This window comes from Rhinoraja longicauda, chromosome 15, assembly GCF_053455715.1.
Source record: "Rhinoraja longicauda isolate Sanriku21f chromosome 15, sRhiLon1.1, whole genome shotgun sequence".
NCBI classification, from domain to species: Eukaryota; Metazoa; Chordata; class Chondrichthyes; order Rajiformes; family Arhynchobatidae; genus Rhinoraja; species Rhinoraja longicauda.
The window spans coordinates 22658584-22730672 of NC_135967.1; positions in this window are offsets into that span (position 1 = coordinate 22658584).

Here is a 72089-nt window from a genome sequence, read left to right on the forward strand (position 1 = left end):
AATTAATGGAGCTACTACAGACAGGCTGTCCCATGTTAAACTCTTCAATTAATAGCATGCAGAAAGCAGCAGCTCTGTGCAATTCAACTCAGTCTGCTGCAACCACAAGGGAAAGTAAGTCAGACACCAATACATTGGTCCACACTCAGCGCTCCATGGAGCAAAGATAGTTACTGAAAATTGGCGGCTGTCAGCGAGGATACTGGGGATTTTGGCATAGCTAAATAGGCTCCCAACAGGAACAGGCAAAAGTGCTGTAGCTGCAGGAATACTTTGATTCTTGGATGTAAAATATATGATTCTTCCATCGTCATCTAGAACCTAGTGAACAGAGAACAGGCACGATACGGTTGTGCTGGCACTTGCTCAGATTTTCAGCTTTGAGGCATTGCTTTGTTTGTCGATGAAAAGGTGTTGGAATGCACGATTAATAAGCATGGGTGTCAAACTGCTGGAAAACAAAATTGATGGTTAACTTTTTAGATGTATCGGTAGACCATACCGTCACAAACTAAAACATTGTTTTTGTGTTTAAAACCTGAAAAGGAATTGGATTTGGCTGAAGTAACAGGTATAATTTTGTGATTATAGTTAAACCATGGTGTTGAATGGAAATAATTTTTAGTGGGACCAGTTAACCGATAAAGTAGCTTGCACACACTTAGCTATCACACCCTTAAAACCAGAGTATTATTACAATCATAGAATGACACAACACAAATGGATGCCATTCACCCAATCACAGCAAAGCCCATTTACATTTGCCTCCTGCTTTTCCAACATAATCCTGCCATTTTTCTCCTCTATTATCCAATTTTCTTTGAATACAATAATTGATTCGTTTTCTGGCTGACTTTCAAGAAGTGTAACCGAATCATACTTCGGTGTGTTAAACATTTTCTTCTCAGTTCACCTCATGTTTTCATACACTGGAATTTAGAAGGATGAGGGGGGATCTTATTGAAACATATAAGATAATTAGGGGATTGGACACATTAGAGGCAGGAAACATGTTCCCAATGTTGGGGGAGTCCAGAACAAGGGGCCACAGTTTAAGAATAAGGGGTAGGCCATTTAGAACGGAGATGAGGAAGAACTTTTTCAGTCAGAGAGTGGTGAAGGTGTGGAATTCTCTGCCTCAGAAGGCAGTGGAGGCCAGTTCGTTGGATGCTTTCAAGAGAGAGCTGGATAGAGCTCTTAAGGATAGCAGAGTGAGGGGGTATGGGGAGAAGGCAGGAACGGGGTACTGATTGAGAGTGATCAGCCATGATCGCATTGAATGGCGGTGCTGGCTCGAAGGGCTGAATGGCCTACTCCTGCACCTATTGTCTATTGTCTATTGTCTAAAAAGGCTGTCAAAATAATCTCACCTCAGCTGCAGTGTTTTAGCCAGTTAATTGTTTTGGTGACCTATACTATCTCTTTCTCTTCCTTGTAGCCATGAGCATTCATAGAGTACAGGCTGAAAGCTAACACCTATTCAATTTAAATGCAGCAAGATCACAGTGAACTCGGACAATCGAACATTCATCTTGCCATGCTGTCACCTGGCTTCCAATATTAGCCAAGAAAAGCCAATAGTCGAGGAAAATTGCAAAAAAGAGCAAGGTCTGAGCCAGGTCTGATTGCTGATCGGAACAGTGGATTTGCAACTATCATCCAGTGCTGATTTCAACTTCAGTGTTCAGATAACCCCAGTGAAAGTGATGCGGTTTTGAAGTCAAAAAGACTAATCTCAATATTTAAAGGTGTCAGTTTTGGCTCAGTAGTAAAACTCTCATCTCTGAACAGGAATGGCTGTATAACTGCAGAGATCTGAGCACATATTTTACGGTGACGCATCAGTCTGGATTATGTGCTCAAATCCCTCGGTGAGTTTTGAATCTGTGAGTTTCCCATTCTGAAGTGAGATTGTATACATGTTAAATAAATGCGAGCTCTTACTTAGATCAGAAACTTGAAAATCTTCATCTGTCACTTTTGGGATATGTTTAGAAATACGAGGGCCTTGAATGCTTATTGCTGGATAAAGACCCAGATTCTACAATGAAATGCCACTCCATCACAATAGCAGATGGTAAGTTGTAACAATTAATTACAAAGGCAGAAAATCAACCTTTTAATTATATGGTTTATTTCATTATCTGGGAATATTTCAATGTGCTTTACAACAAATTAAATAGTTCTGAAGAATGGTCAAAGCTGCTTTGGTCAAAGCTGCAACATGACAACTAATTGTGTAATTTGAAAGTATTCAGATCATTTGTCTGAGTGATATTATTGACGGGCCATTTTGGCCAGTGTACCAGGGATGTGTGTAGGTAACTGCTATGTTTATCCTTGCCCTGAAGCAATAAAAGACTGAAAGTAAACCAAAATGTAAGAGGGAGAAATTGAGAGGCAAAACTATTGATTTCATGCTAAATAAAGTCACCAAATTTCTTGGACAATTAAAATAAAATTGTTCCTAACGATTTATTTTCATAAAAAGATCTGTTTCTTAAGTTTCCCAAAAGGCCTCATTAATGAGATTTCAGACAGTGTTACAACAGTTTCACACTGGGGAAAATTAAAATAAGCATGAAGTAATTAGTTCACCCACTCAACTGGAGTCAGTCCAATGATGGAGCTGAACACTTTCTACATGGATTTTGAGCCGTTTACGATGTTGATAGCAATGTTCATCGCTGCAGTTCGTGATGGAATGCTGTTGAGAAGTGCCGGGCCAACAGTGAACATACGCCCAGATCACCGATCTCTGGCTGTGTTGTGGGGGATACAGGTCATCAGCAACATTGTCAGTTCAACTGAGTTTGGCAGCGACGATGAAATGGGCAGGAAGCTGCGGCCAAGAGCTGATGTGCTGCTCAGTTGTATCTATCTCTCTCTTCACTAAACAAACTGAAAGACCTCTGTTGAAATGTTTAAAATTATATGTTCACTGATGCAACATAATCTTTCAAAGCGAGAATTGTGATTTGCTTCCTATTTGTGATTTTGAGAAACAGGGATTACATACAGAAGAGCAAATAGTATTGATTACAATCTCACAAATGTATCATGTCTTTCAAAAAGTTTCAAGTAATCACGACAGTGAACAGAGCTGCATAAATTCATTGGTCTTGTTAATTTTGATTGTTTTTTGTTCTCCAGAGGCAGGTTAACATTCTTGCCTGTGACTTGATTAGTTCAATGTCTGTTAAACCACTTGAGAGGCATGAAATGACTGTTATAGTGGGCAGTTCTATTTAGCTAAATTTTTGTTGGTAGTGCTAATTTAACACAATAGAACAAATTCATTTAGTGGAGAGTGAAGTAATCAAGTATTTCTTTTCAGGGCTGTTCAAATGAACAAACAATAGCAAGATTAATAGCATGGCTGCTTGAAGTCGGAATCATCCTGATTATAGTGCAGGCAAACCCTGTGAAGACCATCATGTTATGAATTTAGAGAATGTGATCAAGATCAATTGTGAAGCAATACATGTGGAGTTCAGAAATAAATTTGTTATAAGATTTGTTACAGGTTAAGCAACGGAACAAATATGACATGAAAGTCAAATTTCATCAGCTAATATTAAAAAAATATTTGTGAGCATTACATGCTGACAGTTTAGCTCATATCACCTTTTTATCATCATAAATTACATTAAATATGCAAAATGAATAGCAGAGACCTAGCATTTCCTTCCTTTCCAGCTCCGCCCATGGTCTCATTCATCTTATGTGAATGTACAAACGTTACTTTCCATGCAAACACATTAAACTTCTGAGTCGTTTCTGGTGAAATATGCCTCAATACATTCTTGAAATGTATCGAGTGAAAGGGCTATTTACTTGAAGTTGTATGTAGACAGATGACAGTATTTGTTAGCCATACATGTCTGAAAAAGCTGGAATTGTGCTGAACTTTGGTTGAATTTCTCAAAAGTTCCTGAAAATATAACCATAATGAGAGAAAATATCTTCAGGCTTTATTTTGGCAGATTAAACAGAAGTTAGAAATAATTATATATAATTTTTTTTAAAACTGAGAGTAATAATTCAAAAATGTGTATTCATTTATGCATGTTTTTGGCTTGTATTCCATGAGTTTCTTCAGACGGATCTTCTTATTAGAACCATTTGGTATGTGGTATAAAGTCTCAGCTCAATTGTTCATTACTCTAGTGAAATGATGATTGTAAGTCAAAGTGTAAGATGAAATGTGCAGATAATGCCCCAAATATCCAATATAAGAATAAGACAATGCAGAAACTCCATGATGAATGTTCAAATGTCTAGACCCTGCTCCAAATCCCTCTGTGACTGGCCTCCATGTGAGAAGAGAATAGAGCATTTCACACATTGTAGCACACAGTAGACTGAACCGATAACTCAAAAGCTTGCCCCATTTATCATGATGCCACATGAGTTTGATTTGATATCTCAGTTCTAATCTGATATTTTATTTTGTTTATGGAACATGTATTAGATTTTTAAAAAGCAACTTGAAAATGTAAGCTTTTATTTTATGACTTTTCTTGCATTTTCTGCAAACTATTAGTGTGGCATAGCAGTATTAAAGCGACAGTGATATATTGGGTAACTATGTTTCTGTGATTTTGTTTTATTTTTACCTTACAACCTCTGCAAGGATGATGTGCTTTGCAGTCGTGACTGACTGGAAAGTTTCCTGTTAGTTTCCTGTTAAACTAATACACTGGAGGTTCCTGGAAAATTCTGATATTCCATGGTGAATGATGGCATCTCTGTGGATGTGTACTACTGGCATTCAAGATGAACAAGGAAATCCCCAAATTCCAGGCCAAAATTCCTGACTGCGCTCTCCCATTGTACTCCTTGTCCAGCAATGGACCAAAACTGTAATGCGATAAAAGCAAGTCCATTCTTGAATGACTGTGAGGGATGTAGGCAAACATCAGGAATTTTAGTTTTTTGTTACTTGGTAAATGTTATTATATATTGTTAATGATGCTTGCTTTCAAATTTTTAAATGTTACTTTTTTTCATAATAACATGTATTTACCTCAATTGCAATTTAACAGTTTCCAAATGGTTCTGACTTCCAGCTAGAAATATTCAAGTTCTAGCGATCCTGTCTCTCGACATTTGTCAAATTGAGACTTATGAACAGAGTCAAGGGCATAATTATTTCCAACTTCTTTCACCTCCTTTCCCCCCTCTCTTACCTATGCCCCCTCCTAGATGTGCACTCATTTTTCCCTTCCCTCCGATCCCTTCCACCTATATTGCTTTCTCTGGCTTCACATTTCATGCTTTCTGGTCTTTTCATCTCTGGCCTTTGCCCAACAATCTGCCAACCAACCCCCACCCCCACTTCTGGTGGGTCTGTGTCCACCTATCACTTGTCCCACCTCTCTTCCAGTTTTTGTCCTCCTTCAATCAATCTCAAGAAGGGTCCCAACCCAAAATATCACCTATCCATGTTCTCTATAGATGTTGCCTGACTTGTTGAGTTACTCCAGCACTTTGTGATATTTGGGGTAAACCAGCATCTGCAATTCTTTGTCTCTAGTTATAAACAGAAATAGATCATCTGGCCACTTGAGCGGACTATGCCGTTCAACAATATCATGGGTTGATCTTCTACCTGAACATTATTTCCTGCCTATACCCACATCCATTGATTCCACTGATAACCAAAACTCTCACAATTTTGGTTTTGAATGCAATCAATACCCGACTTCTACAGGTAAACTTTTCCCACCCTAGGCTTGATGAAATTTCTCCTCGCTTGTCCTAGATGGCCTGCTCCTTATTTTGAACATAACTCTTTGAGTCTAGGCTTAACCTGGGGGGAAAAAAAATAAAATCTGTTATCTCTCCTCTATGGTTCGTTATAGGTTTAAATTAGGACATATTTTGCTCCTCCAAACTCTGAAAAACTTATGCCCAAACTATTCAATCTCTGCTATATGACAAACTCATATTTCCAGGAACCAGTCAAGCAATTATTTGCTGCAATACTTCTCTAATAACCATATCATTTTAAAGTAAAGAGACTAGAGTTATTATCAACAGTCCAATCATCCAGGTCATACGTAATTGAACAAGGCACAGAAATCTATTCCCATGCTTGGATTAATTTTCTCAACATTATGAAAGTATATGTTACATCTATCTGTCCAAGAAGCTTCATGAAGTGACCCTTTAAACTGTCAACTGATAAAATCACTTTATCCCACATCTTTATTAAAGATGACCCACCTCGGTAAAGTATTTTCCTAGAATATCCAGAGAATTCTGCATCTATCTCATTGAATTTCAGTATTCAATTTGTAAATTCCCAGGAAATTACTGCGTTAAGTGAACTGCATTATTAGTTGGTGCACAAAAATAAAAGTTCTGCTCATTTTGATTAATTATTTGCTAAACTTAATCAAAGAATGCATTCTTCTGCATTGTACATGAGATCAGCATATAGAACTAAAAATCCATCTGTGTGAAATGTGCATTATTAGATCAATGTTAGCGATCTTTCTAATATATTTTTAAAATTCTGATCAAAATTGTGTCTGTTCTGTATAACCCTCCCTCAGACACTGTTATGTTGTTTTAAGAACAGTGAACTTCAGGGGTCGAATTTCCCACTTTAAAACCACAACTTTAGCCTTAAAATCTATTCCTCAAAGGGTCACAATGTAGGAGAGCAGGCACTCTTTTACCTACAGGAAGAATTAGTTTAGTTTAGTTTAGTTTAAAGATGTAATGTGGAATCAGGCCTTTCGGCCCACCGTGTCCGTGCTGACCAGCGATCCCCGCATATTAACACTACCCTACACACTAAGGACAATTTTTACATTTACCAAACCAATTTACCTACATACCTGTACGTTGTAGTGTGGACAGAAACCTAAGATCTCAGAGAAAACCCACGTGGTCACGGGGAGGACGTACAAACTCCGTGCAGACAGCACTCGTCGGGTTCGAACCTAGGTCTTCGGTGCTGCAAGCACTGTAAGGCAGCAACTCTACCGCTGTGCGATTGGTCCGCCCAAGATGTTAGGAAGGAATTAGTGTAGACTACATCAGCCTTTTGGATCATTTTCTTTTACCTGAGAGTTCATATAATGTTTCAGGTTAACATCTGATCTAATAGGAATGAACCAGCATTCCTTATGATCAGAACTAAAGTCTCTGCTTGGATTTGCAATACTCACTTTTTACGACAGATTAATAGCTTTCAAAAGGGACACAACAACCACTGAGCCAATATATTCCAAGATCATAACATCTAAAACCAAAGTTACAGGATATCAGTTCTGATTTATTCTCATGTACTCTCACATACTCCCAAAAACACATGCACGCAGACACAAATACTGTACATTATTAGAAATTTCATGAATTAGTACTAACCTAACATTTTATCCTCTGGATTCTCATAAAATTATTTGTGATTCTCTTGGGAAGAAACTTGGAATATTACAACCATGTTCACCAAATGGCAATGGATTATTTTAAGATTTTAAACGTACACATGTTTAAATGCCACAATCCAGGTTGTACCCCATATTTACAGAACTGACTTAAGGAAGCAATTTTAGCAGAAGTTCTTATTTAAACCTGAAATACCAATCACAGCATTTCCCATAAGAAGAAACATTGCACATACTTCCAATGAATCTTGAATGAAACATACATGTCACAATTTGAAATTAATATATAATATAAGGGGTGCAATAGTACAACAACTGCGTTGCTGGAATAGTTGCCAGAGTTTGTGAACATTGGTCCAGAGACATGAGAACAAATCCTATCAAGGCAGCTGGGACGTTTACATTTATATGACCAAATAAAACGATGGAATTTATTTTAAAAACTTCGGTAAAGGTGAGCAAGAAATGACTGAATTGTTAAAAACATCATCTGGATTGCTTCCAGGGAAGCATACCTGCTGCCTTTTAATGGTCTGTGTTCTAGGAGGCTCCTCACCCAGCAGCTGGTTGACTCTTACCTGTCTCCTTAGTTCTGGAGAAATTAATTCATTAACCAATGCGATACCTCTATGAGTCTAAGTGGCTCAAAAGAGGGGAACGAACCTGAGGTATATTAGCTATGATCATATTAAATGGTGGGTCAGGCTTGAAGGACCGAGTAGTCTATGCACTCCTGCTCCTATTTTTTATGTCGGCCTAGCAGATTATTTCATTCTACCAAAGTAGTGTTTAGTCACAGGAATTTATATGAACCTTCTCACCTTCTATCCAACTCTATCTGAATTCATTTTATCTCTACTTGCATAAGAACATAAGTAAAAACAGTAGCAGCCATTCAGACCCCCCCCCCCCCCCCCCCCCCACCTCCACCCCCACCCATACCTGCTCCACCTTCCATAAGATGTTGGCTATTTATTCATTTTAGTGTTATTTTCTTGTAACATTCCCTTATCCCATGTTTTCTTGAATGTTTAAAAGTGTAGCAATCTTTTCCTCCGATTCTTCTCAGTGACTGAACTTCCATCACCTTCTTGGATCGAAAATTCCAAAGATGTACCAGCCACTAGGTTAAGAACTTTATTTTTTATCTCAGACCTAATTGGTATGGCCTTATTTGGAAATTATGGTTTCAATCTCCTCTCATGGTCTAAATTCTCAACTGTATCGTCTTTATCTGACCTTGCACAACAAACTCTGTCTCCCAGGAATCCATTTTGTGAACCTTTGCAGCTCTCCCTCTCTTATAAGTATATTCTTCTTTGAAATGTTCACACCAAATCAGAATATAAAATTTCACATGTGATATATCTGTACCCAGTAATATTGCACAAGAGGTATCACTACTTGCAGTCGACTCCGATTTCAAGAAGCCCAACATTTCATGAGCCTTCTGAATCACTTTCTGTACCTGCATATTAATTTTAAGTGAATCTTGTACAAGGATTTGTAGGTAGGTCTCAAATACCTTCTAATCATGCACCATTTAGAAAATACTCCTCTCTTTTACGCTTTTAATCTTAGATTTGTCCATATTATATTTTATCTGCCATATGAACACTATTCAGTTATTCAGTTTGTCCCCTGAAAACTCGTTGCTCTGTAACATTGGCAGTTTGTATATAATATTCCTGATCCCCTCACCTGACGTAATGATGTGGACTGTGAACAGCTGAGTGCCAAGTGCCGTATTTTTGTAGCACTGCACATCTCACAACCTCACAACCAAAGGGTGAACCATTTATTTCTATTTCTCTTTGTAACCATTGACCAAATCTCAGTCTGCTCCAGTATAATGCCGTCTATTACTAATTTTATTTGATAAGCTCTTTCATAGCACCTTATTGAAGGGCTTCTGGAAACGCAAATCACTGTAGAACCTTTTCTATATGGCCAGTTACAGACCCAAAAACTCCCCAAAAATGTGTCGAACTGGATTCACTTTTCATAACTCCTTGTTCAATTTGCCCTATCCTATTATTAATTTCAAACATCTCTGTTACCACATGCTTAATAATAGATTGTGAAAATTTCCTTGTGATTAATATCACATTATGTTCTTTTTCCCCAAAAGTTTAAATTTGAAAGGCTTTTTCAATATTGTTCAAATAGAAACATAAAATAACTCAGTTTTGATTTTCTAAGCACATTTTCCCTTGCCCTGGTCAGTTTTATTAATGATGACCTGAAACATACAGCAAGGATAGAAAAGCTGGAGAATACATAATTGTTGCAAGCTTAAAAGAAGTGGTATTTTATTCAGAGCACTCTGCAGCACTGTGTAGCATCAGTGTACTTGTATTTAAAACTTAGCTTGAAGAGCTATATTGCTTTATAGAAAATGTCATCAATGTTATACGACATGAACAGTGATAATCCTGACAATGAAAGGATGACCTGGTGGAAACCGGTTTTTTTTTGGTTGTTTTATTTTGCCAGACAGGTATTTGCGAAACAGACTAAATCCTTAATTAATGCAAAGTTTCAAAATCACATGTGTTGCACGATAACATCAAGGCCATTAGTGAAAGTGTAGTCACCCTCAATAATGAACCTTTTATCCACTTACAATAGCCTAAGTCAATGGTGTGCAACCTCATCATTAGCAATCTATTGCTAACCAAAACTGTCACCTAATAAAACAAATAATAGATTTGTTACCAGATGAACAAAAAATCCATGAGATCTAGTTTTGAACATTGTCTCCTGAACAGAACAAAACAGAACAAAATGTTTTGCTCATATTTTGTATTTTCCCCCTTCTCAGTCTCCATCTCACCTTAGTCTGTTTCTATAACCTTGAAATTGGGTAGAGTGAGTGAAGAGATTTCTCCCAGGCAGTTCTGGAGTTGTACTGCTGCCAAGCATTGTGGATAAGTTTCTAAACTTGTCTAGAGGCATAAGTTCAAATCCCACTGTAGCAGTTGAAGAATTTAAATTGAGTTAATTAAATCAATTTAAAATAAAAAGCTATCAGTAAGTGTAATCATGCAACTACTTGATTGCTGTAAAAACCCATCTGATTCAGCAGTATGGGTTCTCTATTGTTTGTCATTTATATATGAATGATTAGTATGTTTGCTAGTTCATATGTTCATATCATATCATCATATCATATATATACAGCACGGAAACAAGCCTTTTCGGCCCACCAAGTCCGCGCCGCCCAGCGATCCCCGCACATTAACACTATCCTACACCCACTAGGGACAATTTTTTACATTTACCCAGTCAATTAACCTACATACCTGTACGTCTTTGGAGTGTGGGAGGAAACCGAAGATCTCGGAGAAAACCCACGCAGGTCACGGGGAGGACGTACAAACTCCTTATAGTGCAGCACCCGTAGTCAGGATCGAACCTGAGTCTCCGGCGCTGCATTCGCTGTAAAGCAGCAACTCTACCGCTGCGCTACCGTGCTAAGTCATAGGAGCAGAATTAGGCCATTCAGCCCATCATCTATTCCACCATGGAATCATGGCTGATCCATCTTTGCCTTTCAACACCATTCTCCTACCTTCACCCCCTTTGACACCCTTACTAATCAAGAATCTGTCAATCTCTACTTTATAAATACCCCAAAACCTGGCCTCCATGGCTGTCTGTGGCAATAAATTCTGCAGATTCACTACCCTCAGTTGAAAGCAATTCCTCCTCATCTCCTTTCTAAAGGTGCATCCTTTTATTCTGAGGCTGTGCTTTCTAGTCGTAGACTCTCCCAATAGTGGAAACATCCTCTCCACTTGCACTCTATCTAGGCCTTTCATTATTTGGTAAGTTTCAGTGAGATCCTACCCCCCCTCATCCTTTTAAACTCCAGCAAGTAAAAGCGGAGAGGCATTAAATGCTCATCATACATTAACCCAATCATCCCCGGGATCATTCTCGTAAACCTCCACTGGACCCTCTCCAATGCCAGCACATCTCTCCTCAGATATAATGGTGTTACTAAATTGTTTGTATTTTGGACAGTAAAGAAGGTTACAACAAGATCTTGCTCAATTAGTAAAGACACTGGGGAATGGTGGACAGAATTTAATGCAGACAATTTTGGTGATGCATTTTGGAAAGTTAAACTTTATACAGTGAATGGCAGGACCCTGGGGAATGTTGTTGAACAGGGAGATCTTGGGGTACAAGTCCAGTGTTCTGTGAAAATGGCAACATGAGGGAGACGTAGTGGTGAAGGAAGCATATGACATGCGTGCCTTCACTGGCCGAGTCATTGAGTACAAGAACTGGGATGTTGTCCCCCTTGACTGATGGAGTCAAAGGCTTTAGCTCAAGCTGCTTTCTGTATTTCTCATGGTAAAGGTCATGTCCCTGTGCCTTAAGATGGGTGAATTCCACATTGCATGGCAGCTCTTCAAACCTTGGACAGAAACAGTTCAGAAGAACTCAAATGAGTTTGCCAGTGGTGAATAGCTGAAAATTCCTCTGTCCTTAACATGGTTGGACATATCATCATTCATGACGATGGGCATGATTATGGTATCTCTAAAGCCCTCCTGTTCCCAGATGTGGATAAGAGGTCGTCAATTTTTGACTGAAGCTCCTCACCAGTGAATTTTGGGATTTCATTATTGGAACATTAACTTTGAAAATATTATTTTCATAGCTGATTTGTGGTCCCCTTTATTTTTTGTTAGAGAGCGTGGTGTCGAGGCTTGCATGCATTGCTTGAAAGATGCTGCCATCAGGGAGTTAGTGGCGATTGAGAAGATCTTCAAAGTTTCCTTCTCATGGCCATTTGCACAAGATTGGCCTCATGTGAATTATCCATGGACTAGATTTCAGGTTGCAGATAATTATTTTATCTGAACAAACAGAAGGTCAAATGCCAGTCATTAGAGATGAATGTCTTTTATCAATGTGCGGTGTTCAAGTATTCCCTGTCCATTTCCTTCTGGAAACATTTTTTTTTCATAAAGTCCAGTGGGTGTGGGGGGGAGGGTGAGGTGACCGTAGGAGCCCCACAAAGCATCTTAAGAGAAACACGGCATGAGATGTTTACAGTAGTAAGTGGGTATCCATGCACAATTCAATTCTGCCGAGTAAACCTTCATGATCTTTCACACCATTCTTTATACTTGCAGAGTGTAGATGCTCACAGCGAATTAATTTTACAGAGAGTAGTTAGGAATCACTCATCAGGGAAACAGGATTTGCAGCAAGCCATTGAAGTAAATGGAGCAATTCCTCCATGCATATATTATATTCAGTGCAGACAGGCTTGCAGAGAGGCCTAAACACAATTTTCTGCATCATCTGCGTTTCTCCAGTTGATTATTGGTGCCTATTGTCAGTGTGGGTCCCTTGTATTCCATTGGGTGGACCTTATTTTGCCAGGTCCTTCTATGAATAATTATACAAGGATCCCCTTTTATCTTAAAGCCTGCCTTGTCTGCTGAGAGGAGAAAGTGTGGATGCTAAGCAGCGACAGCCCTTGGTAGTCCTCCTCTAGTTCCTGCCTAGTTACAGTAGGCTTTGTATGCTGCTGTCTAGTCCTCAGGTTTCCTTGCTCTTCCTCCTCCAAAAATAGCTGTCTTTAATTGCTACAGATAATGCAGAAGTCTTCATATTAACTTGGCATGCACTGCAAAGTGTGTATAATTTGAGATAGGAAATAAAAGTTCATATTTAAAAGGCAAATGGTATTTCTTGTAGTACTTCTAGTACTTGATGTTTCCCATTGTTTCGGCAATCAGCTGCCATTACTGGAGTGTGCACTGGTGTTAGTGGCCAGGAAAGTAGTGGTCGGTATTTCTTAGCATCCATCTCAATGAGCAACACCAGCTACTGAGAATATCTGACAGTGTGGACTCCATCGAGATACCTGAGAAATGGAAACCTTTCCTGTTGACAAAGCATTCACAATCATTGAAGGAAAACTAATGGGCACAGGATTGCAGCCAATAGCTTGCCTGCACTCATGGGATCCAATGGAGCTTGCCGATCCTAGTGCCTGAGATACTACCTGTTCTTGACTGAAATTGAAGATATTGAAATTAGTTAAATCACAAATACACTCCTTTGGAAGATGTTTCACCTCCAATGTCTCCAATGCAGCAATGAAAAATAAACTGGGCAGAGGTGTTAGGGGAGCTCTGCTGTGATGGCTTCAAAAGATCCGAAGGCAAGGTATTTGGCAGGGAACTTGAGCTTGACCTGCATGGAGACATTGGTCCCAGCAGGCAACTTGGATGAAGGATTTCCCCCAAAATGCCATAAATCTCAGTGATGACAACATTGGAAAACCTGAGAAAAAAGTTTTTAGATTTTGCAACTTAAGGGCCTGTCCCACTTAGGCGATTTTTTTGGCGACTGCCAGCGACTGTCAAAGTCGTAGCAGATTGCCGAACTTTTCTTTTACCCGACGACAATGACCACGACAATGCCCGGTCAGGTCGAGATTACAGCGTCTTCTGCAATTCGCGAAAAAGTGGATTTTTGTGAAACGTGTGTGGGCATTCTTTGAAAATGTAAGGAAGATGCATATATGGTTTCTGGGTTGCATATCTGGGTTTGGAGCTCACTTTAAATGGAATGGTTGAGACCAAAAACATCGCAAAAAAATTCCCACGCTGTCAATGCTTTTCCGGCGTCCTAATTTCCGCTGAAATCACTGACAAGTCGGTAAGTACGAGAGTTTTGAACTATAACACCTTGTATTGGTTACTTAAAAACGAAGCTTCACTGTAACAAGGAATAAACCGGATTTACTTCCAGCTTACTAATAGCTGTATTAAAAAAAAAGTTTTTTTAAGTGGTTCAGTGGATTTTTGTGAAAAGTGTGTGGGCATTCTTTGAAAATGTAAAGGAGTTGCATATCTGGTTTCTGGGTTGAATATCTGGGTTTGGAGCCCACTTTAAATGTAATGGCTGAGGCCAAAAAATTCCCATGCTTACCTGACCGTCAAACTGTCGCCTCCAATCTACCTGTCAAATGTCCTGACGGTAAATAAATTTGTTAAACACAAGCATTTTATGGTATTTTGAAATGACTTTGCTTATTTTAATGTAAGAAAATAACTGCAGATGCTGGTACAAATCGAAGGTATTTATTTCACAAAATACTGGAGTAACTCAGCAGGTCAGGCAGCATCTCAGGAGAAAAGAAATGGGTGACATTTCTGGTCGAGACCCTTCTTCAGACTTATAAATAATACTTATTTTAATATTATGTGCTTCTAAATGCATCTTAAGAGAACCTATCAAACCTGGGGACAGCATGCGACAGCGACCGCAATAAGCAACGATACCTGGCGACAAGCCAGCTGTCGCCGAGAAATTTCAAACCGTTTGATTTCTCAGCAACGCGCCGAGATCCACTACGATCCACTACGATCTTTGGAAGACTCCTCACAATCATGCCCGCGACACCCCGGCGAACTGTCGGCGACAGCCTAGTCACCGGCAGTCGCCTTAAAATCGCCTAAGTGGGACAGGCCCTTTAGGCTCTGGTGTCTTCATTTCTGAAGATTTTCTGGAAATACGCTCTTCATTATTGGGCATGACCTTACCTTCTGCCGTGAAGTCTCCAACCAATGTTGAGTGGCTAACAATGGCCATAACTACATCCCTGTACAGAATGATGTCCCCTTTGATGCACTTATTGAATGAGTATCTCAATAGCCAAATGCCACATAAGGGAAGTGTCTGATAGTTTGAGCACGTTATGGATTTTGAAAAGAGTTTAACAGTCTGCAGTTATTGCCCAGTAGGTTTACCAAAGTCTGAAGAGGACCTCTTTAAATAATAAAAAAATCAACAATCAGTGCATAGTTTTCCTAGTTCTACTGAGACTGCTTCATCATGCCCTATGTTTAAGAAGGAACTGTAGATGCTGGTTCAAACCAAAGATAGACACAAAAAGCTGGAGGAAGTCAGCAGACAGGCAGCATCTCTGGAGAGAAGGAATGGGTGATGTTTTGGGTCGAGACCCTTCTTCAGACTGGTTAGGGATAAGGGAAATGAGAGAGAAAGATGGTGATGTGGAGAGACAAAGAACAATGATTTCTTTCTGCTGCATTCTATATTGCCAAAGGAGGAATATAGCATTCTGTACAAAACATTGTTACTTAGTGTACACCTGCAACTACAAAATGTCCGGAATGTTAATGTAAATAGTGCACCCAGTGCCCAGTCCAAAGGATCATATCATTTCACTTTTGCCTGGATATGTTCTCCGGAATTAGCTACTCTTAAATCAAACTTAGACCCTGCCGTGCCCGGGAAAAATAAGTAATGGGATCCTATTTCTAGAAAACAACATCTCACAAAGGTTATTTTATAACTAGCCATTCAATTTTCTTTCCAATTCAAGTTACAAGCTTTACTTTTGTTGTTCAGTTCTGAATTATAGGAAATAATTGCCCATTGAGAATCTTTGCACTGTCCCACCTTGTTTCACTTTTGTGAAAAAGCTATGAACCACTCAGTCTGGAGTAGATGAAGCCCAACTTCTAGACTTTAAATACATTGTGGTTATTCCTTGCTTCCAGGCCCCATGAATTGCTTTATTTTCCAAAGTTGAAATGGGATTTTTTTAATAGAACAGATAAAAGATTTTCAATCATGAACTAAATGCAAAATTATCCCAGTGAAAGTGCTGGAACAATTTTGAAAGCACATTAGCTGGTTCTTCAGAATCCAACCTAAATTTTCTGAAGCAAAATATATCTTTGTTGGTAGCTTGGCATTGTTTGAAGGGATAATACACAACTTTTTCCAATTTCATCAGTGACAATAACTGGGTAATTAAAATTCTGTACATAAAAACTGAGAATCGTATTATACTTCAGTAAAATACATTTCAGACATTGTTTAAAATAGGCTCATTGTTAAAATGTTTTTTCAAAACGTCCTTGATATAGAAACAGTGACATAATTGAACTATTTCTTTTTGGCTGTGGAGCAAGGATTCACAATGATTAATTTCATTGTCTGTGATTTACACATGTTTATTTGCTAGCAGTGTCCAACATTGATCAGCGAGGAAAGGCATTGAGTAGTAGGTACAATTAAACTAAAGCAAACAATAGTAAAACAGTTACAGTACAAAAACACATCTTTCAAATTATTGTGTTATTCCCTTGGATAAACACAAAAGAGGAAGGCCAGTGAGAAATCTATGATTTCATGTAATTGCGCAATTTCATTTACTATTTATAATTTTTAAAGAAAGTTTCTTGAAATTACTTACAATAGATTAATTGGGTCAATATTCTGAGTATTCTTATGGTGCAATTATTTATGAAAAATAATCACTTTCTGAATACGCAGAGATAATGCTTCCCCTGATCCTGAAGTATCTTAAAGTGTTGGTTGCTTTCTTGTTATAATTTTGTACCAATGAATGGAAAATTGCCCCAACAATGCACACGGTATTGTGGGTTCAGCACACGGTATTGTGGGTTCAGTATTGATGAGGATGGAGAACTGGCTGGCAAACAGGAAGCAAAGAGTAGGAATAAACGGGTCCTTTTCAGAATGGCAGGCAGTGACTAGTGGTGTACCACAAAGCTCAATACTGGGACCCCAGCTATTTACAATATATATTAATGATTTGGACGAGGGAATTGAATGCAACATCACCAAGTTTGCGGATGAAATGAAGCAGGGGGCAGTGTTAGCTGTGAGGAGGATGCTAGGAGGCTGCAAGGTGACTTGGATAGGTTAGGTGAGTGGGCAAATGCATGGCAGATGCAATATAATGTGGATAAATGTGAGGTTTATCCCATCCCTGGGATGGCAGGACTTTCATATGAAGAAAGACTGGATAGACTAGGCTTATACTCGCTGGAATTTAGAAGACTGAGGGGGGATCTTATTGAAACATATAAAATTCTTAAGGGGTTGGAGAGGCTAGATGCGGGAAGATTGTTCCCGATGTAGGGGAAGTCCAGAACCAGGGGTCACAGCTTAAGGATAAGGGGGAAGTCTTTTAGGACCGAGATGAGAAAACATTTCTTCACACGGAGAGTGGTGAGTCGGTGGAATTCTCTGCCACAGAAGGTAGTTGAGGCCAGTTCATTGGCTATATTTAAGAGGGAGTTAGATGTGGCCCTTGTGGCTAAAGGGATCAGGGGGTATGGAGAGAAGGCAGGTACAGGTTACTGAGCTGGATGATCAGCCATGATCATATTGAACGGCGGTGCAGGCTCGAAGGGCCGAATGCCCTACTCCTGCACCTATTTTCTATGTTTCTATGTTTCTATGTTATCCACTTTGGTGGCAAGAACAGGAAAGCAGACTATTATCTGAATGGTGGCCGATTAGGAGAAGGGGAGATACAACGAGACCTAGGTGTCGTGGTACACCAGTCATTGAAAGTAGGCATGCAGGTGCAGCAGGCAGTGAAGAAAGCGAATGGTATGTTGGCATTCATAGCGAGGGGATTTGAGTATAGGAGCAGGGAGATTCTGCTGCAGTTGTACAGGGCATTGGTGAGATCACACCTGGAGTATTGCATACAGTTTTGGCCTCCTAATCTGAGGAAAGACATTCTTGCCATAGAGGGAGTACAGAGAAGGTTCACCAGATTGATTCCTGGGATGGCAGGACTTTCATATGAAGAAAGACTGGATAGACTCGGCTTGTACTCGCTGGAATTTAGAAGATTGAGGGGGGATCTTATAGAAACTTATAAAATTCTTAAGGGGTTGGACAGGCTAGTGCAGGAAGATTGTTCCCGATGTTGGGGAAGTCCAGAACAAGGAGTCACAGTTTAAGGATAAGGGGGAAGTCTTTTAGGACCGAGATGGGAAAGTTTTGTTTTCACACAGAGTGGTGAATCTGTAGAATTCTCTGCCACAGAAGGTAGTTGAGGCCAGTTCATTGGCTATATTTAAGAGGGAATTAGATGCGGCCCTTGTGGCTAAAGGGATCAGGGGGTATGGAGAGAAGGCAGGTACGGGATACTGAGTTGGATGATCAGCCATGATCATATTGAATGGCGGTGCAAGCTCGAAGGGCCGAATGGCCTACTCCTGCACCTATTTTCTATGTTTCTATGTTTCTATAATGAGCAAGTACAAGAGTTAAAGATAACATAGCATTGGACTGGTAATTATCCATATAAATCTGTTTCATTAAAACTGAGCAATAAAATGTACAGTACCAGAAGATAATGTTTAAATTTAATGTACAATCATTTTACCATTTGCAAACTGCAAGTTTAGAGATATATCAGTCGCATATTTGTGCCATTTCCAGAGTCTGGAACAGGGTCAATAAACATTTCATTAATCTGGGAAAGAAAACACAATTGGATTAGAACTTCAGCTCCAAAGCACCAATACAAGTAAAGCATTTGGAGAACATTGTCGACCTAACAATAATAGTAAAGAAAAATCTACTTGGATCGCACCAAATAAGAATCCAGGTCTTTGTTCAAATTGAAAATGCATATGTTCCGTTGTGCATGATCAGATCTCCACACGCAAAGGATATTCTTGTGATAAAGGGAGTGAAGCCAAGGTTCACAAGATTATTTCCTTCAAAGAGAAACAAAGATTATAAAGAGAGATTGTGCAGATCAAGGTTATAGTCTCAAGAGTTCAGAAGAATGAGAGGTGATCTGCTGACATTTTTTATGGAACTTGACAAGGTAGATGCAGAAATAATCTTTCCCCTTGGTGGAATGTTCAGAATCATGGGACAAGCAACACAATAAGAGTTTAGTAAGAACAGCAATGAAAAAGGAATGTCTTCACACACATGGTGCTGAATCTTTGCAATATTTTTCCAGGGAAGACAAGCAAGCTCTCAATATATTCAAGACCTAATGCACTGACTACAAGCTACTAAGGATGCCTTTTCCACCCCCTGTCTCTAGACTGGTATTGGAAGGACTGCTTAGGGAAGGAAGATTAAGTGATTGTTGAAATAATTAAACTGCCTGTGTGCTGTTCTCCCTCTCTTCAAAGATTAAAAGTCGATTGGATATAACTGTATTTAAAGCTGCCCATCATTCACATTTAATACTGCAGTAGTAGTTGATTTCCACATCCCACAGTGCAGCCTACCCTCACTCCCTGCTAAAGATACATCCCCTGTAGTGACCAAGGGCCTAGGATAGACCTAGAAAGAAAATATAACAACATTTTAACCGCCTTTTTGTCTCTTTGGGTACTCTGCTAGCAAACAAAACCTTCAGAAGAACAGAAACGAAATGCAAATAAAGTTAATTTCAAGATTCTTCAGGCTGGAGTGATAGATTGAGAGCCATGATATTGCTTAGCATAGCTGCTTAGTATTGCTCCAAAGGAAATACTCACCTTATCACATCCACAACCGTGACAGTAATGAATAGAATACAAACAGAAGAATTGGAAACATTGAGCACATCTGGCAAAATCTGTGGATGAAGAAACAGAAAGGTGAAACAGAAGGAGAAAGGGATCTTCCAAATGGTGGTGGCGGTGGACAGAGAAGAGGATCGGAGCCGGTGAGTGGGCTTGCGACTCACCTCCCAGAGGAACTCCAGGTGCTCCAAGGTTGAGTGTGGGTGATACCCCTGTGCACAGAGTCAGAACGTAGGCTGTGTGAGGTGAAGGGCGACGTATTTGTGTGTTGACATGTCCAGATCGATGTGTTGCTGAAATGGGCCACAGGTGGCCCGGAAGCAGCCTGGTGATCGATCGGCTCAGGCGTCCCTCCAGGATGCCAAGTGCATGAATTGGACATGGCCTGCATCCGCATGGAGCAGCAGAGCAGCGATGAAGTACATTAACAGCATCTCCAGGCCAGGCTGACCTCTGAAACTCAGTGCTGCCACCAGGACAACGGGCCTTTAAGGCCAAGTTACGAACTTTAAAACTTGAAGAATGCAAGACGGCGCCAGAAATGTAGCAACTCTTGGTACTGCCTCAGTATAATCTACTATTCTTAAACACTTATACCTATGTATGGTTGTGATTATAGTAAGATTTTGTGTATATAGTAAGTATAGTAAGATTTTACTGAATTGTTGGCATAAGAGAATTTCATTGCACCTAGGTACATGTGACAATAACGTACCATTGAACCATTGAGTATTAACATTGATCAGAAATGAGAAATAATTGAAGAAAATTTAGTTTTAACCTGTAGAGAAGCTGGGTAATGAATGGATAGGATAAACAAAATATTCATGACAAGGTGGGCCAAGATTGCTGTGGTGATAAGGTGGAGGTCCTCCTGATGAGTGCATAATGGGGACTATCAGAGGGTGAGGATGCATATACATTGACCAGATTGATCTAATGGAGGTAGTTGGAGAGTGAGAATTGCATTAAATATTCTCACTCTCTAACTGCCCCCAATATGCCACCACCTGGATGAACTTTACAGCTTCTCCCCGAAGTAACCCTGGCCTCTGCCTATCTTGGATATCCCCTTAATCCCATTCTTCCTCCCCCACCTTCTTAGCAATTTGAAACAAACTTGTTTTCTCTCTTGAAGACAAAAGAGACTGCAGATGCTTGAATCTGGGAACAAAGAAAAACAGAATGCTGGAAGAATTCAATGGATCGATGGGCAGATGGAATGACATAGAGTGAGGACAGTGTAATAGAGGTGGTAGATGGTTGCTGCAACTGGAGCAGCAGGAGTTGATGGGTAGATGGAACCAGTTGAAGGGGGCTGGGGTGGGGGTTGTTGGTATGGGACAGGTGAACCAAGGAAGAACAAAACTAGGTGGATAGAGTGTGTGTGAGAGGGGAACACAGGGAGAATGAGTTACCTGAAATCGGAAAAGTCAATGTCTATGCCATTAAATTATGATCTACCCAAGCATCTGCCCATCTGCTTCCACCTATCAATTACGTTCCTCTCTCCAATTTTCTAATTTAGTTTTCCAGACGAATTGGCTTCTTTCCAAGTGAGTTTCTGCAAGCAACAGGGAGAACTCTGCCAGCAAATGCTTCAACTGGGAAAGCTAGGGTAAGGCTTGAAGAGTGAATCTGAGAGGCCAGGTTGAGGGTCAAAGGCAGGCAAGCTAGAGAGGATGCCTCAACCTCCATTAGGCAAAAGGGCTTGTAGACCATGTGGGAACTCAATGCCGAGAACTAATGGCCAATCTGTATCGTTTCATGTGTAAAGATGTCAAATCAAAACAGGTCTCACAATTCACTCCCAAGCCTACAAAGACCACATACAGCACTATAAAGATGCCCTCTCCCGTGCCCACTCCACCTACTACTCTCAAATAATTCACTCTGGCTCCGGAAACCCAAAAACACTCTTCTCTACAATAAACAAACTCCTCAGCCCCCTGGACACCATCTCCCAATCATTCACAGTTGACAAATGCACCACTTTCCTTTCATTCTTCCAAAGCAAAATAGACAACATCTACAGCACCTTAACCACCAACGCACCTGCTCCCCCTCAAACCACCTGCCCCCCCTTATCCTGTCAGCCCCTGCCTCAGTTCTCCCCAATCTCCACCACCGACCTCTCTGACCTCTTCACAGGAATAAAAACTGCCACCTGCTCTCTGGACCCCATCCCCTCCAGCTTTGTCAAGGCCTGCCTTCCTGCTCTCTCTCCACTTATCACTGCAACAATAAACTCCTCCCTGTCCACTGGCATCGTCCCGCCATCCCTCAAAATCGCTGCTGTCACCCCCATTCTGAAAAAACCTGGTCTAAACCCTGACACCCCAAACAACTTCAGACCAATCTCCAACCTACCCTTTCTGTCCAAAGTTTTGGAACGTGCTGTAGCTTCCCAACTCAAATACCACCTCTCTACCAATAACCTGTATGAAACTTTCCAATCCGGATTCCGCTCAAACCACTGTACTGAAACTGCGCTCCTCAAAATCACAAACGACATTCTCCTCTCCTCCGACGCTGGCAACCTCAACATCCTCATCCTACTTGACCTCAGCGCCGCCTTTGACACCATAAATCACTCCATTCTCCTCACCCGACTTGAAACCTCCCTTAACATCACCGGCACAGCCCTATCCTGGTTCAAATCTTACCTCTCTGACAGACACCAGTTCATCTCCATTAACAACTGTAAATCACCCACCGCTCCCCTCCCCCAAGGTGTCCCCCAAGGCTCAGTCCTTGGCCCCCTCCTCTTAATCCTCTACCTGTTCCCCCTTGGTCAATTAATCCGCCGTCATGGTCTCAACTTCCACTGCTTCGCCGATGATATCCAGCTCCTCATCTCCACCAAGTCAATCTCCCCCACCACACACTCTACACTGACAAACTGCATTACTGAAATAAAATCTTGGCTTCAATCAAACTTCCTTAAACTCAATTGCAACAAATCTGAAATCATCATCATTGGTCCAAAAACGTTCACCAAATCCACCCAAAACTTCATCCTCAACATTGATGGTCTCCCAGTATCCACCTCACCTCACATCCGGAATCTTGGAATCATCCTTGATCAAACCCTCTCCTTCGACAAACACATCAAACACATCACAAAGACAGCCTTCTTCCACCTCAAAAACATTGCCCATCTCCGTCCATCCCTCTCCTCCACAGCTGCAGAAACCCTCATCCACGCCTTCATCACCTCCCGTCTGGACTACTGCAACAGCCTCCTCTATGGCGCACCCTCAAAAATCATCAATAAACTTCAATACATTCAAAACTCCGCTGCCCGTCTACTCACACACACCTCGATCCGTGACCATATCACCCCCGTCCTTTATAAACTCCACTGGCTCCCCATCCCCCAGAGAATCCAGTACAAAATCCTCCTCATAACCTACAAAGCCCTCCATAACCTGGCCCCATCCTACCTGACCGACCTCCTCCACAGGCACACTCCCACTTGCACCCTCCGCTCTGCCGCTGCCAATCTCCTATCCCCCCACATCCGGACTAAACTCAGATCCTGGGGGGACAGGGCTTTCTCCATCGCTGCTCCCACCCTATGGAACTCACTACCCCAAACCGTTAGAGACTCCTCCACACTCACCACATTCAAAACATCGCTGAAGTCTCACCTGTTCAGTACTGCCTTCAACCACTGAAGGTCACCTCACCTTCTGTCTCCTTTCTCTGTTCATTTATTTATTTACTTATTTATCTATTTATTCATTTCCCTATGTTCTCAAAATCTCTGTAAAGCGTCTTTGAGTATATGAAAAGCGCTATATAAATAAAATGCATTATTATTATTATTATTAAATGACCTCCTTTGTTACCCAGATTAATGTATGCTATAAGTAATGGTGATCTGGCCCAATTGTTAGTGAAAATAATCTTGTTTACTGTAACCGCAAAAGTAGAGTCAGAAAAGGGTTCTAAAATGACAGGAGCAGCAGCAGAAATAGCCGATAATGAATTGTTTTGTGGAGAGTGAATTATTGTGTGCTAGCAACAGTTGCTCTGAGATCCAAGGAGCACAGACTGTGAGAAAAGTTTAACGTGGTTTGCAGCTGAACCAAGAAACATGAATGTTGGACATCGAAAAGAGAGAGAAGCAGTGAGATTGTGTATCTTGTACTTCCACTTTAAGGTTAATCAAATATTCTTTTGAAGACATATTATGGAACTGTTGTTTCAGATACGACAGTTGCAAGAAGCTTTATAAACTAATTTTGCAATGGAACACTCACACACACACACACACACACACACACACACACACACACACACACACACACACACACACACACACACACACACACACACACACACACACACACACACACACACACACACCTGCACTTTATAATCTCATTTAATGTGCAATTAATAATTTACCTGTTCTCATTGATAGTTTTAAATTCACCGTTTACATGCTTTAAACGCTAGGTTAAATGCTTTACCTTTTACCGTTTACATGTTTATAATCCCCTGTCTATATGTATTGTATTGTATTGCACTGTCTAATTGTATTGTACTGTATCGTATTGTACTACACTGTCATCCCCTGTGTATGTGTTTTGCATTTACAATACAATATATCTTTATTGTCATTGTACAGGGGTACAACGAGATTGAGAATGCGCCTCCCATACGATGCAATAAATTAATTAGCTAGTCAGTATTATTTTAAACAACCCAATGAAACAAATTGGAACAGTTTTAAAACAGAATAAAGTGCAAGTAGATCTGGCCGGTTCACTGTGCGATGTGACCGTCCGGCTCGGCAGGACTGGTTCATAGCAGCTATGGCCCAGGGGATGAAGCTGTTCCTGAGTCTGGAGGTGCGGGCGTCGAAGGCCTTGTATCGTCTGCCCGATGGTAGAAGTTCGAACAGACTGTTGCAGGGGTGTGAAGAGTCTTTGTGGATGCTGGTGGCTTTTCTGAGGCATCGTGTGTTGTAGATGCCCTCCAAGGCTGGTAGCTGTGTTCCGATGGTCCTCTGAGCTCTATGGACTACCCGTTGAAGAGCTTTCCTCTCTGCCTCCGTGCAGCTGAGATACCACACAGGGATGCCATGTGTTAGGATGCTCTCTATGGTGCAGCGGTAGAATGTCGTCAGCAGCTGTTGGGGTAGACCAGAATTTTTCAGTGTTCTTAGGTAGAACAGTCATTGCTGTGCCTTCTTGACCAACGCAGCAGTGTTATTGCATCATGTTAGGTCCTTCGAAATGTGAGTGCCCAGAAACTTGAAGCTGGACACTCTCTCCACACTGTCCCCATTGATGAAGATCGGGGCGTATTCCCCGTTGTGTGACCTACGGAGGTTGATGATCAGCTCCTTGGTCTTGGTGGTATTTAGGGACAGGTTGTTATCAGAGCACCAGTCCGCCAGGTTCTGCACCTCCGCTCTGTATTTTGTTTCATCACCGTTGGTGATCAGCTCGATCACCATTGTGTCATCTGCAAACTTGACTATGGTGTTGGAGCGTAGGTTTACTAGGTTAATTCCCGGAATGGCGGGACTGTCATATGTTGAAAGACTAGAGCGACTAGGTTTGTATACACTGGAATTTAGAAAGATGAGAGGGGATCTTATCGAAACGTATAAGATTATTAAGGGGTTGGGCATGTTAGAGGCAGGAAACATGTTCCCAATGTTGGGGGAGTCCAGAACCAGGGGCCACAGTTTAAGAATAAGGGGTAGGCCATTTAGAACAGAGATGAGGAAAACCTTTTTTAGTCAGAGAGTTGTGAATCTCTGGAATTCTCTGCCTCAGAGGGCAGTGGAGGCCAATTCTCTGAATACATTCAAGAGAGAGCTAGATAGAGCTCTTAAGGATAGCTGAGTCAGGGGGTATGGGGAGAAAGCAGGAACAGGGTACTGATTGAGAATGATCAGCCATGATCACATTGAATGGCGGTGCTGGCTCGAAGGGCCGAATGGCCCACTCCTGCACCTATTGTCTATTGTCTAATGTCTATTGTTGGTGTCGAATGCAGGAACACAGTCGTGTGTGAAGAGGGAGTAGAGCATGGGGCTCAGAACACAGCCCTGTGGTGTGCCGGTACTCAGGGTGATAGTGGAGGACAGGTGCGGGTCCATTCTCACTGCCTGCGGTCGCTCCAGCAGGAAGTCCAGGATCCAGTTGCATAACGACGAGCTGAGGCCTAGCTGGTGGAGTTTGGTGATGAGTTTGGTGGGGATGACCGTGTTGAAGGCAGAGCTACAGTCAATGAATAGCATCCTCACGTACGTGCCCTGTCTCTCCAGGTGAGTCAGGACAATTTGTATTGCACTATGGCCCCCGGAGGCACTCTGTTTCCTCCCATTCGTTGCATGATCTGTAAGGAGTGGAATGACAAATAAACAATAATAAGAATTGATTTCTCTCACTTCAGACAGCCCCGGCATTCCCTCGCTCTCTATTCCTCCCCTACCAAGTCGCACTAGCTTCTCATTTTCACTCTGCAAACAGCTTACAATGGCCTGTTTCCTTTGTCATCGTTATTTTTTTGCATATCGTTCATTCATTGTTCTTTATCTCTCCACATCACCATCTATCTCTCTCATTTCCCTTATCCTTAACCAGTCTGAAGAAGGGTCTCGACCCAAAACGTCACCCATTCCTTCTCTTCAGAGATGCTGCCTGTACTGCTGAGTTACTCCAGCTTTTTGTGTCTATCTTCGGTTTAAACCAGCATCTGCAGTTCCTTCTTACACAGGTTGGTTTTTGTGATGGTCTGGGGTGTGTCCACAATTTGCTGCAATTTCTTGTGGTCTTGGATGGGATTGTTCCCAAACCAAGCTGTGGTGCAACCTGAGAAAATGCTTTCTATGGTGCATCTGTAGAAGTTGGTAAAAGTTGCAGGGTACATGCCAAACTTCCTAATCTTTCTAAGGAAGTGGAGGCGTTGGTGTGCTTTCTTTGTCATTGCTTCGATATGATGGGTCTAAGAGACGGGGTTGGTGATATTGACACTTAAGAATTTGAAGTTTTCAACCACCTCTACTTCAGCACCGTCAATGCAAACTGGGCTATGTGTACCATTTTGCTTCCTGAAGTCGATCACTATCTCCTTTGTCTTGGTGACATTGACAGAAAAGTTGTTGTCTCGACACCAGGACACGAGGTTCTCAAGATGGATTGAGCAGGCAGATAAGCGTTTAGTCTTGGCATCAGGTTCGGCACAGACATAGTGGGCTGACCGGCTAGTTCTTGTGTTGCACTGATCTTTGTTGAACATTTCCCTTTATTTTTATCTCTGCTACCCTCAGAAAAAAAATTTGTGACTGTTCACCTTTTCCATGTTCCTCATGATTTCGTATATCATACTCCAAATATGTCCTTACCTACATCTTGTACAGCTGAAACATGGCATTGCATCTCCAAAAATTAATATCCTGACTGTGCCGAAAGCCCTTTACCACAACTCTATCCACATGTGTCACTAGCTTCATAGATCTACAAACCTGTGCCCCTCGATCTCTCTCTTCAACAACACTCCTAGGCCTACCATTTACTTTTTAAGTTGTGCCCTGGCTTGACCTCGCAAAATGCAGCTCCTCGCATTTATCCTGAATTAAACTCCATCTGCCATTCCTCTGTCTATTTTCCCAGTTGATCAAAATCCTATTATAATCAGAATAATGTTCTTCAATGTCCACTTTATAACCAATTTTAGTGTCATCTGAAATTTTACTAACCATGTCACCTATATTCACATCCTTAATCGTTAATACAAATGTCGACAACAGTGGACCTGATACCGATCCCCTTGCTACACCACTTTCCACTATCCTTTAGTCTAAAAAAATCAACCAGTTACCACCAGCCTCTGTTTCCTACCTTCAAGCCAATTTTGTATCTAATTGGTTAGCTCGACTGGGATCCCAGACCAATCTTTCAGATCAACCTATCATGCTGCACTGTCAAAAGCTTTGCTAAAGTGCACATGGAAAATGTCTACCGCGCTCTCCTCATCAATATTTGTGATCAACTCCTTAAAAAATTCAATCTAATTAGTGAGCCATGATTTCCCACACACAAAGCCATACTGACTATCCATAATCATTCCTCATTTAAATGCATGTAGTTCCTAGATCTCAGAACGCCCTTCAATAACTTACCCATCACTGATTTAAGGCTTGCCCATCTGCAGTGTCCAGGCTTTTCCTTGCAGCCTTTCTTGAATTAAGACATAATATTAGCCACTCTTGAGTCTTCCAGCACCTCATCTCTGGCTTCCAAAGACATGAATATCTCTACCGGTGGTTCCTGGGTGGTTGGAGAATAAGAATTTAAGTGGAGAGATGTACCTTAAAAATAGCAAGGATATCAATGCATAGAATAAAAAATACATTAAACACTCGGAAGTGAGGAGAGAAATTGCGCTGAATACATTAAACTTTGTCCAGATAACCTTATTGAGTATTTAATACAGTTCAACTCAGCAGGGTATAAAACAGATGCAAAGGCACTAGAGAGTCAAAATCAAATTTATTAATATAGTGTGAGAAATATGAAGTATGCCAATCAAGACTAAATGAATTGGCTGGGTGCCTTGTTTTGGAATAATGAGAAAAACAATTGAGGCCTTTAAAATTGTGAAAAGTATGGCAGAGTTGACAGAGAGAGAACATTTCTGTGTGGGGGAAAAAAAAAAAAAAAAATGCCAACGATTTATGATCAATTGTAAGAAAAAACGTTAAAAGAAACTCTGAGAAATCTTTTTTACCCAGAATCTGTTAAGTAACTGGAACTTGCGACCATGCAAGTGATTGAGATGAAGGGGAGGCAAAATAAGAAAAAATATACAATGACTTATGCAGATGGAGCTGAATGAGATGAGGCAGTAGGGGGCGAAAAATGAAACAAAAGTGCCATCATCACCTGGTTTGGCTACAGAACCTTTAACTGCATTGGAGACTTATTCTACATAATTAGAAATTTAATGGGCCATTTGAACTTGAATTCTGCTACCCAGCACATGATTCAAAGACTATTTGCATGGTCTATGGGATGCCAAAAATAATTGGAAATTTTCTTTTAGAAATGATGTGAATTGGAGATCAATTACTCGCCAGAGTGCTGGAGCAGAATATTATGGTAGGTTTATATTTAAGAGAAGAATTGAGGACATTTCAACTGTGATCGAGGAAGTTGGTCGATTTTTTTATAACATAGGACATGGTACCACACAGCACAGGAACAGGCCCTTCAGCCCACAATGCCTGTGTCAAACATGATGGTAAATTCAATTAATCTATTCTGCCTGCGCATGATCCATAATCCCTTCATTCCATTGTTGCATACACATGCCTATTTAAAAGCCTGTTAAACACCACCATCATAGTTGCTTCCACCATCACCCCTGGCAGAATGTTTCAGGCACCCACCACTCTGTGTAAAGAAAACTTGCCTTGCCTATTTCCTTTAAACTTTCCCCCTTTCACCTTAAATCTATGCCTTCTAATGTACTGTATAACATTTCCACCTTGGGAACAAGATTCTGACTGTCTACACTATCTATTTTTCTCACAATTTTATACACATATCACGTCCACCTTTAGCCTTTGACACTCCAGAGAAAACAAAAAAAAGTCATCTAACCGCTCCATATAGTTAGTACCCTCTAAGTCATATCATATCATATCATATCATATATATACAGCCGGAAACAGGCCTTTTCGGCCCACCAAGTCCGTGCCGCCCAGCGATCCCCGTACATTAACACTATCCTACACCCACTAGGGACAATTTTTTTACATTTTTACCCAGCCAATTAACCTACATACCTGTACGTCTTTGGAGTGTGGGAGGAAACCGAAGATCTCGGAGAAAACCCACGCAGGTCACGGGGAGAACGTACAAACTCCTTACAGTGCAGCACCCGTAGTCAGGATCGAACCTGAGTCTCCGGCGCTGCATTCGCTGTAAAGCAGCAACTCTACCGCTGCGCTACCGTGCCGCTTCAGGCAGCTTCTAGGTCTGGTATATCCCTTCTACACCCTCGTAAACTTGTGAAGGAACCTGGTGAAGCAGTCGTTCAAATGTACTTTTCCACATTTTCTTTTCCAGGTGAAAGTAGCTTGTTGCAAACTGGGTCTCTTGCTAAATATCAAAACACAGGAGAAACACCTAACCCCGAGTGCTGATTCAACACCTCAGAGGATTGTATTGTGAGAAAATGCTGCAGAAACCAAACTTATTGAACTTCTGTGGCCTCCAGATATCAAAAAATATTTTGCAGATTTTAAACATGGAGGACCGTTACTAAAGTAATGCTTCTCAGCCAATGGCCTGGGTTCATTTTAACTGTCAATGTACTTTTATTCAATTTGCTCAAAGCAAATATTTATTTTGCTGTTCAAATTGCACTGTTGAAGACGAGACTGATAATATGTCCACAACCAGTGATAGGTACATGACCAGATTCCCTTGTTTAATGATATTGTTTGCAAGTTCCGTGTTGGTCAAATAAACTGGCGATAGCTTACCGGCTCATCATTAGATTGGCTCCCTCAGAACTTTGCAGGCCTGAAATATGGAACATAGAGCTAAAAACACAAAGGATTAATGTTTGTAACAAGCAATAGCTTGCACATCCAGAACCACTTAAATCATTTACCATTTAATTAATATGGGTTTCTTTTATGTTGATAGTTCCATTTGACTATTTTTTTTAAACTGATATAAAGTACAGTAGCAGTAAGATTGCTGATATTCTTCATTTTTATTAGAATGATTCCCTTTTATAACAATGTAGTAAACTACTGAGTCTTATAGTAACATCCCATACATAATGATACACACAATCACAGTGATTGAGAACACATGACAAATTGGCAATCCCTCCATGTAGATATTAAATTAAACTGCTTCTTGTAAATGGATAGCTAAGCTTCGGGTTTAAATACATATTGCATAATTCTCTACCAAAAATAAATCTAATGCACTTAATTTTTGGGTAAGAGACATGATAATGCAGAAATAAGCAATTGCTGGAGATAATGCAACATGGGTCTTATGGCTCTTAATACTCCCTCGCCTGCTGCTAATGCAGAAACTTAATTTATCGTCTTACTCACAGCAGTACGTATTTCTTTTTTACTTTAGGGAATTTGTTAATAAGCCTGCAGCACTGGGGAGGGAGTGATGTTGACAGGAATCATGTAGGACTGAAAATTGCAAAGCTGCTGCAACCTTTAAGGTAATCTACATTTCACAACCAATAATGCAAAAATAATGTGTGTATAATTAAAATAAAGCATATTGCAACATAATATTCGAACAGTAGTCTGCCATGTGAATAGGACTTTTGTTCAAGGATCTACTGGGACTTGATAACCCGAGAAACAAGTACCGTATTGCAATATATTTGCATTGCCAGCCTATTAACACAATTCCATTCTCAAGCCCACAATGATCTTTGGCTGAATGCATCAGCATCAGGTCACTGCTGTGAGTAACTATTTTCACTCATAGCCTGCTGAAAGTCAGCCTGCAGCTCGAAAAATAGTGGTACGCTGTAACTGGAATAGGTACTAGCATATCTTGGGTTTAGTTTAGAGATACAGCATGGAAACAGGCTCATCGGCTTACCGAGTCTACATTGACCAGCGATCCCTATACACTAACACTATCCTACACACTCAGGCCAATTTACAATTGTTACCGAAGCCAATTAATCTACAAACCTGTATGCCCTAGGAGTGTGTGAGGAAATGGGAGCACCCGGAGGAAAGTAATGCAGTTACAGGGAGGACATATAATCTCTGTACAGACAGCACCCATAGTCAGGATCAAACCTGGGTTTCTGGTGCTGGACATCCTGTTGGAAGTGACCACCGAATCATAGAACATCTTGTAGTTTAAAGGTTAATGTTCATTGCTGATTCTCCTATCACCTGAAAACCTTTGTCATGCCCTTGGCATTTAGATTAAAAACATATATATATAATTGCAAAAAGCAAAATACTAATTTCTGAACCCTGTGGAGCTCCACTAGTAAAAGGATTCTCATCATAATAAAGACCAATCAACCATTCCTATTTATTTTCTGCGATTGAACCAAAATTACATTCAATTTTACACTCTTCCTTGGATCCTATTTATGATCAATTTACCTCGTAGGACCTTGTCAAAGGCCTTGCAAAAATCCTCACAGGTTACTTCAAATCGATTGCCCTTATCAAACCTTATCACTTCCTCAAAGAAATCAAATCACTCAGAGATGATCTTCGAAAAAATATGCTGCTGGTTCCTGATTAATCCCTGTCTTTCTAAATTTCTATTCTATCCCTTAGAAAAAAATTTGATTGAGTTTTCAATCACTGAAGTTAAACTCACAGGCCTTTAGAAACTTTATTCATGCCGTTTGTAGTTTTCCAATCCTCTGGTACTAACGCTATAGATGGAACATATTGAACAAAAAATGAAACATTGTAACCTGAGTCTTTTCAATTTCCTTCCTTGATTCCTTTCACAGTCTACGGTATATTTAATCTGGGCCTGACAATTTATCCATTTTCAAAGATAATAAGTCTCTTATTTCTTTGCTGTGTTTATCACATTCAATATTTCACACTCCTTTACCTGGAAAATGGGTCGAACATCCTACATGCTAAAGGATCCCAGAATCTCCCAACCACATGCTCAGAAATCAGTAGATCAATGGCAGGAGTGTAGCCCAAGTGCAATGACTCAGATTGAGTAAAACATATGGAGGACAGGTACTAAAGTAATGCTTCTCAGTCTGTGGGGTGGGTTCATTTTAACTGCCAATGTTCTTTTATTCAATTTGCTCAATGAAAATAAGCTTGATAGACATTTGACAGTGTGAACAGTGTGCAAATAATACATAACATTGATTATCTTAGATTGTTGTCAGATTGTTGTCAATAAAATGCTTCTTACATGATAAGAATAATTTGAAGATAAACCCATTTTGAGAGGTATAAGTTTGGCTCTTTATAGTGAATAGGTGAGAACCTGAGCACTAAAGGCATTTATATCAATTTCAGGTACATTCCTCAAACTCAGACCGAGTGCAAAAGACCTGTCCAGACAGCCTCTTACGTTCCTATTCCTCCTCATTCTCTTCTTTCTACATCTGCTCTTCCACTGCTTGATGTTTAGTTGTTGTTTAGGGCTGTGTAGTTTTGCAAGCACCATTGTAGGTTTGTGAAAATATAAAAAAGACCATATGAATCTTGATGCATCCCCTGCTGAATACTGCAAAACGTCAGTCAAGAGAGCGAGTGAAAGTATTGCCTCAGTGCATCACTGATCTGTCCTATTGCATTTAATGCGGTAGCTTGGCTTTCACTGACTGCCTGCTGCATATGCAAGCATGAGTCAGTGATAGTATGACGCCTACACTGTCGTTTTGGAACTCATCACTGGGGAATATTCTTTCCTAAATGCACATGGGTAAATCAGCAGCATGAAGGTTTCCCCGTCCACACTATAACCCCATCCCGTCAGCCGTTCACAATTCAATCGCTGGGTGGTTTATTTCGGCTGTTGCGTTGATTCTTCTATTTATACAGTTATTGCAGAATGCGAAACCCTCATGGGAATCATTGCCGTAAGTTGTGAAGGAATTTTGTTGACTTTAAGGCTTATGCACAAACCAGTTATTCCCAAATATAGGAGCACTAGTAGACGCCTTGACTGAGAAAATTAAAGATGTGCAGAATAGGACAGGTTTAGTTTAGAGATACAGCACGGAAACAGGCCCTTCGGCCCACCAAGTCCTTGCCGACCAGCGATCCCTGCGCACTAACACACGCTAGAGACAATTTACAATAATTCCACGCCAATTAACCTACAAACCTGTACGTCTTTGGAGTGTTGGAGGAAACCGGGGCACCCGGAGAAAACCCACGCAGGTCATGGGGAGCAAATACAAACTCCATATAGAAAAGCATTCGTAGTCGGTATCAAACCCGGGTCTCTGGGGCTGTAAGGCAGCAACTCTACCACTGTGCCACCGTGCTGCTGTTGGAGGAAGGATCAGTAATAAAGGGAGAAAGGGTCTTGGTAGGAGGCTATGGTCACAGTGATGTTTGAGGTGCAAGTGTCCTTACTGACCCTCAAAGCGGAACAATATGCAAAATGTCTGAGATATAAGATCTACTGTTGAAACCACCACTAGAATCTAAAATCTGGCGAAAGAGCGCATTGTAATAATAATGTTTGTTTTCTATTAGGCTGAAATTAGAGATATTGGCACAATTTCTGATTTCCCAGTAATACAATGGGTGATTAATTTTTTGATTTTGAGATACAGCGCGGAAACAGGCCCTTCGGCCCACCAAGTCCGCGCCGCCCAGCAATCCCCGCACATTAACACTATCCAACACACACTAGGGACAATTTTTACATTTACCCAGTCAATTAACCTACATACCTGAACATCTTTGGAGTGTGGGAGGAAACCGAAGATCTTGGAGAAAACCCACGCAGGTCACGGGGAGAACGTACAAACTCCATACAGACGGCGCCCGTAGTCAGGATCAAACCTGAGTCTCCGGCGCTGCATTCGCTGTAAGGCAGCAACTCTACCGCTGCGCCACCGTGCCGCCCTTGCTGAGGCCTTCCATTCACAAAGAGAATTTATAGTTAATATTGACGCATTACTTCATGGGGAAAGGCAATAATTCCCCGAGAGTGGAAATGAAAAGAATTCCATATCTCTCACAATGCTTAAGTGACAGTACGTGATGTCCAGCAGGCAACCTTTCACTTAACATGGTAGATTGTTGGAGGAGAAAGCAAAGAGTGGGGATAAATGGGTCCCTTTCGGAATGGCAGGCAGTGACCAGTGGGGTACCGCAAGGTTCGGTGCTGGGACCCCAGCTATTCACGATATACATTAATGACTTAGACGAAGGGATTAAAAGTACCATTAGCAAATTTGCAGATGATACTAAGTTGGGGGGTAGTGTGAATTGTGAGGAAGATGCAATAAGGCTGCAGGGTGACTTGGACAGGTTGTGTGAGTGGGCGGATACATGGCAGATGCAGTTTAATGTAGATAAGTGTGAGGTTATTCACTTTGGAAGTAAGAATAGAAAGGCAGATTATTATCTGAATGGTGTCAAGTTAGGAGGAGGGGGAGTTCAACGAGATCTGGGTGTCCTAGTGCATCAGTCAATGAAAGGAAGCATGCAGGTTCAGCAGGCAGTGAAGAAAGCCAATGGAATGTTGGCCTTCGTAACAAGAGGAGTTGAGTATAGGAGCAAAGAGGTCCTTCTACAGTTGTACCGGGCCCTGGTGAGACCGCACCTGGAGTACTGTGTGCAGTTTTGGTCTCCAAATTTGAGGAAGGATATTCTTGCTATGGAGGGCGTGCAGCGTAGGTTCACTAGGTTAATTCCCGGAATGGCGGGTCTGTCGTATGTTGAAAGGCTGGAGCGATTGGGCTTGTATACACTGGAATTTAGAAGGATGAGGGGGGATCTTATTGAAACATATAAGATAATTAGGGGATTGGACACATTAGAGGCAGATAACATGTTCCCAATGTTGGGGGAGTCCAGAACAAGGGGCCACAGTTTGAGAATAAGGGGTAGGCCATTTAGAACGGAGATGAGGAAGAACTTTTTCAGTCAGAGGGTGGTGAAGGTGTGGAATTCTCTGCCTCAGAAGACAGTGGAGGCCAGTTCGTTGGATGCTTTCAAGAGAGAGCTGGATAGAGCTCTTAAGGATAGCGGAGTGAGGGGGTATGGGGAGAAGGCAGGAACGGGGTACTGATTGAGAGTGATCAGCCATGATCGCATTGAATGGCGGTGCTGGCTCGAAGGGCTGAATGGCCTACTCCTGCACCTATTGTCTATTGTCTATTGTCTATTGATCTAGAAACTATGGTCGGTGGTGAGGCTGCTGCTGAACTCAAACTGTTTTGTGCTTCATTCATAGGTCCCCGCTTATCCAGCTATCAGAAACTTTAAATTTGTTTATAAGTATACCAAAACTATTGGAAAAAATTTAATATTTAAAGAATGATAAATACACGTTCTTCAAAGAAACAAAAATACTTAAGAATAATTTAAAAAACCCCAATGAAGCAACCCAATGAAGCAACAACAAACTAAATTAATTAAAATTGACTTGCAATTTCACACTTCATTGTTTAAGATTTTGTTGCCGGAGAATTTTTGTGATAAACGCCATCACGAGCTGGTAGGAACTTGTGTTTGTGCAGGTCCAACAGTTGCTGTCAGTTGTGTAGGGAGATATTGGTAGTTACATCATAGCTGATCATATTTCACTGTAAAAACTAGGCCAATATGTTTACTGCCAACCTATAAAAATAACTGCTGATGCACTGTATTTGGTCACAAATATATTGATTACTCCAATAACATTTGATTCATAATAACTTTCTTCCCATCCTCAAATGCATATTAAATCTAGTAAACCTAGCACTGAAGGAAAAGGCATTGTATTTGTAACTAAATTCTTTGGTATTGATTTATGATAACTGGTATCCATTATGTTGCATCAGCCAACCAGATCAGAAATGATTCCCTCTGTTATGTACCTTCATGGGACTATTAAGATATTAATAGACTTCATAATGTTGTCCTTTGATTTGTAATGAGGGCCCTTGAAACATTCTGCTTTTTCTGTAATCTCTGATTACACATGCTAACAATTTGGTACTCAAATATATATTTTAAACTATTTTGTAACATATAACTGGCGAATGTAAAGTCCCTCAATGCATCTCAAAGCTGGATGGTTCTCATAATATTTTTATTTAGCAGCATCATGTAATGATTGTTTGATATCTTCCATTGCCTTTAGGATTTGATTCACTTTCTTTGGACTGCATTGTAATGAAGGAGTTCCTGCATTGAGATGTCAGAACTCATGGCCTCCTATGTGAATGGTTGCACCTATTTGTCTTACTAAAGGGGGGTAATGGTTACCAATGGGTCTGCAATTCTGAATGAAATATAATTTATACTGCTCTTGAGATTACCAAATACTTCTGGTCATTTTGTTCATTGTTACTTATCGCGTTGCACCAAAGTTCTTGAACTAGCTACTTGTGCTAGTTCCAAACTACCAAAACATCATTGCAATTTAATGATAAATACTGCCAATCCCTATATTGAGTGTAACAATGCATATATGAGTATGAAAACAGGTGCATTTTTAAAGATTTGATACCTATCAAATTTAAGTGATTTCTTCAGTTGCAGCACTACATATACGAAGCAAATAGGAATAAGCCCGAGATTAATTCATAACTGATGTTTGTTCAATTTGATCCTGCTGGCTGCTGCGAATGCAAAGAGAAATACAACTGGCTCTGGGACAGTAACTACATATCACACCATGGGCGTCAGGGTGGCACAGTGGTAGAGTTGCTGCCTTACAGAGCCAGAGACCTGGGTTCAATCCTGACTACGTGAGCTGTCTGTATGGAAGAAACTGAAGATCTCAGGGTCACGGGGAGAATGTACAAACTCCGTACAGAGAAGCACCCGCAGTCAGGATCGAACAGTGGTCTCTGGCGCTGTAAGGCAGCAGCTCTACTGCTGTGCCACCTTGCCACCCATCCTTCAGCAGTATAGTTTGCTAGGCAACTTCAATTATCTGGCTGCTTATAAATCTTTCTATGCTAGGTCAAAAACTGTCAGTCTCTACATATTGTCATGTGTTACCACCACAACTCATTTGTTATTGGCTGCTTATTAAGGTTATGCTTTCACTATCCATCCATAAATACCTTGTTCGCCATGGCAACATTTCACCCTAAAGGTATTTTCCTGATACAAGAAAGATGTATACTGTAACTAATGGATAAAATAGAAACCCCAAAATGCAAGACATACTTTCTGTTCAAAGAAAGCAGGGAACGCACTGTGATTGTCAGAGGGGGATATGTTGTTGCCAGCGACACTGCTCAACTTCACTTTGTAACCCGTTATGGTAAGCAAGAATTGCCACAATTATAGGGTGTCTGGGTGGTTACCCAGGACGTCAGCTTGGTTAGAATTCTTTCTTGGCATCCTTGATGACTTTGCAAGGGTTGACTTGAATGCAGCAAACTTGTACCTCACTGTTCATCCATGGTTTCCAGTCGGGGAACACTTGTATTTTCCCAAAAACACACAACGGCCACACATGGTCCCTGCTTGATCAAGAAATGGAGAACCTGATGTTGATGAATCTCTGCATCCTTGAGTCAGGCCTCAATGACAACTAGGACAATAGGTGTAGTAGAGTCCTACTTTAGAAATGCCCTGATAGACTTTAGCTGAAATTCAAGCTAAAAGTAGAACTTTGCCTTCCATCAAAGACTTCAATAAATGTTAATATTAAAACAATTTAAGAAACACCTTAAATTACCTTTGCTTCATAATATGCAAATTGAAATGAGATGATGGATTTTGTTTCAAATTATGGCATGGAAACAGACTCTTCGGCCCACTGAGTCCGTGTTGACAATCGATCACCCGTTCACATTAGTTCCATGTTATCCGATTGTCTCATCCAATCCCCACATATTTGGGGCAATGTTACAGAGGTTAATTAACCTAAAAAACCCACATATCTCTGGGATGTGGGCGGAAACCAGAGCACCCAGAGGAAACCCACGCAGCCAAAGGGAGAACATTCAAACTCCAAGCTCCCCACAGACAGCATCTGAGGTCTGAATTGAATCTAGGTCTCTGGCACTGTAAGGCAGTTCTACCACCTATACCACCAAACAAAATCTTTTGCCCAACAAAAAAATTTTGCCCAACAAAATCTTATTTGTTACTTAACTGCATCATAAAGTTTTCTGGTCCCAGCCAATTAGTGATTTCTCTTTTCTTCTTCCAATGCTCTTTCTCTGCTTCCTAAAATTAACTTGTTTTCTCCCCTTCCCAATTCTAATCAAGGGTCCTGGACTTGAAACATTACCTGTTTCTCTTTCCACGGATACTGCCTGACCTGCTGAGCATTTCTGCCATTTTCTATTTTTATTTCCTGCCCTACAAAATGTACCATAGGGCTGATGGGCTGCTTCCTCAGCAACGTCAAAGAGAATCCAACAAGAATGGACTCTGCACTAGATTACAAAAGGCATCCAGTGATGCAGCATAGGAAAGAAAGTAAAGACATCCGTCACTCCAATAACCTTGAATTTACAGCAGGTGAAGGAGTTACTTCAGTTCATCAGGGCCTACTCCTTTTGAAATGGCTTAACATTGATGTCAAGTCAAGTCAAGTCAATTTATTTGTATAGCACATTTAAAAACAACCCACGTTGACCAAAGTGCTGCACATCTGACTAGGAAAAAAAAAAAAGAAACATACAGTGGCAGGCAGCCAAACACAACGGCGCGGCCATCTTGAACAAAATGTTAATTCAATCACCCACAGTCCAACAATGATTACCCACAGTCCAACAATAAAAGCACTAAACAGGCACCCAAATTACCCAACCCCAAAAACCCCCCAAAACACAGTCCAACAATAGAAGCATTAAATAGGCATTCAAATCACACACCCTAAAACCCCCAAAAACACAGTCCAACAATAAAAACATCAAACAGGCACTCAAACCACCCAACCCCAAAAAAAACACACAAAAAAGAAACATCCATCAAAGAAACATCCATCACAGTGAGTCTCCTCCAGTCCTCTCCTCACTGTGATGGAAGGCCACAATGTCTTTCCCTTCTCCCGCTGTCCTCGCCCGCAGCCAGGTTGTTGTGGTTGCAGGCCGCACCGGACGGTCCACAGCGGGCCAAGCCCAAGGCGCGTCGCGTCGCAGCCACTCCCGCAGCCTCCGAAGACGGCCGGCTCCGCCGATGATAAGTCCGATCCGGGGCGGGCGAACACGCTGTCGCTGTCGCTGTCGCTGCCGCTGTTGTTACACGTCGGGGCGGTCGTGGCTCCCGACATTGAAGCCCCCGCCCAGCAGAGAAATATCCCGCGGCCATCTTAGGCCGCGCCGGACGGTGAAATGTCCGCGCCCCAAGCCCCGCGATTCGGGGCGGGCGAACACGCTGCCGCTGCCGGAGCTCCCGATGTCGGCATCCACGCGGCCCGAGCCTAAGGCGAGTCGCAGCCGCACCCGCAGCCTCCGAAGACGGCCGGCTCCGGTGGTGGTAAGTCCGATCCGCGGGCTCTGCGAACCAGAGCCCTGGAGGCCGACAGCTCCAGGAGTTGGGCCGATGGTAGGCCGCAGATGGAACGGAGACACGGCCCAGAAAACAAAGGTCGGGTCTCCGTTCTGAAGGGATACATATTTATAGTATTACAGTTTCCCCCTCCCCCCCACATACACACACAGTACACAAACACAAAAACACCACATCACAACTACAATTAAGACCAAAAAAAACCAACAAAAACACAAAGACAAATGGACCGCAGGTGAGCGGCAGCTGCTAGGGCAGTGCCGCCATTTTGTCTTTAGAATCACCAGGGCCAGTCAGAAAGGCTTGCTCCTTTGGCCTTTTTCAAAACAAATCACCTAGAAAACATAAAACCAGCACAAAAGAATGAGCAATTTCAACCATAAATCGACTTTTTCGTAATCTTCTGCAATTTTGTTTATTTTTCAGATAAATATTATCTTTTAATTTACTGAGAAATTGACTGCTCTCCATCAATGAAACCTCTAAATATTTTTGTATCGATTTTCTAGCACCATTTTCATGTGTTCAAAATCATTTTATTCATATGTGATTAAATTGCCCATTTTTTACAGTTAATCTATTTTTAGTCATATCAATAAAACTATGCCAGGTAACCACTCTTAAGTAGATAATGGAATATTCTTAACACAATTTTCTTTCCAAGCTGTGTTCTAAAATATTGTCTAATTTCTCAAGTTCACGGAAGATTCACTGTCACACAAACTAGTTCGGGCTGAAATTTTAACAAAAATAAACAAAAAAAGCATGCATTTTTAACTGCGATTTTTGCCTACATCTCTTATTGCATCTAGAGTGAAAGCTCTTCACCATAGGGCTTATGATAGATGAGTCGCAGTGTCAATAATGAGTGTAAGAATAGATAAAATCTATATATTTTTCATAGGAATCATTATAATGTTAGAAAACCAATTTAAAAAATGTTAAGTTGTAAGGGAATTTAGTTTGAAAATGGTTCCACCTGGTTTTGATGGAGTAAATTTAGTTCAAGGTAAAATAAGATAAAGTGCAATTATAATGATAGGAGTGGAAACTATTAAATGTCAGTGTTGTTTTCAATTAAGAAGTATATGCTAGATTGTGCTGTTAAATGTTTTAAGCAAAGCTGCCAGCATTTCTCCATGTAAGCCCCACTGAGGTCAGGGTTCCTGGGATGGCCAACAGAGTCCAAAGCTTTCTGGCCACTCTTTTGGCTGACTGCGCTCCAACACTGGATTGTATGGCACAAGTGGTGCAGTCATCTGAGTGGTACGAACATTGGAATATGAAATATTTTATGCCACATATGAAATTGTCTTGGATCAGAATTCAACCACATTGTTGTAGCTGTGCTTCCCATTCACACCATACATTTTCAATAATGATACTGTCTTACAAAAGTTTATCTTCAATTGTTCACGTAATTAAATGATTGTGTAATCATTCACAGATCAATGCCAAAAATGACAGCATCATATTTGAACAACTCATACTAATTCTGAAAAGATTTGAGTTGGATTAAATGCATTAAATTATATCTTCACTCACACAGTTAAAATAAATAGCCTTTTAATTCAAAGTGTGCAACACAGTGACAGTTGAGTACTAGACCAAGTGAACCCGTTGGGCCCAAACCTCTCCTGCATTGGTGAAACACCCTCTCCTCCCCCCCTCCCCCTCCCCACCTCTCATCCCTCCCCCTCTCCCCTCCCCCTCTCCTCCCCTCTCTTCCTCCCCTCTCCTCCTCCCCTCTTCCCCTCCCCTCCCTCTTCCCCTCCCTCCTTCCTCCTCCCCTCCCTCCTCCCCTCCTTCCTCCCTTCCTCCCCCTCCCCCTGCCCCTTCCCCTCCCCCTTCCCCTTCCCCTCCCCCTCCCCCTCCCCCTTCCCCTTCCCCTCCCCTTCCCCCTTCCCCTTCCCCTCCCCCTTCCCCTCCCCCTTCCCCCTCCCCTTCCCCCCTTCCCCACCCATTCCCCTCCCCTCCCCCTTTCCCCTCCCCTTCCCCTCCCCCTTCCCCTCCCCTTTCCTCTCCCCTTCCCCTCCCCCTTCCCCTCCCCCTTCCCCCTCCCCTTCCCCACCCATTCCCCTCCCCTCCCCCTTTCCCCTCCCCTTCCCCTCCCCCTTCCCCTCCCCTTTCCTCTCCCCCTCCCCTTACTAGAGATACAAGAGACTGCAGATGCTGGAGCAAACAAGCTGCTGGAGGAACTTTTCAGGTTGAAACTTGTATCAGCACCAGCCAAGCCCATGGTTGGTTCTGCCCCATGCCCACTTTCCCATCCAATCCCATATCTCCCAAGTCCCTCTATAAAGAAATCTCTTCCCGCTTCAACTTATTTTGAAAGCCAGCCCCTTGGTCTTCTCAGAAATGGTCTCGAAGATTCAGAAATCCAACGTCCATCTTCCAGCATTATGCCTTCAGTCATGAATTTATCTGATCTATCATTTTATTTCTATAGTCACTAAGCTCATGACACTGGAATCAATACATGCATTACAACCATTGTGGTCCCATAAATGGCTGCTTAGCTCCACTAACTCATGTAGCAGGATCTCAAGTGCACTTTGCATGGAGCGCACATTCCTCAGAGCACAGTTTCGACAGATGGTAGTTTCCATGGCATGAAGTTTCTACAGAGCACAGTTTCCAAGAGCATAGGTCCCATGGTGCCCAGCCTCCATGGAGTGCAGTCGCCATGGTGCCCAGCCTTCATGGAGTGCGGTCTTCATGGAGTGCAGTCTCCATGGTGCCCAGTCTTCATGGAGTGTGATCTCCATGGAGTGCAGTCTTCATGGAGTGCCCGGTCTTCATGGAGTGCAGTCTTCATGGAGTGCTAGGTCTTCATGGAGTACAGTGTTCATGGAGTCCAGTCTCCATGGTTCCTGGTCTTCATGGAGTGCAGTCTTCATGGAGTGCTAGGTCTTCATGGAGTGCAGTCTCCATGGAGTGCAGTCTCCATGGTGCTAGGTCTTCATGGAGTGTGGTCTTCAGTGAGTGGAGCTTCAACAGAATGCAGTTTCTGTGGTCTGTGGTCTCCCTAGACCAGTGTTCAAAGAGTGCAGCTTCAAAGAAGTGCAGTTTTCATGGTATGCAGCTGCCACAAAATGCTTTATCCATGGAATATAGTTTCTGCAGTGTGCAATTTCCAAGGAGTGTAGTTTTCATGCAGTGCAGTTTCCACAGTGCAGTTTGTATACAGTGCAGTTTTCAAATAGTGCAGTTTCCATGGAGTACCATCTCCACGGAATGCAGTTGCCATGGTATGTGATCTCCATTGAGCGGAGCTTCAACAGAGTGTGGTTTCAATGGCGTGTGGTCTACCTGGAGTGATGCTTCAATAGAGTGTGGTTTCCATGGCGTGTGGTCTCCCTGGAGTGGAGTTTCCACAGAGTGTGGTCTCCCTGATGTGTGGTCTCCCTGGAGCGTAGTGTCCAAAGTGTGGTTTCAATGGAGCTCAGTTTCTTTGGAGTGCAGATACCATACAATGCATTTTCCAAGGGGTAATTTCCACAGAGTGCTTCTTTTGCAATGTGCAAAGAATCAGAATTAGTTCAGGAAGGATATAGAGGGGAAAAAGGTGATTTAATTCTAAAGATTATTGAAGTTTTGTTGGTAGAAATTCTCAACCTTAATGCGTCGTTTAATTTGTAGTTATGGTAGAGAAGATGCCGCTCTGGGCTCACAATAGTCGGATGGGATTCTGACAGTGGGTAAATCTATATGGATTCTATAAAGTTTATTATTATAGATCTCTGCACTAGAATTAAAGAATATGAATTTAGTGAAGTAAGCAAAATCATGTTTGGTACAAGGGCTCCTCATTATTTGCATTCCAGGAACGTTTGACCGATAGTGAATATAAATAAAAGGGGATATTGTGTCCTGTAATGAAGGAGAATTTGTATCTCCTTTGTAAGGATTGTCAGAGTTTTTATATCATAAGAATGAGTGGAATAAATATATAAATATTCTCCAGATTATTTATATATATATATATATATAATAGTAGATTTAACTCTAGCAGTAAGTCATTGTTGAATTACATGATGTCAATCTCTACCAGATTTGTGTTAATGAGAGGCATAACATGGGACTTTGGGAGGGAAAATGTAAGGGGAAAGTTTACAGTTAATGGCAAGACCCTTAACAGCATTGGTGCATAAAGGGATCTTGGGGTCCAAGTCTACAGTTCCCTGAAAGTGGCAAAATATTTAGAGTGGTAAAGAAGGTGTATGATATGCTGGCTTTCATCAGTCGATATACTGAGTATAAGAGTCAGCAAATCATGTTGCGGATTTATAAAAATCTGGTTAGGTCACATTTAGAACATTGTGTGCAGTTCTGGTCACCTCATTACAGAAAGGATGGGAAGATTTGGGGAGGGCACAGAAGAGGTTTACCAGAATGCTGCCTGGATTAGATGGAATTAGCTATAAGGAAACATCGAACAAACGTGTATTGTTTTCTCTGGAGCATCAAAGGTTGAGGGGAGACCTAATAGGAGTATATTAAATTCTGAGTTGCATTGATAGTAAGACAGTATGAACCTTTTTCCCAGGGTGGAAATGTCAAAGAATAACCAGGATAGCTTTAAGATCAATGGGGAAAATCATAAGGCAGATGTGCAGGACAAGTTTTATTTCACAGAGTATATTGGCTGCCTGGAACTGGGACTGGTCCCCCACGACCAGGTGCGGTGGGGGAGCCAGATATATAAAGGCATTTAAGTGTCTTGTGGATAGGCACTTTGATATGCAGAGAATGGAGGGATATGGTTCACTTGCAGACAGAGTAGATTAATTTGACATCATGTCAGCACAGACAGTGTGACTGAAGGGCCTGTTCCTGTGTTGTACTGGTCCATGTTAGGCTCTAAGTGCATGATAGCTTCTCCTTTGACCTCCTCAGATCTTTCTGCTTCACCAGGATAGCATAGCCAGAGTGAATGACACTTGATGCAAAGCCAATGAACTCATTCATTGCTCCTGGTAACAACTTATTCTACATGCTATTCAGGCTTAACGTAAAATCTTCATCCGAAAAAGTTTGTAATTTAATGTCTTCTACTTTGTCGCATTTTGTCCAGAACTCTTGACAAAAAGCTTTACCACAATCTGTTTCCTGAATGAGAATAAGCAAGCCTTATTGGAATTGAATGTTGGCTACAGTGCCTGGCTCCATCTACTATTTGCTGGCTGTCTTCATAACTAACGTAGATATTCAAACAAAGGGCTCATGGTACAAATCATGAATACTGATGTACAATAATAAGGAGAATGTTGAAGGTAATTTTTTCCTTTCACAAAACTTCCTCAAGTGCACATATGGAAGGTTTTTGAGTTTGCCATGTTTTACAGTGTGATCTGCAAGCCATAAGGGGTAAAGACTTTGCATAATTCTTCATTACCAATGGGTTCTCAGAATGGGAATATACAAAGGTCTCATTCCTTTACAGGAGTTCATTATCATTTGTGTTGACCACACAATACAATACAATATATCTTTATTGTCATTGTACAGGGGTACAACGAGATTGGGAATGCGCCTTCCATACGATGCAATAAATTAATTAGCTAATCAATATAAATTTATACAACCCAGTGAAACAAAATTAGAAACAGATTAAAAACAGTATAAAGTGCAAGTAGGTCTGTGCCGGTTCACTTTGCGATGTGACCATCCGGCTCAGCAGGACCGGTTCATGGCAGCTGTGGCCCTGGGTATGGAGGTGCGGGCGTAGAAGGCCTTGTAGCGTCTGCCCGATGGTAGAATTTCAAACAGACTATTGCAGGGGTGTGAGGAGTCTTTGTGAATGCTGGTGGCTTTTCTGAGGCATCGTGTGTTGTAGATGTCCTCCACGGCTGGTAGCTGTGTTCCGATTGATTTTGCCTCCCTTTTGGAGAAAGGAATGTATGATGGGTGGTGGCAAGGCAAAGGTGATGAGTGACGTGGACAGTCATGATCACCACTCCAACTATTGTTAATAATATAGTTTCACCTCAGGATTAACTCTTTTGCTTGCTTGAGCTGCAAGCTAGTGATGTGTTTTTCAGTTGTGGTTACACCATTACATGGATTGAGCATGATGCATTTTAAAAACAATCTTGTGTTGAACTTTCACAACAAAAGCAACAGAATTCATTGGGAACATTCATCAGTTCCTTTTTGTGGAAAGCAGACACAAGTGCGAAACAAGTTAATATCGAATATTGTTCCCTAAAAAAATGATGTGAGGCAAAGGGAACATGTGTGTGAAACAATGAGAAGTGGGGAAAAGAATATAAAGATCCCTCCATATTTTTTTTAAATTCAAGTTTAAATTAACAACCAATTAATTATAAACTTAAACGTAGCTTAAACTATAAAGTTGAGATTGAAAAAAAGAATGTGGTTACGTAACCAGGGTATATATAAGATTAATGAAAAAACAAAGTCTCTTCGGTCATGAAAGTGATTTTTGGCATCATGAAGGGAATTTCAGAATGCTCAATGTTGCAAAAAATGCCTCAAACTTATCCCTCTTAATATTTATGTGTTTGGGAAAATGCTGGAATCAATGCGGAGCAGCAGGGGAGTGAGTGTTCCTGGATTTAATTTATACAGGTGAAGGGTTAACATTAGAGAATAACAGAGGTGACAACAAGTGGATAAATAATTTAGATTTACATCCTTTGGAGTTTAGAAGGATGGCAGTGATCTTATTGAAACATATAAGATGCTAAGGATGGCAGTGATCTTATTGAAACATATAAGATGCTAAGGAGGCAGAATCATAGACCTTGTGGACTGAAGTGGTGCTCCTGATCTGTGCCATTCTGTGGTTTATTAATCCAGGTCACCCAAGCTGCATGCTGCCTAGTATTTTAATGTATGAGTATGAAGCTATGTGAAACAATGTTTTTACATAATCAAAAATGTGTCCATTATGCAAGTGTTGACATGAATAGTGCACAAGTGTTTGGGATGTCAGTGCAAATAGAGAAGGGCAAGTGCTGACATTTAGCACCACAAGGGAATATAAATTACCTCTCACAGCACAATGCTCATTTCATAAAAGCTCTGCATCTAATTTGCAAAGTTCCAACAGGCATCATTGAGATAAATTGTCCTTTAATCTGTTTTGGTTGATGATAAAGCATTGGTTGAACTCTGGATGAGATCCTTTGCTTTTCTTTGACTAATGCTGTGATACGTTTCACATCAGGCAGTTGGAATTGTTTAATGGCCACACAAGAGACTGCAGATGCAGAAACTCAGCGTGTCAGGCAGTATATGTGGACTGAAGGGACATGACATTTTGGGTGGAGACCTATCCTAACATTAATGGAGTAAGGGGGAGAAAGCTGTAAAAGAAAGGTTGAGGTTAGGCAAAACCTAGGAAGTGAGAGGTGAATATTGGTGAGGGGGGGGGGTCATTGACAGATGTGTGGAAATAGTGGCAAATGCTATATGTGAAATGGAGGCAAAAAGGTGTCAGGTCAGAGAAAAAAAGAGTGATATGTAAAGCTGAAGGGAGCGATATTGGTGGAAGGGAACGGGGAAGGAAAAGATAGGGAATAAATGGGAGACAAGATGGGAGGGGTGGGAGATTAGTGTAAAGAGCAGGGGAAAGGAACAGGGTGACAGGAATGGTGGGAGAAATGTGTGCACACTGGGGATGGGGGTTGGGAGGAAGAGACGAGGGGTGGGGAGGTATGACTTGAAACTGGAGAATTCAATGATCTTACCGATTTATTCACAAAATGCTGGAGTAACTCAGCAGGTCAGGCAGCATCTCGGGAGAGAAGGAATGGGTGACGTTTCGGGTCGAGACCCTTCTTCAGACTGATGTCAGGGGGGCGGGACAAAGGAAGGATATAGGTGGAGACAGGAAGATAGAGGGAGATCTGGGAAGGAGGAGGGGAAGGGAGGGACAGAGGAGCTATCTGAAGTTGGAGAAATCGACGTTCATACCACCGGGCTGCAAACTGCCCAGGCGAAATATGAGGTGCTGCTACTCCAATTTCCAGCGGGCCTCACTATGGCACTGGAGGAGGCCCATGACAGAGAGGTCAGACTGGGAATAGGAGGGAGAGTTAAAGTGCTGGGCCACCGGGAGATCAGTTTTGTTAATGCGGACCGAGCGCAGGTGTTCAGCGAAGCGATCGCCGAGCCTGCGCTTGGTTTCGCCGATATAAATAAGTTGACATCTAGAGCAGCGGATGCAATAGATGAGGTTGGAGGAGGTGAACCTCTGTCTCACCTGGCAAGACAATGTTCTTACCATTGGTCACCCAACTGGAATATGAGGTGCTGTTCTCCCAGTGCTTAATATCTCTTCCAAAAGAAAAGGCACCGGCTTTGACAGTGCATCCTTGCATCAGTACAGAATCGGACTGGAAGGCCAGTCAAGATCATGAATGCAACAAACAAACTATTGCCTGAAATAAATTTTGAACCCAAATTTACTAATAATAAAGGCAAACATATTCATGAACCTTGCACCAACTATGCTGAAGCTGCAGCAAAATGGAATTTAAGATACAATTTGTTTAAAGGCTAATTTGCAATTTTGAACTGAAATAGACATTAATATGTTTAGGAATGGCCCCCCATCATCAATGGAATTGGAGCATACAATCTCAGCTCCCCACTGTGGAGCCCAGGAAGGAAGCACACGCTTCTGATGCGACATGCACTGCCCAACATACTGATGCAAGATATGGCGCAAGGGGCAAGAGCACATGCCACCAATGGAGTGTTGTGTCAAGCTTCCCTACTCTCGATACCTCAATATTTTACCCATCACCAGGTGAAAGTGTCCATCGCCAGAATATTTAATGGAACTAGATTTAATTTTTTTGGTTTATTCCTTCTCTTTTCCTGCATGGTACTCTTCATTTCTTTTTTTCTCCTCTCTGTCTATTTCTTCTCCTCTCACTCTTCTTTCCTGCCCACTTTCTTGCCTCTGCGTCGAATACATGGAACCTCAGTTCTTATCACTGTGCTTTGCACACATCTCCATCCAGATCCATGTCTTGAACTAGGCAGCTGGCTATCCTTAAGGATTTAAAGCAGCTTGGCTTGTACATCCAATAAACTCTGCCCTTGATGTCAATTTCTAACACTCCATATTCTCCCTGTTTGTCCCCTCTGGTGATTCTATTCTAATTATACGTGATCACAGGCAGATGGTACAATGTAATCGCAAGATTAGCAAAGAAATCCCTACCATGACAGAAGCAATTCTTCAGTCAATTCAATTCACTTGACATTATAAGAAACAGCTGCAAATGTTGGCTACAACAAAGTCAATGGGAACCGATAACATCTTGGCAATAATTGCGAAGAGCCTGTGCTCCGAACTATTAACACCTTGAGACAAACTATTCCTGCTACAACACCGTATATCCTGCTATGATACTGTGGAACATTTCCCTAGGTATTGAATTTCTGACCTTAATGTCAAGGAAACACGTGACATTAATAAGCCCTGATGTTTTGGTTTGTATCCAGTGCATTTGCCAAATAAACACACTTGAAACAATCTTAATAAGGCTGACGTCAACGGCAACAATACAATTGCACTCTGGCGCTTAGAGATATTCCTCAGATAAAGGAGGATATCAGATGTGGGGATGTTTGTTCATGTTCAATATTCAATTCAAATTCTATAATGTATATGCAATGTATAAATCAGCCCACACCAGCACGATTCATAAACTAGACAAGATTCAGGTATGGGTTGACAAGTCTCATGTAATGTTCATGCTATGAATGTGCCAGGCAATGAACATCTCCAATTAAATACATTTTAACTACTTACCCTTGACATCTGATGGCATTTCTATCGTTAAGACCGTTGCTATATTATATGTAGGAGATCAAAGGCCAGGCATCCTATGGTGACTAACTCACCTCCACTATCCTCAGCCTTTCCACTATCTGCAAGGCCAGAAATCAGGAGTACGATGAAATACTATCAGCTTACCTAGAAGAGTGGAACTCATGTAGTACCATCTTGAAAAATATAATCAATACCCTAAATAGCATTCTAAATATTTAATCTCTCCACCACTGCACATTAGCTGCAGACTGTATCATCATGAAAATGTACTGAAAATAGTCATCTAAACTAACGCAATAGCACCTTTCAACCTGTTACTATACCATCTATATATTATTAACATTCTCATCTTGTTTGATTGTTTGTTTATCTGTTTCTGAAATACAGCCAAAACGGTACAAGATAGCACAACAATTTTAGGCCCACCTTACTCACCATTGTCCTGGGGTGAACTGTAGGAAGTTTAGCTCAAATTTGTGTTCGATTTTGAAAGTTATTGGCTTTTTAAAGTTTAAAAAATCACTTTTCCATTTGACCTGGCCGTCAGCCGCGATCGACGTCACAATGGGAACCCAACAGCTGCTCGGCTAATGAGGGTCAAAAACGGGACCGGATCTGACCAATGGTCCCGCCCGGCCCAACCCGGCCCCAGTGCCCCGGACAATCACTGGACTACAACCCCCAGTGGGCAGCACAGCACACACACACACCTCCAGGGTAGTAGTAGTAGTAGCAGTAGTAGTAGTAGCAGTAGTAGTAGTAGTAGTAGTAGTAGTAGTAGTAGTAGTAGTAGTAGTAGTAGTAGTAGTAATAGTAGTAGTAGTAGTAGTAGTAGTAGTAGTAGTAGTAGTGGTAGTAGTAGTAGTAGTAGTAGTAATAGTAATAGTAATAGTAATAGTAATAGTAATAATAATAATAATAATAATAATAATAATAATAATAATAATAATAATAATAATAATAATAATAATAATAATAATAATAATAATAATAATAATAATAATAATAATAATAATAATAATAATAATAATAATAATAATATCATCATCATCAATGAATATAATAATGTAAGAATATAAAATGTTATATTGTATACCTATTAATATATATTAATCTCTTGCAGGGGAGGGAGATGTGGGGGGTCTGACTGATGCCTGATGACTGATAGGGTCATGGTTGAAGAGCTATACAGCATGGAAACAATCCCACAGATGCTACCTGACCCATTAAGTTCTTCCAGCACATTGTCCTTTGCTTCCAATCACTTTTTAAACTTTAATACTTCTGTAAGATGGCCACCGATCATTTTTTAAACTTTAATACTTACGTAAGATGGCCGCCGCATCCGCGCGTGCGCATTTGGTGGAGGTACCAAGATATCCTCGAAGATGAAATAAATTATTTTGTGTTGCCCGGGACCAAAGCTCATTATCTCAAGCTTCTTTTATATCAACGCTTTGAATATATGCATGCTTCTTTTTTATCTTTGACAAAATATTTATGTTCAACAGATGTGCCTAAAATGGGTTTTTTTGTGATAAATAGACTTTGAAGTGTGTTCAATGGGCTTTGGTAAGCAAAAACACAACTGTTATCTTGAATATACTAAACGTCTACAAACATCAATAGGCCGAATGAAACTATTTTGTTGTTTTAAGGAGAATTATGGCTCAGACACTGAGAATTTCTGATTTACTGCAACTGAGCAACAGTGTGGGATTGCCAGTCATGCAGCGATCTCACACATATGGTGACCAAGACTTAATCCAAGCCTCCCATGGTGTCTGAATGCAATCTCCAGGGTCTCCCTGTTACTGCTTGTCTTTGCCCTGTGTAACCTGATCCCTTATTAGCTAGTTAATTAGTGACGGGCAGCACAGTGGCTTAGTGGTAGAGTTGCTGCCTCATAGCAGCAAAGACCCAGTTTCGATCCTGACTAGATGTGCTGTCTGAACGGAGTTTGTTCATCCTCCCTGTGTCTGCATGGTTTTTCTCCAGGTGCTCCGGTTTCACTCCAAAGCCGTACAGGTTTGTAGGGGGTGGGAGCTGCTTTATGTCCTCATCGTCCACCAAACAAAATGTACGTCTAAACCAAACAAAATAAATAATAGCCTCCTACTTTGTTATGAAAAAAAGAGTGAAAAATGAAGCTGATGCCACTGGATCAGTCCAAACAACACAAGTACACAAAGCAATTATCAAGATACATTATCTCCAGTAAGGTACTGCTATTGCAGAGTGCATTCATAATACTTCTGCACAGTCTTTCCTGTTGGAACCATGGTGAAAACAGTAGGAATTCACCCATTCTCACATTATTTGCACATGGAATAATGGCCCGTGAGTGACCAATCTCAATCAGCAGTAGAGGAAATGGAAGAAGATTGTAACAGTTTTTTTTGTATAAAAGTGAAGATGTAACGTTTTATGTGATGAACATCACATGACACATCTGGTAGAGCTCCAGCTGCCTCACAACTCCGGTACTCGGTCCAATTTCGACCTCAGGTGCTGTCAGTGTGGAGTTTGCACGTTCTCCCCATGACTGAGTAGAATGTCCCCATCCTTAAGATACTGTAAATTACCACAAGTGTGTGGGAGAATGATAGAATTTGGGGAAGTTGATGCGAATGTAGGGAGAATAAATAATGGGATTGATGCAAATGGACGTTTGGTAGCAGAGCAAACGTAGTGGATTGAGGGGCCTATAGCTATGCTGTACGACTCCAGAATGACAAAAGACTTGCCGTACTCATTTCTTTACAAACAATTTAATTGGCATTTGGTCGCCAGCAATCACATGCATAACAACAGACAGCAAAGTGGTGTTTGCAGTGCAATTTTAAACTGCTAAAGCTATTAGTACTCACTGTGCCCAAGTGGTTCCTTCGTTAGAAGGGTGCAATTACATGGCTTGTTATGTTGTGTTGTTGAAAAACAATTGTGACTTCACATTGACATTAAACTCATGTAGTGGAAATGCGAGATACTCATTCGAGGTGCTGTTTTTCGTCCTGGTGGATTCAGACACCAGGAGTGAAATGTTTGTGTAATCTCAATTCAGCCTGTTGCAGTATGGTCCGTATGGATAATTACAGTGATCAAGCAGATGGTTTTAAGAAAAAGTTATCAATCAGCCTGTGTTAAAAATGTATCTCGCATGTTGAACTGCTAGCTACATTCAAAATAGTGTCTTTTAATAAAAATAAATTGGTGGTTAGAATTTAGATTGCTGTGGTCAGTATGAAAACAAAACAACCCAGTGGTTCAATTCCAGAACAAAGACACAGTCTCAGATCATAAAACAAAGGGAAAGGCTTGCTGGAAATTTGTACATGGCTTTAAGAAGCTTGCTAAGCGCAAGCAGTGGAGTCTGCAGGTAGGGTATGTGTCTGCCTCAGTGGTGGCAGCCCTCATGCGAGTTTCAGGGGACGGGATTGCCAGGTGTTAGGGGGAGGAACACGATGGCTCTTGTGGAACCTGCAGAATACTCTTGCGTAGGAAGGAACTGCAGTTGCTGGTTTACACCGAAGATAGACATAAATTGCTGGAATAACTCAGCAGGACAGGCAGCATCTCTGGATAGAAGGAATGAGTGACATTTCAGGTCGAGAGGGGTCTCGACCTGAAACGTCACCCATTCTTTCTGACCAGAGATGCTGCCTGTCCTGCTGAGTTACTCCAGCATTTTTTGTCTATCTTCAGCAGAATATTCTTGTTCTTATTTCCACAGAATGCTTTCATAAGGACTTAAGAAATGGGAGCAGCAGTGAACAATAGAGCCTCTCAGGCCCAAATTGTGATTCAATAAAATCTTACCTATCTGATCAAAGGCCAAAAGTACAGTTTTCAACTCATTCCCCTAAACCTGTGATTTGCCTGAAAAAAATCTATTGACCTCAGAGTTGAAACGTCTCACTGAATTATCGAGCATACTCCCTGAAATAGATTCATAACGCACCCCACACCAACAGGAGAAATGTATCTTCTCATTCTTAGTTAGCCAACACTTTATCCTAAAATTATGCCCCTTAGTTCCAGACCTCAATCCCACCATTCTGCTAACCTAGAGAAACATCATCAGAACATCAACCCAAGGGTTTCCCCAAGGCGGCGGTGGGGCCTCATGACCGACGGAGCCTCGCAGCGGTGGTGGTGAAGCTTCGTGGGTCGAACCGCGGTCGGCAGTCGATGAGGACGCGGGGAAAACCACCGTGAGGTGGGGAGGAGGAAGAGCAATGGAGGACCCGGCGTGGGGGGACCGCCGTGAGGGAGGGGGAAGAACAATGGACAATGGAGGAGCTGGCGAGGGGGGAGGGGGGGAGAACAATGGAGGACTCAGAGCGGGGGAGGGGGAGGGGGAGAGAACAAAGGGGGAGCCAGTGGGGTTAATTTGTAACTTTGTCAGCGCCGTATGTGGCGACTATTTGAATATCTTGGGTATGCAAGCAAGCAATGAATTTCACTGTGCCTTGTCACATGTGACAATAAAGTATTCCATTCCAAGTGTTAGGTCATGGTTTTAAATGGGGTTGCAACATCAGCTGTTAGTACATCGATTGGAAAGCCATATCCAGCCTAAAACAGTATGTCAGATGGTGAAAAGTCCCTACTATCTGCCATCATCACCACCATCCTCACCCCCAACTAAACTCTTGATGACCTTTTCCAAGGATCTTCCTCTTGCAGAAGAAGGTGAATTTCAGAAATATTTTACCTCAGGGGCTTGTGAAGATTACAACCAGCTTGGTTGCAGTCCCTCACAAAAGTCTAGGATGCAAATCAGCCATTGGTGTCATTAGAATTCAGCTGGTCGACACCTCATTTTGTAGACGCAAGGTCAGATGGTCATTAACTCATTTCACAATTTGCTCTTGTGATCAGCATAGGGTCCTAATTTATACACATAAAAACTAAACATGCCTTTGATAAAATATGTTCACATATTTGGTTATAACACAAGGCAGATCAGGTATAATTGCCCAAATACTACTTGATGTTAAAAAAAGACATGCATGAAATATTAATTTTAATTTCTTCATCAAGTGCAACTCTCTAAAACTCATTTATTATATTACTGGCAGACTTAAAGCTACTCAAAAGATTGAGACTTGCCTGCACTACCAGCATTTCTATTAAAATGTATGAATAATAGTAAATATAATGAATGTAACATATCAATTCCTTATTAATATGACCATGTGTTAGCAATACGACATCAACTTTGTACTGATAATATGAACAAATAATGATGTAGTTAATTAAAAAAATCTGAACATGGAAAATACAAACTAAATTAAAGCCGCTTCATTGCAAATATTAATCTAAATAAATACGCAATTAAAATTATAAAGTAATCTGAGACATTGTCCCACGTGATTTCCTTCTCGCTGTGTACTTACTAATAACACTAAATTTAGATTCATTTGTTTTCAGCTTTTGATTTACTTTTTCCAGTCGTCTCTTTATTTCCTACAAGTTTTAACATTACAGAACAAAAGCTCTTTACTTTTGGGAACCCGTTCCATTTGCCTAGGAGAATACCCTTAATCCATGCATCTAGACAGCACCTCTCAGCAGTTTAATCAAACACATGACCACATTACGATCTAATCTCAACAGGTGTTCCATACTAATGGACTTTCCAGGATGGATTATGTGGATTGTAGGTGAATTGGCCTCTCTAAATTGTTCCTAGTGTGTAGGATAGAACTAGTGTTTGGGTGATTGTTGGTTGGTGTGGACTCGCAGGACCAAAGGACCTGTTTCCACGCTGTATCTATAAACTAAAAACCGTTCTGCCTGATTCAATCCAATAGAATTTGAATTCAAATCGGGAGTGAATTGTCCACAATTTTGTTTATTCTTTGAGTAGTTAATAATATGCAACAAAAGTTGGTCTTCAGATTCAGTACAGTTTCCGAGATGAAGAAAGTGGGATGAATAGTGTAGTCACGTGTTTATGACACAAAAATTGGCCATTCAACCCACTGTGTAGAGTCCAACGTTATCCTCATGAAATCCAAAACTAATCTTCCTGACCCACCTTCTCCTTTGTTTCATATTCTGAACACTTTTAACACCTTTTTAACATGATTCATAAACTACACCAGACTTTCCCTGTAATGTATTTTATTTTATGCTTTTGAACCAAAAAACCTTTGTCAAAGGTTTACCATGAGACTGAGTGCAGCACATCAAACTGTTTTACAAACGCACTTGGATTGCAATTTTCTCAGATAAGTCAACAATTGGTAACTGTAGTGTGATTATAATTACCTTCCTATATCACAACAATGATGACATTTTACAAGTGTTCATCTATGTGTTTTAGGTGTGCCATAGTCATGAATGGTGTGATATAAAGTTTCTTTAAGTTATAATTGAGGTGTAGGTACAACTGGTGGTCAGATGTTAACCATTCGAAAAAAGATGGTGAGGATCCACCCACTTGGACTGTGCTGTCTGTGAAGAGAAAGTACTTCCACAGTACTATTAGTTAACATCAAAGAGTTGATGCAACAGTGACGGAATAACAGTGATCCATGTCTATTGGCAAGATGATGTGTGACCATATGAGGGTGTTTCCATGAGTCTGCTAGCTTGACCCTCACAGTGCCAAAGGCCAGAAGCTTGGGAAATGCTATCAATGGAGTTTCTGTGAGTTGCTTCTTTCTATCCTGAGGAATATGTGAATGACCATTGCAGGGATCCGTGCTAGTCAAGGGAATTACTTTGTTCTGTGTGGTTTTGCTCTCTCATCACGCTATTGGAGTTGTACTCACTCAGGCCACCAAAGAGTATTCCATCAGAAGCCTGAATGCTTTGTAGACAGTGAAAAGACTTTGGGAGTCAAGTCTATCTTCGCAGAACTCCCTGCCCTGATCAACTCTTGGGGTTACATGCCAGGAGTACCTCGAACATGCTGCCAGGGGTGGTGATGGAAGCAGATACAATAATGGCATTTAGTAGGCTTTTAGATTGGCACATGGATATACAGGAATGGAGGAATATGGATCACATGCAGGCAGAATGGATTCATTTATTTTGGTATCAGTTTCAATGCAGACAACATGAGCTGAAGGCCCTGTTCCTGTGCTGTACTATTCTACAACTATATTTATATGGCCAGTCCAGTTAAGGTTCAAGTCAATAGTGCATTCAGGTTATTGATTGTGGGAGAATTCAATTATAGTAACAAGAGAATGTCAAGAGAATACTTGAAACAGTCTCTTGCTGGAGATGGTAATTGCTTAAAACCATCTAGTTCATATGTTACTCACCATTCTTTGGCCCATGTCTGAATGTTATGTAGATTTAAATGTAAATGTTTGTTGAATTAAGATATTTAACACATTATTTCAAATTCAATGACACCTACGCATTCCTCATTTAACTATTTGGAATGACAATCAGTATATCATATATACGACATGGTTTGACTTTCATAATAGTTTGCAAAAAAGTAATTCTTGCCTTGAGACATGTTTGAGGTCCATTGACCAACTTTTCTTCAATGTCAGATTAGTTAAGCTTATTTTAATTAATTTGCTGCAGGGGAAAGCAAGTAAAGTGAAATTGTAAATTTATCAAGCAAGGTAATCAAAGATTTTAACCATTTTATGTTCATCTTTGCTTTCAACCTTGATAGTGGGTTTGAAGTCATTTTTTTACCCTGTCTGAACTTCTCATATTTGTTAAACTGAAAAATCCCCCCCCCCCCCCCACTTTGTTTAGCGATATTTGCTATACTAATTCTAAATTCTGTGTGGCTTCTCCGTAGCTTTTACTTGGTGTGTCAATGTGCATATCAGCATACGGATTAGGAGAAGGAGTAGGACATTCTGTCCCTCGAGCCTGCTCTACCATTCAACAAGATCATGGCTGATCCAATTGTGACTTCAATGCCAGGTTCCTGCTGTAGCTGAACTAATATGTTACCCACTGCAACAGCCAGGTGGCAGACAATGGTTGTACCTCATCAATGGGATCTTCCATATGGTTCAGCAGATTGTAAAGGCGACCAGGTCTCAGAGCTGATATCCTGCCTCCAGTAAAATATGGGCTTCCTTCACCGTCTTAGAACTATTTTAGATTCTTAATAGATGAAATGGATTTAAGTAATAAATAAACAATTAAAATAAATTAAATACAAAATCATAAATCTAGTTCAAAGCATATTGCATATTATTAATTAATTGATATATGATGAAATAAGGAAACATAAAGAAAATCTTCAGCTAAATTTATTTTTTCACTGATGGTTAGCAACCAATGCACAAAAATAAGGTTGCTGTTTGTGCACCACCCATGGTTAATGTAAAGCTGAGGGTCCAGAATAAATCTGGATTCGGTTTTAACTCCGTCACCTTTGATATCCATGCCTTCACCTGCTCGATCCAAAAATCTGGAAATCTGGTATGTTTCAAAATTGTACCGCATTGTCAATGACTTTACAGAGTGTGCCATCCAAAATAGATTACACACAGAACAGGTGAATCAGCATCGTTGGCCAAACTGAACCAGGCTTTTCCAGTCGGGATCTCTGCTAGTGAGGCTGACTACTGTGTAGTGTCAGACGCGTAATTGCATCAGGTTGTTGGCCCTTTACATTCAGTATCTTTCCAACTGAAATTGGGCCTCCCTGCACTAAGAAAACTATTAAAAATTAGGTTGGTTGCTAATGAAATTCCTAGTGAACTGGGATTTGGATGTGTCCATTCTGACTTTGATGTTTTGATTACATCCGATGGGCACAATTTACAATTGTCAATATACATGGACATTTGTTTTCAGTGCTCCATTATAGTTTGCAGTGCTTTAATTCCATGCATCTCAGTACATCATTCGACCTTCCTTGTCTCACTGACTATCCCATTCCTCACAGTAACGTAGAAGTAACACATGCATCAGGAGACTGGTTCAGATTGTATGTGTAGGAAGGAACTGCAAATGCTGGTTTACACCAAAGATAGACACAGAATGCTGGAGTAACTCAACAGGGCAAGCAGCATCTCTGGATAGAAGGAATGGGTGATGTTTCATCGGGTGACAGGGGAAACATCACCCATTCCTTCTATCCAGAGATGCTGCCTGTCCCGCTGAGTTACTCCAGCATTTTGTGTGTCTATCTTCAGTTCAGATTGTATGTCTACCCCTTACTGAGTGCATTCATATGAATACATCATAAAATATTACATGTTTCTCCAATCCTCATTGTGGCAGGCTTTTATGCAGTTCATCTATGGCTGATACAGAAACAGGAGAGCTTGAAGATCTGAAAGTCTTCCTGGTGCACAACTTGGCAAAATGCAGCTGCCACAATGATTCTTTCCACTCTTGTCAGGAAACACATATCCTGCAATGTGGTGCTTCTTTCACAGCAGAAGACAGATTCAGGAGTTCAATCACCCTTATAACCAATTTCACCTTTTTTCAGTGGAAAACAATTTAATGCAAGCTTTCAGTGGAATGACTTCTAAGCACCAGTAAATGGGTCCAAATCCAATTTCTCAGTATAAATGTTTCCATGACTCAATCTTTCATTATCTCTTTAAGACTTTCTTTATGGCATGACACACTATCACATGTTGTTTGACACTACTGTGAAGCATCTCAATAGTCAATAGTCGTTTATTTGTCACATACACATAAATGTGTAGTGAAATGAAAAATTACCCGCAGTTCAACAATAAGACCAATAAGAATAATCAATAAAAATGCAATAACACACAATCATAAACTAACACCAAACAAAAGAAACATCCATCACAGTGAGTCTCCTCCAGTCACCTCCTCACTGTGATGGAAGGCCAGAATGTCTTTTCTCATCCCCTGCCGTCTTCTCCCGCGGTCAGGTTGTTGGAGTTGCCACATCGGGGCGGTCGGGGCTCCCGACATTGAAGCTCCCGCCGGGCGGAGAAAGGTCCGCGGCGGGCCGACCCAAGCCCCGCGATTCGGGGCGGGCGAAGACGATGCCGCTGCCGCTGCCGGAGCTCCCGATGTCGGCACCCAAACAGGGGCCTGCGGGCTTCCGATGTCCACGCGGCCCGCGCCGAAGCCTCCGGAGACGAGTCGCAGCCGCTCCCGCAGCATCCGAAGGCAGCCAGCGCCGCAGGTGGTGAGTCCGGGCTGCGGGCTCTGCGAACCGGAGCCCCAGGCAGTCCCAGGTGCATGGCCGGTGGTAGGCCGCAGCGGGAATGGAGACACGACACAGAAACAACGGTCGCGTCTCCGTTCGGGAGAGACAATGTTACAGTTCCCCCCTCCCCCCTCCTACATAACACACAACCACAAACACTACACCATATTTAAACTACAATTCAGACAAAAACAACAAAAAACACAAAAGACAAATGGACTGCAGGCAAGCCGCAGCTGCGAGGGCAGCGCTGGCTCCTCCTAGGGAGGTGTTAATGTGTTAAAAATGTTTTATAAATGCTTTTATTTGTGTTATTTCAGCAGGTTAACCTACATAAGTTTGCTGATTTTAATATGGTCCTCTCTTTTTCACATGAGTTTAAAAACTCTTTGAATTTCAAATTTTATCTGTCGTCAGCCTTATATCAGAGAACTTAAATACAACAGTTCAGGAGCTTGACTGGGCAAGATTAGTTGACAATTAAAATACCAATTACAATTATGTTTAATTTAATGTCCGCTATGATTTTGAAAGGGTAATGCTTTTGCAGTATGAGTTTATTAATATTTAATAACTGCTGCATATTAATTAAATGCAATACTCAGCAAATATATCAAAATCCTTTTATATTGAAAATAAAGTTAAAGGAAATTAAAAAAAATTAAGGTTTCTATGATTTATATTTTCATTATAGATTACAGCACAATAACTGCAGATTTAATAGAAAATATGTACCAATACTATTGTTTGAAAATAAAATAATAGTCACAAAATCCAGTGTATACTCTGTTTTGTCACTACAAATATCAAATTAGTTTCTGCATGACTCCAAATGCTTCCATACATATTTGTGCACGAGCCATACTAATGATATTGATGAGAGTGTTAAAGCAAACACCCACTGGGGGTGTGTAGGGTGGGTGGGTCATGTCATTCATTGCAGAAAAAATGTCAACAACCTTGAATGACTGAGCAGATATTCAGAATCAGAAAGAAAGGTAATTATTGATCGATTACTGCTTGATAGTCTCTGTTTTGAATGTAATCAATGACTGAACTCTACAGTTTCCTGGGGTAGAGAACCCAAATAACTCTCTGTGTTACAAAGTAGATCTTCCTCTCATTCCTGAATGGCCTATCCACTTATACTAAGACATTAACTCCTGGTGCTTATTCACAAAATGCTGGAGTAACTCAGCAGGTCAGGCAGCATCTCAGGAGAGAAGGAATGGGTGACGTTTCGGGTCGAGACCCTTCTTCAGACTGATGTCAGGGGGGCGGGACAAAGGAAGGATATAGTTGGCGACAGGAAGATAGAGAGAGAACTGGGAAGGGGGAGGGGAAGAGAGGGACAGAGGAACTATCTAAAGTTGGAGAAGTCAATGTTCATACCGCTGGGCTGCAACTCCTGGTGCTTCATTATTCTGATGAGTGAAGAATCCCCCCCATCACTGCTAATTCTAGCCTGAAAAATAAATTTTAAGATAACTTGGAAATCTTCTAATTTTTAGAGAATATAGTCCTGATCTACTCAACTGCAAAAAAAAAAGAGTCGTGATAGATTCTACAAATCATTTGCCCTCTCCAAACATCTTGAACATTACAGCAAACTGCAGAGGGTGCAGTGTTTGATACTGAAAGAGTTTGCCTTCAGCTTATGTTCTTCGTATTAGTAATAATTAGTAATAATTTCTCATCATTTGCCACATGACTGGGGGGCATGAAGGGAAGAACAAGCTGTTAAAAGAATGAGGAGGGAAAGATTAGCTCTCAGCATTTGACCTTATGTGACCCTTACTTGACCTTTCTACCTTAACTGCCTTCCCTCCTGAACCTCAGCAAGGATTCGGAAAATAAATGGGACAGCAATGGCTGTGATATGGGTGAGGGGAAGTAGATATGTCTCTTTAGCAATGCCCTGGACACAATGCTGAATCTGGCATTTAAGCAGAGGTGCTATGCATCCAATCTCCAGAATATACTATACTGTGTACAGTAGTGCTCAATGTTCAGACTAGCTGTTAGTTTGATCCAACTCAATATATCATGAATGATTGAACAAGAAGCCAAAAAATAATCTGTCAGCACCGACAGGTATGAAGTACTTTAGGAGGTATTGGTGTTGTTTGCCCACCGTTTTTCTGAAGATATAAAACAATGGATTTAAACCTGAGTTGACACAAATTACCAAAAAACATGGAATTCTAGAGAAACCACAAGCGAATCTGAATATTATGTCTGTGCTATCTCCTTGGAAGTACAAACCAATTATTGATATTCCACTGCACTTGCATAGTGGTTGTGAAATCATGCGGGTGACATTGTCAACAGATATTTCTTCATTCAAAAAGATAAATGACTATTTTGTAGTGTAAACAATTTGGAAAAAGAAGCATGAAATGTGTCCATTATTTTTCAAATGAATAATCACAACAATTTACATAGTCTATTGCCATATTTGTTCAGGGGATATATCCTTCACAGTAAATAACCTATTATCAGAAAATAATTGAAGTATGTTAATATTTTTTTTTCTAAATCAGTCATAGAGAGTAATTGACTTCAACATCAACTGAGGAAAGTAGATACAAAATGCTGGAGAAATTCAGTCAACTGGGGAAATATATTTCAGAAATTAACATTACACTAACAATTTCTGAAGGAATTACAACTGGATTTCTCTTTGCCCTGTTATACTATTTTGAAGCTATAACTGAATATGTTGCAGCCCTTCGATTCCATGAAGAAGTATCAGCCCAGGAACATAGGCTGTTGCTTTTCTAATCTCTTTTGGGTAATTTTAGTTTGATCTGGCAGAATGGAGTGAATATGAATTATACTTTAATGGAATATAAAATTGGGTAATTTGTAAAATGGAAGCAAAACACATCTCCACCAGACAAAGTCAAAGTCATGATGTTATGATTCCGTTTCATTTCTAACCCTGACATCATTCTGCTTCAGCTTATGGAGTGAACTGTTATCTGAATTAATCTTACTTTGCTGGTAATTTATTCAGCTTGTTTATACCATTGTATAAAAACTACATAGTGGTTCAGATCAAGCAATATTTTTTTTATTTAAGACTTTGCCATCTCCTGTTCTGCTTTGTTTACTTTTGCAGCACACACACATGCAGGCCGCACCAGATAACAAGTGAATGTTAAAGGACAACTGAAACTGCCCGCTACATTATGTTAATAAAGTTAATATGATAGGTGGTGTTCTGTAAGGTGTTGCATACAAAATAAGGATTCATAACCTTGTGTGTAACCTCCTCATATTTTTAATAGCATGTTATATAAAAGTGATATGTAATTGCACCACTACTGAAAAAGGCAAAACAGAACCTAGACACTCCAAACCAAAGGCATTAAACTCAGCAGCCAAGACATGATGCTTACTCACCGTATGAGTCTGATGGGTGTCACATCTCAGAGTTGATATGTGGTGACAATACATGTACACAGCTGCTGGTGGAGTTACTACCTCACAGTACCAGAGACCTGGGTTTGATCCTGACCTCGGCTGCTGTCTGTGCGGAGTTTGCACATTCTCCCTGTCAATGCATGAGTTTCCTCTGGGTGTACTGGGTGTACAAAGACATGCGTGGTTGTAGTGTAATTGGTCTCTGTAAATTGCACCTAGTGTGCAGGGAATGGTAAAGTGGGATAACATGGGGCTAGCATGAACGGGTAATCAATGGTCGACGTGGACTTAGTGGGGCAAAGGGCCTGTTTCCATGCTGTATCTCTAAACTAAAGTAAGGTAAAGTAAACTAAAGTAAACTAAACTAAACTAAACTAAACTAAACTAAACTAAACTAAACTAAACTAAACTAAACTAAACTAAACTAAACTAAACTAAACTAAACTAAACTAAACTAAACTAAACTAAACATCATAGAAGTATATAAAATTATGAGGGACATAGATAGAGTAGACCATCAGAACCTTCTTTCCAGGATGGAAATGTCAAGTACTAGAAGGCATAGATTTAAGGAGAGCAGAGGAAAGTTTAAAGGAGAAGTGCGGGGTAAGTTTTTTATATGGAGCGTGGTGGGTGCCGGGAGCGCGTCGCTAAGAGTGATGGTCGGAGCAGATACAACAGCGGTGTTTAAGAGGCTTTTAGTTAGGCACATTGACGATGCAGAGAATGGCAGGATGTGGAGCACATGCAGGCAGAAGAAATTAGTTTAATTTGGCATCATATTTGGCACAGACATCATGCCAAAGAGGCTGTTGCTGTGTTGCATTGTTCTATATACCATGTTGTATGACTATCCATCCTTGCTCCACTTGCTGTTCTCCAGCAAGAGAGGTCTTTTTGGCTCCTTTTGATAGAGCTGTAGCTCGAAAGATGACTGTCACACAAGTGTCCACGCCCTGATAGACACACACAATGTGGTAATTATAATGTGCTAAGGTTGCAGTTAAAACATATTAGACCCAGCTGTAGCAAGGATTTTTCATACATTAATCCTTACTGAGGTGCAGATGGGAGAACTGCTTTGATGAACATTTCACATAACTTTGGCTCTGATTCCCACCAGGGGGAAAGCATAGATTTGGGCATCTGGTAACAAATGGTTTGTGGAGAAAAGCTAGATTCCACTTCCCGGCATTCAATGTAATTGAAGTCTAAAGATCATCAAACAATTGCACACTCATAATCCAACACAGATCTATTAGTAATTCACCAGCAAATAATAGTTGAACACTGAAACCTTACCTTCAGCTGTAAAGAGCTAAATGCTTCTTTGTTTGTACCTGATTAAGAGAGGGTTCTGGTTACAGACAAGCTTTAATTTGGCTGTGCTGGTATCAGTTCAGCATTGCTTGCTGCTCAACATCATCATCTGCCTCCTTTTTTTCTTTATGACCGTTTAGGAGGCACAATGGAACAGGGGTAAAGCTGCTGACTTACAGTGTCAGAGACCAGGGTTCAATCCTGCCTACAGGTGCTCTCTGTACAGAGTTTGTACGTTCTCCCTATGACCGCATGGGTTTTCTCCAGGTGGTCTAGTTTCCTCCCACATTCCAAAGACATGCTGGTTTGTAGGTTAATTGGCTTCTGTAATTTGCCCCAAGTGTGAAGGATAGAACTAGTGTATGAGTGATCTTTAGTTGGACTTGGTGGGCCAAAGGGCCTGCTTCCACACGGTATCTCCAAACTAAACTAAACGAAATACCAAAATCACAGTCCATGCTGCTCATCACACAATGTGAACAGTTCAAATGTGACTTTGTAACTAATTCTCTGGCCCAAAATACATGCATAGGCCCTGAATTGTATGTCCATACCTCATCAAACCTGGCTATATTTCAAAATTATCTTCAATTATGGCTGAGGTTTCATCTCACTCATTAATTTTTTATTGGATGCAGTCACACAAGCTCAAAGTCACTCAATATAATTTTGCACAAAATGTATCCTTTCATTTTATAGGATGCACATTGCTTTAAGGTCCAAAATGTTTATTGGTGTGAAGTTAACGTATTTGGTAAACAGAATTATAAAGGCTGCTATTTGTCCTTGTTGAGTTGCAATGGGCATTCTAATAAACGATTGCTCTGATACTTTATTCAGAGCAGAACATTACAGTTCATTATATAATGGAGATGGAGATGCCAAATTAACAGCTACCTGCTGTAATTCCTGAGAGGTAGTATGTGATAAATGGAGAACCATTAAAAACTGGCCATTTGTGTTGCAGTCCTACAAATGGCCATTTGTGTTGCAGTCCTACAAATGACAAATTTAAAGGATTCAACATCAGTCTCAGACACTTTCGTGAGAACGGAGTTGGCTTTCCATCAACCATCGTCTCTAAATGTCCCTTAACATGTTCAGACTGGTAAAATATCACTAAGTGTTCCTGCAGGTGTGAAACCTAAAATCAGTCTGAATCTGATAGTGGTTATTAAGTTGCTGCAACATCAACGTGATTTTACAGCTTCAGATTACTTAACCCATCCATGTGGAAATTCTTTGTAATTTTAACAGACCAAGAGCAGAAAAGGGTTACAGTAAGGTTAAATGTTTTAACGTGAATATCATGTACAATCGTTTCAAATCTCCAGCGTTTCTAAATCCTACTATTTTATAAAACACCAGTTTATCTAAAATCAAATACTTACAAAAGAAACAGTTTAATTGAAAAAAAGTGGCAAGAATTTTTCAAATTCACAAAAACTAATGATAATTAGACATCTTATTGGACACATCATCTACATTTTTCACCTGAAATGTAATTTGTCTATCTTTATCCGTATGACCTAAAGTTTTGAAATACATTTTGTCAAATTATTAAAAACAATCTCATATTTCTACCTGCCTTAAAATTTGAGGAAGTTTGATTACATTGTATAGTTTTAAATGATTTAATTTAACATAGGATCCAAGAGCTTTTAAAAGTGGCAAAACTGTAGCGCGTCGATAAAGGCAAGGAGCCAGGTATTTCGAGAAGGTATATTTTATTGTATAACAGTTATCAGACGGGTCTAGTCTGCCGGAATGGCTTGGCGCCCAAACCTTGTCCTTATATACCTGGTCGCGGACCGCCTCCCTGGACTGGTCCATTCCCGTGCCGAGGGGTCGGTAGAAGCATGGCCCGACCCTTGGGAGCCGCCACAGTACCCCCCCCCCAGAACCGGAGGCACGAAACGCACTGGTGGTCGCACAACCCGACCGGACCGCGTACGGTAATCGATCGACAGAGGGGCCGGCGGAGGCACAGTTGGAGGGATAGGTGGTGGGACCCGCAAAGGGGGGCGACCTCGTGGCCGAGGCTGGGCAACCCGCACCGGTTGGTCGATGTCTAAGTGGGCCGGCTTCAGGCGGTCAATTGACACGGCCTCCGGCCGGCCCCCCATGTCCAAAACAAAGGTTGTCTGTCCGTGCTCCAGCACCCGGTACGGGCCCTCATACGGCCTCTGGAGTGGCGTCTGTTGGGCGTCACGGCGCAGGAACACAAAGGCGCAGTCCCGGAGGGCCGATGGCATGTAAGGGCGGAATGTCCCATGGCGGGACGTCGGCACGGGTGCGAGCTTGCCAACTCGCTCTCGGAGGCGCTGTAGGGTGGATGAGGGCGGTTCCTCTCGCCCCGGCAACGAGGTCACCAATGTAGCGCGTCGATAAAGGCAAGGAGCCAGGTATTTCGAGAAGGTATATTTTATTGTATAACAGTTATCAGACGGGTCTAGTCTGCCGGAATGGCTTGGCGCCCAAACCTTGTCCTTATATACCTGGTCCCGGACCGCCTCCCTGGACTGGTCCATTCCCGTGCCGAGGGGTCGGTAGAAGCATGGCCCGACCCTTGGGAGCCGCCACAAAACCATCATTATAGGTCATTGAATCTATAATGGCTTCAGAATATAAGGAGTGCTTCAAATTCAGATATCTGACAGCAAGTGACTTTGTCCCATTACTGTCAGACATGAGTGACAGTCTATTAAACTCAGCAGATGACTTACTTTAAAATTAATATAGACAAAGTGCTAATTCAACGGATCAGGCAGCATCTCTGGAGAGCAAGGATAAGTAACATTCCTGGTTGGGACTCAAAACATCATCTATTCTTTTCCAGAGATGCTGCCTGACCCGTTGAGTTACTCCAGCACCTTATGTTTATCTTTGAAATAAACCAGCACCTGCAGTTCTTTGTTTCTACATTTTGTCTTAATTTAAACTTTGGCCATCTATGCTCCAAGACAGCATTGCGAAAGGTTGGCCATTGACAAGCAATTGTTTGATCTGTAAAGGGAAAAAACATTTTAAAAACTGCAGACTAGATGTCCTTGGTTGACTGTGACAGGCAATAACAATATTTCATATCAGACCTAACTTTTGGGAACTGAATACCGCTCACACTGGGGAGTCTGCATGAAGATCCTGCACTGGGTTAAACTTAGCACTGGGACAGCATTCTTCTCCATTCATTGATAGGAATGGAGAAGAATGACTGGAAAGGAGTCAGGTATGTATAAGATAACTTATATTTTCTTTGAATTAAAATTAGTGTTCCTGTTTTTCTTGCTTAAAGATGTCAGTGTGTTTTTAAAATATTTAGTTGTTTGATTATTAATTGTTATGAATAATATGTTTTAAAATACTTTAAATATTTTGAAATGCCAAAGATATGGTGTACCTTGATCGTCTGTGTGAACTTTATCAATCAGATATGCTTGTACTGTTATCCATGCCAGCTGATAGCATTAGATTGCTCATGTACTTGCTTCAACACTGAGACTTGCCATTTACTGCTAGCCTGGGCATGCAAGTTGGCAATGGTTTGTCCTCTTCTTCTTAAGCAGTCTCTTAGATTGAGGATAACTTGCTTTCACTGTAGTTTTGTGTTTTCTAAGGTGATTGGATTGGCCAATGTGTGAATCACAGAGCCTTTCACAGATAGGACAGGTTATGCCTGAAGTGGTGGCAGGTGAGTAAATGGTGATGTCAATAGTCAATAGTCAATAGTGTTCCTCCCACTGCTGCTGCAAGGCTCCTGCGTGATTTCAATTCATGGCCTTGCGCTTCTCAGTACCATCCTATTCTGAAAGGTCAGGGTCCAGAGATTGCCAGAATAATTGAGGATATTACATTTCTTCAAGGAAACGTTGGGCACATTCTTGAATCCTTTCAATAGACAATAGACAATAGACAATAGGTGCAGGAGTAGGCCATTCAGGCCTTCGAGCCAGCACCACCATTCTATGTGATCATGGCTGATCTTTCTCAATCAGTACCCCGTTCCTGCCTTCTCGCCATACCCCCTGACCCCGCTTTCCTCGCTCAATGCTTGGTAATCGCCATCTGTGTCAGAGCTCAGAATACAGTGCCTAATTCAGGAGACTAGTGGTGGTATCTGACTGAGGTGGGTTGTCCAATGTAGATATTAGAGTACAATTCTTCAAATGCTAGCCGGAGAGAGAACCCTGACATTGATTCCTTTATTCTCCTGGTGTGTTTGGAAGGTGATGTGCAGACAGTGTTGGTGGATTGGGATATCTGTGGTATATGTACCAGGTTTCACAAATACATAATACAGAGATCACTGCTGACCAGTAGGCAAGATTTTTTTCCAGATCTGAGATTGCAATTTTCACATTATCTTTTCCTCAATCAACCAAAGACAGTGCTGGCATATTGAATGTGGTCGTAACTTTCCTCTTTGATGTTTACTTTCACTGAGGTGTCTCATGAGATACAGATACTGATCCATATTTTCTGATGTCTCACTAGGAATTCTTAAATATAACAGAGCTTTATTTGTCATTCGGTACCAAGGTACCGAACGAAACTACATAGCAGTCATACAAAAAAGAACACAAGACACATAACCCCAACACAAACGTCCATCACAGTGATTCCAAACACCCCCTCACTGTGATGGAGGCAACAAAACTTCCACTCTCTTCCCCACGCCCACGGACAGACAGCTCGTCCCCGACCGACCCGCACAGTCCCCGCAAGGGGAAGGAAGTCCCCGCGGCCGAGTCGCACCGGGCGCTGAAACGTCTCGCGGCCGAGCCGGGCGATGGAAGGCCCCGCAACCGAGCCTTGCGCAGCTAAGTCCCACGGCCGAGCCGCACTGGGCGATGTTAAGTCCCGCGGCCGAGCCGCACCAGAGATGAAAAGCCCCGCGGCCGAGCCGCACCAGCGATGTAAAGCCCCGCGGCCAAGCCGCACCGGGCGATGAAATGTCCCGCGGCCAAGCCGCACCGGGCACTGTTAAGTCCAGCGGCCGAGCCGCACCGGGCAATGTTAGGCCCCGCGGCCAAGCCGCACCCCGCGCCGTGAGGAAGAGACCTAAAAGAGAAAAGTTTCCCCCACCCCCCCCCATCACCCCCCCACCCACACCACCCACACCACCCACACCACCACCCCCCACACATACACAACCAAAAAAATACAAAAACCATCCCAACACCGACACACAACAACAACAAAAAGGAAAAAAGACGAACAGACTGCTAGCGAGCCGCACCCGTTAGGCGCCGCCACTTCCGCTTTTGGGCAGTGTAGTGGAGCAGGGGCAGCTAGGGAGAGGACATCTTCTCCTGCAAATCAGTGAATAAGTCGATGAAGGCTTGAAGCTTGAGCAGCTTGGAGCTAAACATGCCATTTGCGAACATAGCTCAATGATTGTGGTTCAGCCGATGTTGATTTCAGACTGCAGTAATCAGAGAGTGAGCAGTTTACCATCAGCTCTGAGGATTAGATCCATTCCCATGGAAATATTGCAACCCACGATGGTGTGTGCTGAGCTTGTAGGGGCAGCTTCACTGCTGGGAGGGAGTTCTGGCCTGTTATTTACTGCCTTTAGGGCAATGGAAAAATGTGCTGCAAATGCTAGGAACTACACCTTGACCATTTCACTTAATTTGGCAACTAATTCTTGAACATGGACCTACAAGCACAACACTGGATAAAGATGTAGGTTTGCATTCACAAGCTCTTTTGTCATCTCCTGAAACAGGAGTTTTGTTGTGTGCTCTGTTCAGATTTCAGCAAAAAGCATGAAAGTCAAGGTTGGATGTCTATTACACTATAGATAAACATACTGTTTTTCAAAGATCAAGGTGTCTCAGGTGGATATTATCAGTCTCATGGCAATATTTTCAAGAAGAGCAGGAGAGTTACTCTGAAGTTTTGTTTAATGGTTCGTACTGAAAAACCATCATGGAAATAGATAATCTAGTAATTATTACATTAGCCTTTGTGTGAGTCTGTTCTGAGCAAATTGCTGCTGTGTTTCATACAATAGAACAGTCACTATACTTTAGAAGTATTCCTTTAATTGCAAAGCACTTTATAAATCCAAATGTTACTTCTGACCACTGCTGTATGCAAAAATTCATGATTTGAAGTTTTGATCTGAATCTGAATCTGAATTACCTTTATTGTCATTCAAAATAAATTGAATGAAAATCATTTGCCACGCAGCCACAACAGTACAGAGTAAAAGACACAAGACACACAATTTTAACACAAACATCCATCACAGTGACTCCTCCAGACACCCCTTCACTGTGATGGAAGGCAAAAAAAAATTATTCTCTCTTCCCCCATGCTTCTGCCACGGACAGATAGTTCGACTTCTGCCGAGTTGACCGAGGCTCCCGACTTGCGCAGTCCCCGCAAGGAGATGGAAGGTCCCGTGGCCGAGCCGCGCCGGGCGATGGAAAGTCCCGCGGCCGAGCCGCGCCGGGCGATGGAAAGTCCCGCGGCTGGGCCGTGCCGGGCGATGAAAGGTCCCGTGGCCGCGCCGCGCCGGGCGATGAAAAGCCCTGTAGCCGCGCCGAAAGTCCCGCGGCCGAGCCGCGCCGGGCGATGGAAAGTCCCGCGGCTGGGCCGCGCCGGGCGATGAAAGGTCCCGTGGCCGCGCCGTGCCGGGCGATGAAAAGCCCTGTAGCCGCGCCGGACGATGGAAGGCCCCGCGGCCGAGCCACGCCTCGAGGAAGAGATTTTTTTTTTAAAGAAAGGTTTCCCCCACCCCCACCACCCCCCCCCCCCCCCACATATACACAGCTAAAAATAAACTACTACACACATCTAACACTAGCACATAGACAAAAAAAGAAAAAAGACAAACAGACTGCCGGCGAGCCGCAGCCGCATGGCGGCGCAGCCATCTTGGAATGGCTGCGCCATATTTGTCCTATTGTGTTCAGAAAGCATTCTGTTGTTAGAGTCACCTTGCAATACCTGCTATTACCATAATGAGCCTACAGTATTTTAACATTAGGAATAGTTAAGTTAAATTGTAATGTATTTGCAAGAATAATACTTGGGGAAGGAAGCCTTCTCAATTTGGCATATCATTGACTGATTCCATTCAGTGAATAATGGCCATATTACATCCGAGTGGTGTGAAATCTTGATTGAACTGAGTGAGATGACGTTAGTTCATGCAAAAAAGATGTGTACAATTCTAATGTGAACTCTGCTAGAACAAGTTTGATGTATTAAAATGCTAATCTCACTTTCATATGGTCCCTGACCTTCTATGCAGCTGCAATATTTCCCATTTGCATTTCCTATAATTTTATTTTTGAGTATAATCTCAGTAAAATGACAGATTAACTAATTGAAAGCTAACGAGAAATCTCTTAACAAAGTGACAGGTTGCCAGCGAGTTGTTAGCTATCACTATTGATCAGTTACAACAGGTTTTACAGTCATG